This window comes from Haliotis rubra, unplaced genomic scaffold (assembly GCF_003918875.1).
Source record: "Haliotis rubra isolate DU_JTF1 unplaced genomic scaffold, ASM391887v1 Scf26, whole genome shotgun sequence".
In the NCBI taxonomy this organism is placed as follows: domain Eukaryota; kingdom Metazoa; phylum Mollusca; class Gastropoda; order Lepetellida; family Haliotidae; genus Haliotis; species Haliotis rubra.
In genome coordinates, this window is record NW_025766669.1 from 116,211 (window position 1) to 188,299 (window position 72,089).

Below are 72,089 nucleotides of genomic sequence, written 5' to 3' on the forward strand. Positions count from 1 at the left end.
AGTGCAGAGCAGCTAAAGCGTGAAGTGAGACAAATATAAACAATAGTGACACTTATCAAAACATATCTGCTTCTGACATCAGCGGAATTGTTGTTTCTGCCAGACTGCCAATAAACGAAACTGCATGATTGTTCAACAGTATCTTCGACACATTTGATACTGTTAATACTTTGTAAAGCAAGGAGGAGAAATTATCTAATATTTTGCTGATGATTTTTCATGCCTACAGTGCTAAAGAAACGTATATATGATCTTCAATTGATATAGCTAAATTGGAAAAGCATAATTTTAGTGATTTTTCTCATCAAATGCACTTTCTATTAAAATTGACCTTTGACCTTACCAAAATACTTTTGCGATGAGCGAGTATATGTAATATCATTGTCCACCGTTTTAAATCATGATCTGAGCATTTCAAAACTACTATTTCGATGAAAATCGGTCAATCCAAACCAGAGTTATTAAATTAATTTAAAACCATCCAGTCATCGGTTAAAATATTACCATAATTGAAATAACATGTTGCACCTTAAAAGGCCTCCTGCACTGTAGTCACGCACGGTAGCTGATGACAACCGGCTTTAAATCAAATCTAAATCATTCCTGATTGTGAAAAATCACATCCTATTCGGTCGCCAGAACTACACAACACTTTTCACCAATTTAGGGGTCTGGATTCTAGACCATATAGGTGGGATATTGCCTGTTGTGGTGATAGACAACAAACCAACTGACCACTACTAGACTAGTAGCCTCTGACTCGTCAGAGAGGTATAACAAGGTACAACCTATATTTGCATTATGGTGTATATCTACCCTTTAGAACAAGTAAGGATTGTGGTCATATGAAATAGGTATGGCACCCCGGTATGGCACATATACCCATAGCAACACGTGGAAATTTGCACAAACCACATTTTTACGAAATGTGTGATAACGTCTGAAATCTTCATACATTTCAACAAAAATGTTTGCAAATTGAAGGACACGATTTTATTCAGCATAGATATATGCAGTAAAACTCTTTAAATAGTTGTATTTCATTCACCAAAAAGTTTGGCCAAAAATTACAATTTCATGAGTTTTCATAACTCAACGAAAGAAAAACATGATAAAAACAAAGAGTACAGTTGTGTCTATTAGACTGTTAAAACCTTAAGCTTTACAATAGTATCAATAAAACAGAATAGTTGTGTGTATTAGACTGTTAAAACCTTTAGCTTTACAATAGTATCACTAAAACAGAGAATAGTTGTGTGTATTAGACTGTTAAAACCTTTAGCTTTACAATAGTATCAATAAAACAGAGTACAGTTGTGTGTATTAGACTGTTAAAACCTTTAGCTGTACAATAGTATCAATAAAACAGAGAATAGTTGTGTGTATTAGACTGTTAAAACCTTTAGCTTTACAATAGTATCAATAAAACAGAGTACAGTTGTGTGTATTAGACTGTTAAAACCTTTAGCTTTACAATAGTATCAATAAAACAGAGTACAGTTGTGTGTATTAGACTGTTAAAACCTTTAGCTTTACAATAGTATCAATAAAACAGAGAATAGTTGTGTGTATTAGACTGTTAAAACCTTTAGCTTTACAATAGTATCAATAAAACAGAGAATAGTTGTGTGTATTAGACTGTTAAAACCTTTAGCTTTACAATAGTATCAATAAAACAGAGAATAGTTGTGTGTATTAGACTGTTAAAACCTTTAGCTTTACAATAGTATCAATAAAACAGAGAATAGTTGTGTGTATTAGACTGTTAAAACCTTTAGCTTTACAATAGTATCAATAAAACAGAGAATAGTTGTGTGTATTAGACTGTTAAAACCTTTAGCTTTACAATAGTATCAATAAAACAGAGAATAGTTGTGTGTATTAGACTGTTAAAACCTTTAGCTTTACAATAGTATCAATAAAACAATAGAATAGTTGTGTGTGTTATTTAGCTTTACAATAGACTGAGAATAAAACCTTTAGCTTTACAATAGTATCAATAAAACAGAGAATAGTTGTGTGTATTAGACTGTTAGAACCTTTAGCTTTACAATAGTATCAATAAAACAGAATAGTTGTGTGTATTAGACTGTTAAAACCTTTAGCTTTACAATAGTATCAATAAAACAGAGAATAGTTGTGTGTATTAGACTGTTAAAACCTTTAGCTTTACAATAGTATCAATAAAACAGAGAATAGTTGTGTGTATATGACTGTTAAAACCTTTAGCTTTACAATAGTATCAATAAAACAGAGAATAGTTGTGTGTATTAGACTGTTAAAACCTTTAGCTTTACAATAGTATCAATAAAACAGAGAATAGTTGTGTGTATTAGACTGTTAAAACCTTTAGCTTTACAATAGTATCAATAAAACAGAGAATAGTTGTGTGTATAAGACTGTTAAAACCTTTAGCTTTACAATAGCATCAATAAAACAGAGAATAGATGTTAATCTATCGTATCTTGATTTTAATTTCAATATATACTCCCCATCAAAAGTTTAGACTCACTAGTGTAAATGTAGCCACTTACTTCAGTCAACTGTTCAAAACTAGACTTTGCAAACTATTCAATACTGATTAAAGGTACTGTTTACACACGAACTGATGTATTGTAAAACAAATTTGTAACGTTGAAAAGGTTATTGTCATGAGTTTAATAAATGAAGAAACTCCGTGAAAATTGGCGAATTCTTAACGAAACTTTACACCAAAACGCAGCTGTTCCCATGCACCTTATTTGCACATGCTTTTCAGCAAGTTGATGCATGATCCTCGTGCAATTCATCCGCATGAGGTTTGCAGTTTTAAACAACAACAAGAAACAAACATATATATTCATTACATTATTACTTACAAACAGAAAATGTCATTGCACCAAATTAAACAAACAAGCAATCCGTCATTCCCAGTACACAGTTACAATTTATGGTACATGGTTACACTTCAACTTCCTTCAGGTAGCTGAAAATGAGATGTCCGCTGACGCGGGAAAACAGGTCTTTCAGAATTATCGCTTCACGTGTTACTCCGGATCTTCCTCCCTTCCAGTATGGCTCGATGGTAATCATTACTATGTGAAAACAAGAGTAACATTTCAATGTAAACAAAAATTGAATCTGATACAGCGAGATAAATAGACGAATACAACATGTGTTTCCACTGTTTGACAGTCATATAATACCCTGGTTAAAATGCCAAACTGCATATAATGCCATTTGCCAATGGGTTTTTTAACAAAAGTCATTTTCCCCTGGTTATAGTGACAATTACACTGGCTGAATGTAGTATACATACCTTTATTGGTTAATTGACATGACCCAAATTTTTGATTGACCAAACTCACTAATGCTTTAAGTAGTCTTGTAATCCCAGATGGGATAACACATGTAACAATACACTTCCTGTCACCTTCAACAAGAAGTCACCTGCAGCCCATAGACGCTGTATTTTACTGTGATTCTCAATCGTCCATCGGTGCCACCGGTCCAACTGTAGTAGTAGAGGACAGACAGGGCGACCAGGAGGGTGATGAGGACACTGGAGCCCACAAGGAGGATCATCAGGACGTTCCAGCTCAACAGTTACTTCCGGTCTGATATTGCCCCATCTCGGATTTGGGTGCCAATTTGGAGCAGTACAAGCAGTCCATCTGTAGTAGTAGAGGACAGACAGGACTGACCGGGAGGGTGATGATGACACTGGAGCCCACAAGGAGGAGGATCATCAACAGACACTTCCAGCTCTCGGATTTGTGTACCAATTTGGAGCAACAGGCACTTCCGGTCTGATGATTGGAACCCACATCCAGGGCGTTCCATTTGGTCTGATTCCCCATCTCGGATAAGTCTTTGGGACTATGACAGACATAGCCTTCTTTGTGCCAGTCAGCTCGAAATAGATAAGGGTCTCTTCGAAAAGGTTTCACTGAACCACGGAGATTCGCATCCGCATGGAAGGGGATTCTACGATAAATCCACATATCCAGATCCGTTTTTGAGGAAAAGAAAGGAACAGAGGAAAAGGAAAAGATTTATTGATATTTTATGACGTCATATGGTAGTGGAAATTAGAAATATTACAGACGCACCGAGCATATTCCACTGTCTGGCACCTGCCAATGGTTATATTGATAACCAGCATCAGTCATAATCCTAGAGTAGTGTCTGTTACTGTATTGGCACAGATAATGGCTGAAGAAGATGGATTGTCTACGGGAGCACCAGTCACTGACAGACGTCGTCAATACAAATCGCCATTATATCTAGATGGTCCCTGGCTGGACTCTCAACATCCAGCACCAACAACCCATGCATTATTTGAAGCCCTCTTCACTCAGAAGTTCACAGGTGTATCCTTAGTCTGTCTCACAGTCTGAACAGCATTATTTTCCCTTCTGCCTAACCCTCCCTGCACTGCTAAAGCCCTGAATGAAGCAAGTCTAGATTCCCTAAGGATCCTGAATCTCTGAACTCACTGAGCTCCTTTTCAGTCTAAATGGAATTACTTGTTTCTATCAAATTTATATGTATTCCGACACTAGGCGTTAGTCTTATGTATCGTCAAAGACGGCTTTCCCGTCCCACCACCAGAACAGCGACGAGTCCAGTTCTGATTTCATTGAAAGTATCCAGGACACAGATGGCCTCCAGATCCCCGAGGTCATCACCAATGGCCATGGCGTGCAGCACTCTCTCAAGGAAATGGTGATTCCTTATGGGCCACAATCACTGGAGGCCTTACTGAGACTAGTCAGACTAGCTGACAGTTCTTCAAGCCACCCTGTATGAGCCAACAATCACTGAGAAAACACAGTTCAACCTGTACGTTAATATGCGTCTTTATCTGGTAAACGAAAATAGCATCTTGACTCATTCACTGGCTTCGGTCCGTGTATAAGTGGTGAGGTTAAGACGAGCGAACTCTTTGACCGCCAGGCTACTCCACAGCCCACGCGTTGAACACTACTGTGTGTATATAGCGACGCTGATGTCCGCTTTGTAGCTGGCTGCAGGGACCAATACCTATTTATCGTGTTAACCTCTAGAAGGAATGGATATTCCACTCCGGTAGTGAGCAGAGTCCACGCTTTATTACCTTAATGCTGAGCGACAGGCAAACTACAGCAGTGACTACAATCACCATATTTTAAGGTAATGACAATTTCCCACAAAGTCACAACGGGGACAACAGAAATGGGTTCGCACTCTGTGGTGGCGCGTGGTCCTGTGCACAGAGCTCAGGTCACAAATCAGTTGAAGTTTAGCAACGTCGAGCTCGGACAATCCTTGGATGAGTGACCGTGTTTGGCAGCTTGACTCCTGAGAGTTTCTAGGACTTCAGTCCTGCCCCACAACGAAGCACATGTGATGCATGTGGTCTCACCTTAGGCAAGTGAGTTGTTCAAATTGCCTCTGTTCACCCAGCAGAAAATGGGTACCCGGTGGGATAAAGTCATGTGACTATAACCTTCTAGCGCCTAACAGGCAGCTTGGTTTATCCGGGGTAATAAGAATCAGATTCTGATTAAGCGCCGCGAGCAATCACTTGGTGAGACTGTGCGCTATAGAAGATGACTTACTATTATTACCCATATGGGGAATCGAACCCAGGCCTGTTATGTGATCCACGAACTCCTTTACCACTACACTACACACAAAAAGATACGTTACCCTCCCACCTTTATGAATTACTTAAAAACTGTTAGAAGGTATTAGTTTACAAGAAAGCTTTACAACATTTTACAATAACAAAATAAATTCTCAAATGCATTCATATTTAGGTGAAATGCATCTTTTCAGAAGAATTAAATTGTTCTATTTTCGTCCATGCCGAAATAAACCAGTAACAGTGATTTAGATGTCCAAAAGAAAGTTTGAAATAAAATTCTGCTTTGGGACAAAGATATAAACTATTTAAAGTGACGATTTTTCAGCTATTAAAACAAGAAACAACTGTTGTAGAGTGTGTACAATTATAAAATAATCATTTCTATGATTTCAGTCTGTTAAAACATTTTCTGCTGATTTGCATTAGTGAAAACAAGTAAAACGTGTCTTTGATATTGTGAAAAAATGTTTAGGAATTTCTACATTGGTCTTTGTTAACATTTGTGCTTGCAAAGTAACATTTTTCCATTTTCTTTTTACTATGGTGGCTCATTCGGGCCATCGCTTTATCGCCCTGAAGAAATCTAGGCGATATCGCGACAAAGCGATAGTACGACACGATATTGCGATATGGCGACACGATATAGCGATATTGCGATACAGACAAAAACGAAATAGCGATATCACGACACGACACGACATGACGATAACAAGACACGATATAGCGATAACGCAACACGAAATGGCAACAACTCGACACGACATTGCGATAACACGACACGAAATGGCAATAATACGACACGAAATGGCGATAACACGACGCGACATCGTGTCTTGCTATCGCCATATCGTGTCGAGTTATCACTATTTCGGTTTTGGGCCACCATAGTTTACACATAGCAATATCAATCGCCAAAACGCAGCAATACCCAAGCAGTATGTGCATCCATTTCACATGCAGAATGATTCTACAGGGTATATGAAGAGAGCCTAGAAAAGATGATATGATACACAATTACGAGAAATATGCCACGATTAACAGCTGAAGAGAGAGAAAGAGCCATCGGGATGGTGCAGATAGGGTCGACATACAATGCTGTTGTCAACGCCCTCGGATGCGACCGCATCACGGTTATAAGACTTATTCAGGGCTTCAGACAGACTGGTGTCACCGTAGACATACCAAAAAGTGGACGTCCACGCATCACAACGCCAGCTGAAGATACATGTAGGTACCTCCGTCATTAAGGAAGGAGGGTAACGTTTCTTTTGGCGTTTACTGTAGGCTATCCCACAACTCGGACTGGCTTAAACTTTCAAAAATAGCTGCATTGAAACTTTGTTAAAACATAATCGGGGTTATGTGAGACAAATTTACTTGGATCTTCAGTGTGATTTAGTATGTGGGGTGTAATTAAATTAAAATTCATCTTGTTTAGAACTTCCTGCCATCGTTTACTATAGAATTAGGTAAATGGCACACAACTCCAGAAGAAAAACTTGTAACCTCTGCGACACGTGTGATGTTGGCGATAAATTTTTCTGAACTCTCTTCATACATCATGGGAAAACATTGAACCCAAACCAGTATGTTAAAAGAAACCAAGGCCCGTAAACAAATAAGTGTTTAAAAATGTACGATCGTCCTTATAAACCATTACGCCACCCTATGTATTCTCAACTGTACATTTGTACCTGTTTTGCCGAGTATCCCGGCCTGAGCGTAATAAGAGCAATTTAAAATGTTTAAAATCCTATAAAATCCGGTTAAACTTAACTCCGTGGTATTCCAGATTCGGGTGATAATTGCCCTTAGCAAAACTATGCTTGTACAAAGAGGAGACTAAAGGGAGCAGGTCAGACTGGCTGGCTTGGTTGATGCCCTCTGCCCAGAGTTAGATTTAATAAATACTTCTTTCAAAATAATATAAGGTTACATGTGATACTTCACCACTTAACTCTCAAGCAGCCAAATTTTTCAAAACTTTACTTTGTCCAATGTTTTAATATGTATCAATATGCTGTATGTTCTCTGTGTCATATATGCCACCTTTGAGAATAAAATTGCTATTCTGTTCTGTTCAGTAAAAGGATTAGTAATATGTTTTGAGAAGGGCACAGGAGATAGGAGCGTGTTGTATACTCTGTAGTGACTCTGGGTCAGCTCATTAATTAAATAGGGGTGGACAGCATGGCTCTGCTAATTAGTGCACTCATTGAGTCTGTCTTTTGGGAGGTCTGTCTTTGTGAGTGAACCCTGTCACTGGATTTTCAAGTAGAGACACGATTATTTACTGCTCGCCATTTAGCCTCAAACAAGAACAAACAAGAAAAAACAAAACATGCTTGTGAATGATAATAATTCAAACTGACAGCAATGGTCCAAAATATCATTGTCATTTTCCATAGTACGTGTGAGTTAATTCTAGTAGCATTGACACTAACCCAACAAGTTTGATGCATAATAACAACTGGTTTCATGTTGAACTAAAATAATATATTTGTTTGTTGTTTAAAACGCCGCAATCTTCAATAGTCCAGCATTATGGCAGTGTCTGTAATAATCTGGATCAGACAACCCGGTGAGTACAAGCATCGATGGGATGCGATGACATGTGTCGCCAAAGTCATCGCATCGGCAGGCACAGGTTGCTGAAAACCAATTTGAACCCGGAGCTTCACGGGTATTGGAGGAAAATATAAGCAGAAAACATTTCAATGTTTCGTTTATGTATATACAGTATAGAATATCCTGGAGACAATATGTGCACAATTTCATTTTTATAACGTGAGCCTTCAGACGCTTTCTCCCCATACTATAGCATGCAAACTGTCTCGGCGAATCGATTCTGATTACTGGAACATCACGTGGAACTGATCGATGGGCTGAGCTTCGGAGTTTGACATTTCCAGGGGAATCCCCTAATGTAGAACGCCCTCTGTTGCACAGGGGAGGTAATCAGTGGTAGCTGCCGAAGATGGCGGCCGCCAGTCAGATGTTCTTGCTCTCTTTGTTTATGTTACTCACGTTCCGTTATGGGGACACAAAGACACCTTTAATAAGCGTAATCGAGGCATTAGAAAAGTTAGTGTTGTTTTATAAAAATAGTTATCAAGACTTTAACGTGGATGGACTGTTTGGATTGCGTGTTGTGGAAGGTAAGTTTCGTGTGTTGTCAGTGTCACTGACAATGTTGTGGATCCGACAATGACATGTTGAGCATCGTGCACGGATCTTGTGAATTATTTTCTTTGTCGATGGCTCCTTTTAGTTATCACAAATGTGTTGCATACAAAATTCACATCATATATATCCTGATTTGCCTTGTACCAGTATGGAATTAGAATATGTCGCTTTCTTCCTCCACCCACCCCGCCTTGTTGCCCCGCCCCTCTCTAGTGTTGGGCTCCCCCACATGCATTTTTCACGCGCTCATATTAACTGATGAAAGCACGCGAATGCATCAAAATCAAATAAGTTAATTATCAATTACAAAAATATATTGAGTATGTCTTTGTAAAGTATCTAGTATTAGATCTGCAACTCTGGGCAAAAAATTATAAGTAAAATTGCTCCGGGGGGATAATAATGTTTTCACTCTCTCAAGTTTCAGTCAACATAATTTTACCTGGGTCAGTGTTTGAAAATATTCAAAATATTTGCAGCTGTGAACCATTGTGTTAATCATAATCTGTCAATCAGCATAGCCTTCACTGCTGCTATAATATATATTTACAAGGCCATTTCCTTAGCCTTGTGAAACCTGATTCAATATGTTTTAAGTATTATTCTTTCAAATACTTATTATTGAGGCTGTGAGGATATTTTTTATATGATCACTTTGCAAATTCAAACATATGGTACTTTTAAAACAGCATACGAGCCATATGGCTGCAAGTATTCCATTTTTATGTTGTCTGGTGCGATTAATGATGTTACTCTAGTTTCGATTAATGTAGTATGTATAACATAACTGATACAAATGTGTTTATTGCATCTATGCATAAGAAAAATCCTCTTTTAGCTCAGTATAAAATCCTTATATTTGGACATGTTTTTCAAGTAAAAGCACATTTATTTGGTTAAGTATTCAGCTTAAACGTTTCCTTTCAAAGACATAACCTAAAATGTCCACCACAGTTACATTTGGCACACAATATATGACTGTGCTCTATTTTCGATAAGATAAGCGAAACATTGTATTTTTAGAAACAAGAACAATATGCTGAGAACCATTGATGATGCAATGATGTGTGATTTTTGTCAGTTTGATTAACTCAATCAGCTGGATATATGAGATGCTCAGATATGTTACATCTCAAGTGTTCGTAACTTATAAACATGACTAACACACTGACATGGTAGAAGTTCTGTGTGAGACATGTCATCTGTCTACTAGTGTTTGATTGCCAACAGGCAAATTCGTAACCATGGTAACCTGTTATGTGTATAATCCAGACATTAATGTGGACCTTTCTTTTTGTGAACCTAGTGATTCTAGGTAATGATTTTGGACATCCTAGTGTGACCACAGTTCCACAATAATTAGAATGAAAAATATTTATTAAGCATGGCCGAATTAGAACCAGCATTGATTAGGCGTATGGTGCCATTTGTTTGTTACAATATTTAGCGATTGAGAGAAAAAGGGATGAACATGTAAGTAAAATTATATATACATGCTACCATATAGCAGATTTAATATTTATGAATCAAATACATTTATTAATTTTATGGACACATATTATTCTGTAGTTTATTTTATAATGGTGAATTTACTGGAGACAAATAGCAACAATTAAGACAATTTACATGATAATATTAACTTTTAATTAAAGAAAACATTTGTATAAGTCCCTAAAGATGTTAATGATGACAATCAACCAGTGCCTTGACAAGGGTCGATTTAGTGCTTTATTACTTGCACTTGTGCAACCCAATATTACCTAGTTATTAGTCTAACTTGCACCAGGTGCAAGTCAATTTTTGAGTGGGTAAAGGTTTGAATAAAACATCTAAATAATTCAATAGCATATTCTTTGATGACATATTGTAGTAAAAGCAGTGCAACTGGAATTTGCCTGGTGCAACTAGGTTTCTGTTTTAGGTTGCACCTGGTGCAAGTAGGTTAACATCTCTTAAATCGAGCCCTGCCTGAACAATGACTGATCTGAAACCTGGAATAGGTGGCAATATCTTGTGTCAGGTTTTACAATAATTATCATACAACTACATATAGTCATGCTCAGGTATATATGATATCTAGAAAAAAACTTGAGTTTATCCACATTGGAAGAGGGATGGTGCCTTTAAATAATATATCTGATTTCAAGTCTTGTGATGTGTTTTAGAGCTGGGTGTGATATGGCTAGCACAGATACCCACCCACCATTGTGACAGCAGCGGAAGCAGTGTACACCATGCAGATGATAGGGGATCATATTGACTAGGGAAGGGTTTCATTATGAGGGCCAGATTTCCTAGTATTTGTGTTATTTTATTTATGTGTCATTTTATGGGAGAAAGCTAATCCATAATTAAATGTAACTATAGTATATATTACAAAGTGTGAAATTCCTTGAGTTCATGTTGTGGTGTCACATTGTAAGTGATTCATGATGAACCTGATGGTTCAGAAACTACAAAGTGTCATCAATCAAAAAGAAAAGGCACAGAACAAAGACTGCGGCTTACCTTGATTACAACTGCTTATTATCTAGCTCATGATGAAATGCCATCCTGTGAGTCCAAAGATAGATCAAAGGTTTATCATTTTTTCAGTGCATTTGAATTTCTAAGGTCACACAATAACATCTCTTTGAGTACCATGCAGAACACTTGAAAAAAATACATTTGTGTTATTACCATAAACATAAATCAAAGGGTGATCCAAATGTCGCACACTATTGGCAGTATTAACACGATAAATAATGACTCAAAAAGAACAAATGCGCATGTTGTTGTTTATTTTTTGTTTAATGGAATTTTCCAGCTATATGTTGGCGGTCTGTAAATAATTGAGTCTGGACCAGACAATCCAGTGATCATCATAAGCATTATCTTTGCTATTGGAATAAAATGACACACTGTTAGTCACCTCTTGTGACAAGCATGGGATGCAAGATAAATTTTAAACCGGATCTTCATGAATTGCATCTGCATTAGACTTGCACAAGTCTTTAAGGTAAACATTAATAGTTTAAATAATAATTTCTTAAAAATAATAAATAACAGACTGATGGGGTCCTTAGACGGTCGGCTTAGTAGACCTGCCTCTTCAAAGGATAGAATTACTGTACTTCGATGGGCTCAGCATTCAGTACAGCCTTGGAACAAGGCTACATCTGCATCTGAGACAGGGGTGGAAATAACTTTAAAATTGCTAGTGTACTTCGGTACAGTGGCACATGTATGATTACTTACCCTGATAATTTTCCCACTATACCGTCCGATTTCCTTGTTGATTTTTTAAGTAAACAACATAATTAACATTGGAAAGTCAACTGGACACCGGTACAGCGTGATATACGAATTTGCTTGACCGACAGAAAAAAACACTGGACTCGGACGTCGGGCAATGGGTTATTTCCATCCCTGTGAAAGCAGCATTGGAATGAGTGAGTGAATGTAGTTTTGTGCCATTCAGCCATATTCCAGCTACATCATCATGACATACAAATAATGTAGTCTGACAAACAAGTGACTGATATCATGAGCAAACATTCCACCTGGCCACCTGGCCACCCGATCCAACTGCAACCAGTAATACGATACAGGAATCTATTATGACTCAGGTCCCCATCAGAACAATATTTTTTAATATTAATAGTTTATGTACAGTAACCATGGTAACCGTTAGCATTAAATATGTATAATTATACACAAGGTTACAAGATATTCTATCAAGGCCACCTGTCAATGATTTGATACATCTTAATGCCCCCAGACATAGCAGTACAGTCAGACCTCCAGATGAACTGCATATTTACATGAAGCACACACTATGTATCACCATAATCCGATTGAGTGCGAGTTACTTGCATATAAATAATGTATAAAACAATAGCTTAACAACACTCGTGTAATTATGCTTTTTGACCTTTTCAGCTTGCACACCTGTATGTCTTTACAGATCGTTATCTACTGATTGATTGATGTATGTACATGTTATATTTAGGATTACACACTTGCCGAGAGCGCAGCCTCACACAAAGTCAGTGGTGTAGGCTACCAGTTGTCCGACTCAACTCAACAAAAGTACTAGAGTCTGCACTTTACTGAGCAAGTGTAATCTCAAATGTAACATGTTACATTTGACGACTTTCTAAATGACATTTTGTATTCATGATTGATTGATGTATGTACAGTGGTGGTGGGGTAGTGGTTAAAGCGTTTGCTCGTCACGCCGAAGACCCAGGTTCTATTCCCCAAATGGGTACAATGTGTGAAACCTATTTCTGGTGACGAAGGCGTCAGTCCAACTCGCCCCAGAGATGTTTCACTGGATTCAAATCAGGACTAAGAGGTGGCCAAACCATTGTCTGGATGTGGTGATTGGCCAGGAATTGTCCTGTGATAATGTCCGAGTGGGCGCGGGCATTATCGTGTTGGAACTGCAACTGTGGTCTGGGTCTAAAGAACGTTACGACAACAGGCCTTAAGACTTCGTCAATGTAGCATCGTGCAGTTATGCCCCTTCCACGACCTTGACCGTTGTTTTGAAAGATTACAGGTGGTACATGCCTTCCCCCAGCTTATTCCCCCCCACATCATAAGGGATGGCCGACCCCAGCGGTCACTTTCCAGAACACATGGGTCTCTGAAACGTTCATTTCGTCGACGCCATACTCTCACTCTCCCATCTGCAACATGGACACAAAAACAACTTTCGTCTGAGAAAACAACGTTCTGCCACTGTGCATATTTCCAATGCTGATGTTTGCGAGCCCATACTAAGCGCAGACGACAGTGCCGTGGCGTCAAAATCGGTCCAACATAGGGTCTCCTACAGTGTAGCCGGTGTGCTCTCAAACGTCGATGCACAGTGTTTCCTGAAATTGGTCTGTTGTGAATCCCAATTGTCTGACGGGCTGTAACAGTAGCTGGAAGAAAACGGTTGCAAAGATGTGACATTACGATGTAACGGTCTTGCCTGTATGACATCACTCGTGGCCTGCCATCTCTAGGTCAATCTCTCACCCGAATTCGTTTGATTTTGGCGTTCAATCAGTCAGTAAATTGTCGTCCGATGTACACCCATATGTTGTGCAATGTTGACAACACATGCGTTTCTATGATGCGTTTCTGTTGTTTTTCCCATAAAAATGTTCAATAATTAGATTCAGTTGTCACGTCTAATCTGACGTTAACAACTATTTCAGAAGTTAATTTCGAGAATTGGTTTAAAATAATATTTAACATGCACATTCGTTATGATTGTAAAGTAGATAAGACAATTATGGAAATTTCAAAAACAAAGATGAATGTCGCGTTTCTTTTGGAACTAAGTATATATAGCTGTTGTGAGTTTCACTGATATGTGACATGCTTGGGGCTTTGTCGGACAGATGCAAATTAGAAGGCACCTGAGACATTTTAAACAGAGTTTTAAGCAAAATAATGTTTACTCCTTTGAGAGGGCATTTAGAAGTTGGTGCATTCAGGATGGATAACAATATATGGATGAACAACTTCTTTATTACACTCACAGAGAATGACATTTCAGTGTAGGTTCTAACATTGTCATCAATTACTTGATAACGGTGTTACAACCTACACCGAAACATCACTGTCACTGTTAAAAAGATGTTGTTCATCCACATTTTCTTATCCATCTTTAATGTTTACGCTTTGGTTTATAAATGACTGGATCCAAGGGGCTAAAAATATATAAAGTAAAAATACACATTGTCAGTACACAATGTGAAAAATAGCCTGTGAGTAAATACTGAATGATCAATAAAATTTATCTGCAGCCCTGTCACAACAGAGCAATATAATGATCAATGTGACACACCCTTATTCATTTTGAATCTTCGATCTTCATTTAAATATTCCACAAAGATGTTTTGTACACTAATAGAAGTATTTATTTCAGTGTTTGAAATTAACATGGCTACAAGTCCAAGACAAATAAAACATGTAACATTTCCTCATAGACTACCATTTTATCAAAAGTCTGCATCAGATTATTTTCTTGCACCAGTGACAATAAAATTTAAAATGCAGCATTACGCGAGTTTCACAAGGAAATATTCAGTTCCTGTTGTGTATGTAGAAAAAGAAGTAACTTGAATAGGTCTTCTTTCTGACATCGAACTAAGTCTTCTGTCAGTGATACATCCCTGCCTATAGCCCCTAAACTGCTGGACGCTTAGTTGATTTTGAACTTCCCTCATGGTGAGACTTTCTGCTTGACACGGTCAAGTGGTCTTGTGGATAGCATCTGTGCTGAGGAAGGTGCTTCCATCTCAGGGCTCGATTTACTGCTTTGTTACTTGCTCTGGTGCAACCCAATATTACAAAGTGCAACCTAGTTATCAGTCTAACTTGCACCAGGTGCAAGTCAATTTTTAGTGGGTAAACTTCTGAAGGAAACATGTACATGATTCAATAGCATGATTCCTTCATTACATATTACAATAAAAGCAGTGCAACTGGAATTTGGCTGGTGCAATTTGGTTTTATCTTAGGTTGCACCTGGTGCAAGGAGGTTAACATCTGTTAAATCGAGCCCTGCATCTCGCCTGCATCATACCAGAACATGTGAACAGATGGTACTTGTTATTGCCCTGTCTGGTGCTCTGCATTATCGGGATAAAACAAGAACTGGTCAGCGTGGTGTATACTGTGTATAAATGGGTATTCATGTTAAACTGCAAGATTCTATATCTGTAGGCATGGTTCTTGTTTTCAGGGTTTTACACAGACTTTGAAAAAAGAGAGTCATGGTGACCCACAGTATTTATTTTTGGGAGTCATTTTCAGTATTTGGGAGTCATTAAAATTGTAGCGTAATATTTATGTATGTATATCAAAAGGCAAAGATTTTATTGTTTTGTGTTGTATTGTCATTCATATGTTAGTAAATAAACAGTATAGTTTTCACAGTTCAGTAATAACAAACTCGAGTATGCTGAACAAATAATCAGGCTTGTGATTTATTCTCTGTAACATAGTTATCAACATGAATTGAAAGAAATATCTAAATTACTGAAGACCTCACGAAAACTATCATTGTTTGCTTATCAGATCAATTTTATTGACTCTGAACTGAATTGTGAGGGAAACTCATAAAACTTGCATCAAGCTTGACTCGTATGATAATATTTTGAGAGTCTTTTACAAAATTGTTGCGTCAAATACGCAGGAATCACGCGTCATGTAAAACCCTGTGTTTGTCTCTTTTGTTTGTTGTTTAACACCTCACTGAGCAATTTTCCAGCTATATGATGGTGGTCTTTACAAAATTGTGTCTGGACCAGACAATCCAGTGATTGACACCATGAATATCGATCTATGCAATCGCTGTAGGCATGAATGAAAAAAAACAGCATTACATGCAGAACTTCAAGCGCATGTACGTCCATATGTAAGTGCAATAATCTTGAACACAACACTGGATCCAATTTTACCACACTTCCACACTGTCAAAGTGTATCAAGTCTGTGTCAACCCAGGGCGATGGGGTAGCCTAGTGGTTAAAGCATTCACTCATCACGTCAAAGACTCAGGTTCGATTCCCCACATGGGCACAATGTGTGAAGCCCATTTTTTGTGTGATATGCTGGAATATTGCTAAAAATGGTGTAAAATAACACTCATGCACTCGCGCATTGTTTTAGCACAAGCTGGGATGAAGGTGTTTTCATCTTTTAGGCTGGTTCCTTGCTTTCTTTGCCCTGTAGCATCTTTATAAATGTAAAAAACAGGTTTTTGTGTGGATTTACTTTTCTGACAATCTAATGGACATGATGGACTTGTGCCAGTGTGTCTGAGGGCTGCCTAGAGACCCCTTGCGTAATGCTCCGATCTTCTCTCTGACAGAGGTAATCAATCATATTTTCATAACAGAAGATAGAAGCTGATTGTATAGATCAAGAACCATTAACCGTGGATACCATTTTCAATTATTTAGAGGATTTTCATAACTGTAGCAAGTTTGTCTCTCCATCAATGTCCCTTTTGTCTGACTGAAAGAAAGCTGCACACAAATGATTCATCTTCTACGTTTTTGAGTTGAATCATTGTAACTGAATAATTGTCTTGCAATTTGATAGTCTATCACGAGAGAAGGTTGTATGTAAAATCCCGGAACCAGTTAGATGGCTAAATGCTGAGCAATCTCGAATATATACCTATCAAATATAATGGGTTTTTGGGGAAACTCAAGAGGCATTTATTTCTGTAGAATTATAAGGAGAATGGTCTGGGAGTCAGTTTAGACTAACACTTAGTTTCTGAATACCTCTTGGATCATGTATGTTCTGATGATGTGCTTCGTTCAGGGTCAAGTTATAGACGGGATATATAAATTAGCATTGATTTTAAACTGTCACCTTATATGTGGGATCACACTATACGCAATGAGTGAGTCTAGTTCTACGCTGCCCTCAGCAAATATTCTAGCTATATGGTGGCGGTATGTAAATAATCAAATATGAACCAGACAATCCATTGATCAACAGATCAACGCAATTGGGCTATACGCAGCAATATATGGTATACATAATTTTGATAGAAACAAACAATTCCTTTTAAATTGCAAAAAGAGCTCCAGTGAGATGGGAGATTCAGAATTTGTGGAAATCTAGACTTGCTTCATTTAGGGCTTTCGCATTGCAGGGAGGGCTAGGCTGTAGGGGAAATAATGTGGCTCAGGGGCTATGAAACTGACTAGGAAGCAATAATGCCATCACTTCCCGTGAATCTCTTTGCCTTTTCGATCAGCTGGTCATGAGACTGGATCATGGATTCACCCTGATCTGGTATTCTCACTGGTATTCTCAGGTAACCTCAGATAAATAATGCAAACATATTTCATTTGTCAGTTCTCTGTGTTATTTCTGTTCTATGATTGTTTTCGTACAACCTTGAACTTCACTGAAAATTGTCACACTGGCCTACAAAGATGTCAATAAAATTTTATGACATTGTATGATGCAAAATTGCCTTCTGAGGCTTCTGAGAAAAAACAAGAAGAACATTATTGATTTTTGTGGGGGAGTTTGAAATTGCTAAACCTAAAGGTGAAGGAATAGTTAAATATATTATTAGCTTTATCCATGGAACTGGTAAGCCTAACCTTTTTTCAGAAAACTGATTTTTTGAAAGGGTAGAGATTGGGTTGGGTGGTGTGTGAGGGGCTGTTGGAGGAAGTGGCTGGGCGGTACGGACACACACTTGTTTTGAAAATAGCAGCGGAACCTCCATGATTTTGTTTGTGAAAATACTGTTATATATGATGAGACTTCACTACAATACATTTGGCTTTCATATCAGGGACGGATACAGCTTTTGAGAAAGGGGGGGTGCACACTATTGAGAAAAGGAGGGGTGCACACTTCAATTTCACCTGAGTTTCAATGGTCATTTAACAAACTTTCAGCACAAAGGGGGGGGTGCGTACCCCTGCACCCCCCCCCTCTGGATCCGCCTATGCATATGATTTGTGGATCTGTGAAGATCCAGGTTAGAATTGGTCTTCAGTAACCCATGCTTGTCGTAAGACTCGACTAACAGGATCGGGTGGTCAGGCTCGTTGACTTGGTTGACATATGACATCGTATCATAATTGCGTAGATCATTGCTCATGCCGTTCATCACTAGATTGTCTGGTCAGACTTGATTATTTACAGACTGCCGCTATATAGCTGGAATACTGCTGAGTGTGGCGTAAAACAACAAACCAACCACTCACATGATTTGTGTCCTGATACAGTACTTTTGTTTCATAAGTTCATACTCTCTCCCTTTTTGCAATTAAATCACAACCCTCAGTTATTTTATGTAAATTGCAGACAGCAAAGATGGATATAGTGGGAGCTATACTTTAAAGCTTGTGAAGATTCCGTTATTTATAGCCAACCAGAGAATCTGCAAAAACTGCTTCTATCTCTATTATTATTCATGTTTTTTCATAAATATAAAATGTAATGTATGCATGGCAGTACAGGGGTATAACATCGATGTATTGTGGGAGCCTCATTATAAGACGTTGCTGTATTGCCGTATCATTACACTAAATTAGCAGTGTCAAATGGTTTCCTGCATGGCAGTACAGGGGTATAACATCGATGTATTGTGGGAGCCTCATTATAAGACGTTGCTGTATTGCCGTATCATTACACTAAATTAGCAGTGTCAAATGGTTTCCTGCATGGCAGTACAGGGGTATAACATCGATGTATTGTGGGAGCCTCATTATAAGACGTTGCTGTATTGCCGTATCATTACACTAAATTAGCAGTGTCAAATGGTTTCCTGGATGGCAGTACAGGGGTATAACATCGATGTATTGTGGGAGCCTCATTATAAGACGTTGCTGTATTGCTGTATCATTACACTAAATTAGCAGTGTCAAATGGTTTCCTGCATGGCAGTACAGGGGTATAACATCGATGTATTGTGGGAGCCTCATTATAAGACGTTGCTGTATTGCCGTATCATTACACTAAATTAGCAGTGTCAAATGGTTTCCTGCATGGCAGTACAGGGGTATAACATTGATGTATTTTGGGAGCCTCATTATAAGACGTTGCTGTATTGCCGTATCATTACACTAAATTAGCAGTGTCAAATGGTTTCCTGCTTCTCATATTGACAGTGATCTAAATACACATTTATACATCAACGACTTCTAGCGATTAGATCACATTTGCCATGACAATTATCAGATGACTTTAGTCATTTTCACTGTAACAGGATCATAATATTTGCGTGTTGTCACTTGACATTACACAGAAATGCATGGCCATCATTAGCAGTATGAAATACATATTGGTATGGAATAAATATCTCCTGATGTTTATAAGAGTAGAAGTGAAACTTAAGAATAGCTCTTAAAATTCTGATTGTAAAACATATACATAGCAGCTTGGATATAAGCTGATTTTATTGTGTCACTTCCAATGGCCAACACGTGGCTTTAAGGTACATGACTGAGCAGTCAGGGATATCCCAGATGTATACATCTGTCATGATTCACTCTCGTGTTCGGTGAATTGAACCGTATTCCTTCACCAATTCAATTTGTCTTTGTCAATCACAAGAATCAAATATTCATGAAAATTATAAGTCTGTCATACATACCCTCAAACAAATACCTTGTGATCTATAGCCCGTTTTTATATTGTATTGTTGTCTATAGTGATATCTTTTTTATGATATCGTACTAGTTTTAGATTAAGAGCTGTGATACTCTAGTAGTTTTAATGTCCTTCGATGACAGATTTTTATGTTGTAAATTTATTGATTTTAATGTTGATATAAATTGTTTTAGTCACGATATGGCTGAAATATTGCCGATGTGACATTAAATATTAACTCACTCACTGAAACAAATACACCCAGTACAGACCATGTAATCTGGGATATGTGGCGGGTGTAGATTACCACAATTTTTATTACATTTTATGGGTATGCTTTTGGAACCGTTTGTTCTGAAACTAGTGAAAGATGTTTGTGAAGAAATTTATAAAAATGGTGTTTTTTACTTGAATTTGTCTGCTATTTATCAAAGTGAGATATGCGAAAGGGTAAGCCATCCAACCGCAAATGATTATAGTTAACACTATTATATATTTCCTAATAATGGTCACTGGTCATTATCATTGAAAATTAGGTTAAAACATGTCAAATAATATATATATTATAATATCAACTGGTGATGTGTTTTGGCATTCAGGAAAAATTTCATATTTGCGACCCTGTATTCGTGATTTGCATTGTATTCACCTCATTATAAGCGGATTGATTTCGTGTCGCCTGCCATGATATTGCTGGAATATTGCTAAAAGCGGCGTATAACTAAACTCACGCACTCACTCATAGTGGATCCCTTGCAACCCTTCATGTGTAGTATCACATAATAGACAAAACCCATTGGACGTGGTGGCCTGTGGTCCTGTGCACAGAGCTCAGGTCACAAATCAGTTGAAGTTAAGCAACGTCGAGCCCGGATAGTCCTGGGATGGGTAACCGTGTTTGGCAGCTTGACTCCTGAGAGTTTCTAGGACTTCAGTCCTGCCCCACAACGAAGCACATGTGATACATGTGGTCTCACCTTAGGCAAGTGAGTTTGTTCCAAATTGCCTCTGTTCACCCAGCAAAAAATGGGTACCCGGTTGGATAGTCATGTGACTATAACCTTCTAGTGCCTAACAGGCAGCTTGGGTTATCCGGGGTACTAAGAATCAGATTCTGATTAAGTGTTACGAGCAAACACTTGGTGTTTGGAGATTGTGCGCTATAGAAGATGACTTATTATTATTATATTATTATAGGAGAATTGTTATGTCTTCGTTTGGTCATTAACACTGTCCCAACCAGGGCTGGCTGTCAGTATGGATCAAAGAGATCTTTAATTGTTAAAAAATATCAATGGATGTTTGATAAGTATTGGAGAATTTCGTTAAAGCACAGATGAAAAAGATGTCCACAAGACCACATTTCACGCTGCAAGTGAGTCGTAATACATCTATGCATGGGTTATTAACAAAACCAGCTGTTTTAACAAAATTTAAAAGTGGATGGTGAATAAATACATAAATATTGTGTGAGTAAATTAATAATTCTTCATATTGATCATATTATATATCATTTTATTAAGGTTTTTAGCCAGCCCTAGTCAATACACCTGCACAGATGTTTCGATAAAGGTGATGGTTGTACTGGTTAGAACTCTATAATTGGTTTAAACAGTGTTGGTTTAAACTGGATCGTCAACAGCTGCAATGCCTATTAGAAGATTTTTGCAATGTGAAAATATGTATATAACCTACCTAAACACATAATGGGCGAAAAAAGTTTTAATGTCAAATACTAGTATATATAAATGTACAAAAAAGTCTAATGCGCTTTAAAGTATGTCAAGTATGTGAAGCCCATTTCTGGTGTCCCCCGCCGTGATATTGCTGGAGTATTGCTAAAAACGGCGTAAAACCAAACTCAGTCAGTCAGTCAAAGGCATTTGTTCACATCACATGTGCATGAACAGATTCCATTAGTCTGTTTGCCTCAGATGACAGAGTGATATTTTCAAATGACGTTTTTAAGATGATATCCTTCTATACAAACGAAACAGTTTGACTGTATAGTCCATTTGAGTTCAAATGAGAACGATGAATGATTCTAAGTTGCCTAGCGGTTAGAACAATCGAAAAAAGAAATACATTATCAGACAATAAAGGTATAATTTTTTTATGACGTAACAATTGAATGACGTTATCCCGTCACTGTGCCATTTTAGTGTGCCCCTTCGTAATCGAACCATTTTACATTTCGTCACAATGTAAGCGACGCCACGATGCATGTCATTTGTCATTGCCTTGTACGGCCTCCTACAGTAAACTACTCCGTTGCATCCCGTTTCTTGGTTTGCAGTTTCTTCACGCAGCTTACATCACTGGTGGAAACATTACGTTTATGTTTTACGACGGTTAAAATGTGTCAATTCGACTCACAAGTTTTCAGCGACACGGTAACGTTCGCAATGTTTACATTCCCACAATGGAATCGTGGAATGTCGCTTGACTACTCAGCTTCATCTGGATGTACTGATCTAAACTTACGTTGGTAGTAGAAATGCGACGTTCATATTGCCCCATATGGTTTAGGTTAATGTCAGATGTAATTAAAATAATTCAGAGAGAGGATTCTTAATTTAGGTCACCGACACCGTCGTTCGTTTTAAATTAATTGTAATTATCCTTAGAAAGTATTAAATTTGGCATCTTAGAAAAGAAATACAGTTCGCTCTACCACCATGTATAGTGTAATAAAGCACACTTTCGCCCTGAACTATTATAACGTTAAAGCACTCGGATGCAAGCATCCTCGTACTTTAACTATAATAGTTCAGGGCGAAAGTGTGTTTTATTACACTATACATGGTGGTAGTGCGAACCGTATTTCTTAATTAAATAACTTGAAATAGGGATAAGTGCTCAAAACATAGATAAGACACATGGTCCTGAAACCTCTGTACCCTACAGGATCTGAAATCTGACGTTTGATCACGGAAAAAGTTAAGAAACCATCACGTAGTATTGTGCTATTTTCACGCTTCATAGTGAGGGGTGACAAATGGCTGGTGGAACAGCACCAGCACACATTCAGGTGCAACTCAGCACAGCCAGTTGAGATGACCCCAGCAAGCCAGGAGCTGTTCCATCAGCCATTTGTCACCCCACGGTGTGAAAATAGCAAAATATATATAACTCGAACTTGTGATAAGTGCACAAAACATAAATAAGAGACATGGTCCTAACCTCTGTACCCAACAGAATCAGAAATCTGACTTTTTTTTATCGATCACGGAAAAAGTTGTTTTCGAAACCATCATATAAATCATTTGTCGTTCTCATTTGAACCCAAACGGACAATATGTCTGTGTACAGGCATTGCAGTAACATCTCAGGCGTTGAACATGCCACATGTGAAGCTTTGTCGGTATTCTCTTAAAATAGTATGATACCATTGCAATAGGTAACTGTACACCTCCACTTTTGTTAGTCATATTTTTGTCTCTCCATGATGCACAAAATTCTCACAATATGGAAAGTGCTTATTTTAAGCAGAATGACATTCTTGTACCTATCAAAAGTTTAGTTGTATATTTGATGAACTAGCATATAAAGTTGTTTTAGTTTTGAGTTAGGTCTGTTTCTCTATTGTCTGATTTAATTTCATGAAACATTCTGAACAAATAGGAGCTAGCCCAGTCATCTAAAGGGCTACACTTCACCATGCAGAGTTGCTTCCCTTGGTCATGCCAGAAACCTATGATCATTGGTTCAAATCCTAGTTTGCCCCAATATATTTCTAGGTCTGTTAACACCATGTCCTCACTTGTGTGTTTTAAAAAAAGTGTTTAACATCTGACACCCACATGATACCAGGCTTTTCTTCCACATTGGGGTAGCCTAGTGGTTAAAGCCTTCAGTCGTCACGTCGAAGGCCCGGGTTCGATTCCCCACATGGGTCCAATGAGTGAAGCCCATTTCTGGTGTCCTCCGCAGTGATATTGCTGGAATATTGCTACAAGCAGCATAAAACTGAACGCACTCTAACCAAATACCAAAATGAATGTTCAAACAAGGTGTATTGGGATCCAAAGTAGTTAGAAAGTTCATGATTAATGGTATTTTTTTAATTTCATGGTGTGTATCAATGCCACTGTGTAGTGCCAACAGGTTTGCATGTCAATGCAGTGGAGGGTTGGGTTTCTGGTTTAACCATATCCTGATTAATGAGGTTTCCCCACCCTCTCACCCACTCACTCATTCACTCTCATTCAGCCATTCTCACTCACTCACTCATTCACTCACTTTCATTCAGCCATTCTCACTCACTCACTCACCCACCCACCCACTCACTCACTCACTCACTCTCATTCAGCTATACTCACTCACTCACACTCTTATTCAGCCACTCTCACCCTCTCACTCACTCACTCACTCACTCTAATCAACCAGGCCTTGGACAATAGCGCTGCAGCATTTGTTTGGTAAAGCATCACATCAGTAGTAGTTTTGTACCTGTATTATAACTGCATATGTTCTTCTAATGCTGAGGACCACCGCCTAGAAGTAATGAAGTTCAGTTCAGTTCAATCACAATGAGTGGGAGTTTGTGCACTTTATCATTATTACAAACATGAATCTTTTATTCCCGTACTGCAATAGATAAAACCTGTAATGTAGTGCTCAGAGCAATCAGATGAAGTGTAAAACCAATATCAATATGTTAATTAGAATTAAATGTCAAAGTCAGCTCTACAAACCTGTTTGTGAAATTAAACCGATTTCAAAGATTAACAGATCTTTTTAAAAAACTACATGTTTGAAGCAAATTTATGATTTACTTGATAATATTTTAATACCGTACAAATGTAAGGTCGAAATCATATTCAGTTTGAACTGTCTGACCCGATAGGATAATCAGTGCTGTATTGTATAGCTCCACAATAGATATTTAAGCTCAACAATTATGTATCAGAATTGGCTTGCAGCTTTATGTCAGTATAGCCTTGTGAACTATAGAGTGAAATGAATGTAATTGCAGGAATAGCTAATGTCTGCAGGGAAGAGTGTTGTTTTGATCATTTGCCCTTGCTATTCTTTTATGAATTGCCCCGAGCTGTACTGGCCTTATTGTATTCTCCAGACACTACCACAGAGGGCCGCTGTAGGCCAATAGCTTCTGTAATGAAGAGACCAATTGGTTGGAACCCCTGCTGATATAAGTGTAACTGTTTGTATGGAAGTGGGTAGTCGGTGCTGCAGATTGATTGTATTCATGAATTTCATCAGTTTTGAGTAGCAAGCGAAAAATGGTTTAATCTATTTTCGAACAGGATGATCACTTATCTGGAATTTGTTTTTAGCTCACCTGGGCTGCAAAGCTCAAGTGAACGTCTGTCATGATGATGGTTTGTCAGTCAGTTGTATGAAGGCCTTTATATTTTTGATGTCTCATCTGAAAGCATATGGATTATGAAGCTGAAATTTTGTATGGATGTCCCCAACAATAGTGTCTCAGAATGCTCTTGCTGAAATTCTTGCTCAATCCTTAAATATGGCTGTCATGGTGGCCATATTGAAATTGTCATTTTGTACAATACTCCTTTTTGCATATATTATTATGTAGTAGCTTAATGAGAATGGAAGTTCATATAGTATATTTACCAGTGTGTTTATGCCCTCCACATGTCAATAAATATCAGTGTTCACGAATAGCGTCTGACCCTCTGACAAATCCGGCAGATTCGCCAAAGGTCTGATAGAAGTCTACAACCCGCCGGCCCCAGTGTCTGACTGTATATTTCACAATGACTTTGACTGAAGTTGTTATATGTGACATGTGTCACTTGTTTGCTGTCTATAAATCTTATGTTTGTTAAAAATTTCAATGCCAATTATATGAAATGTTAAATCTGAAATGTGTGTTTGACTTTATTCTATGGGTCCTGTGGATTTATAATGGGTCAGACAGACATCTGAAACTTACAGGACTCAATGTCCTGTTACTTTGAAACACCATTCATGGACACTGAAATATGTAGATTTACTACATTTTGGTTAAGTCCTCTGAAACCTCTTGTTGAGCTGAACTTTTTGTGTATATGATCACAGCAATCCCAGAATCTTTCAGAAGTCCTCATAGTATTGTAATCTTACTTTTAAAACATCCATTATGGCAATCATTATTAAAATGACATTTTGCTCATATTCTGACATTTCTGCAAGTATATCGTTGTGAAATTTGGTATTTAGGAAAGATTATTCCCATGTTGTTTTTAATATTATGATATTTTACTCTTTGATTTTTAAGCTCCTTGCAATATTGTTATAAGTTGCTGACAGAAGCTCTTACCTGATGTACATGATATCATGTATCAGTATTTAATTCTAAATAAGCAGTAAGTATGTGGTGATGCAAAAGGTTTTATTTATTTAACATATTTAAAGAGTTGTCCCTTAAATAAAGTTAGTGGTAGGAGTTCGGTGACACATCCCAGATTACACCTGGCCTTCCCCATACATTGTTAAGGTTTAGTGTAGTGAGTGAGTGAGTTTGGTTTTACACCACTTGTAGCAATATTCCAGCAATATCACAGTGGGGGACACCAGAAAAGGGCTTGACACATTGTACCCATGTGGAGTATCGAACCCGGGTTTTCGACATTATGAGCCAACGGTTTAACACTAGGCTACCCCACCGCCCCTTTAAGTGTAGTTGAGTAACAAGGCACAACAGGTTTTGTAGCTCTAACAGAAAGACACATTCAAATCAGGTGAAATATTACACCTAGGTCAGGACATCATTCATCTGTGCTAGGTTCACTCAAGATATCAGTGCTGCCAAATTTATGCAGTTCTCGTTGTCATTAAGTTGTCAAGGAAAGAGCATTGGGGTGGATCAAGGTCAAGGTTAGAACTCTTCCCTATGAACTTTTTCTGGTTGTTAGAGGCAGCTGATGGATGGGGTGGTCAGCCTTTTGACTTATTTTACCGTCGCTCTTTGTACACTGATGGAGTGGGTTGGTGTTCATAATATCAATCACTGGTTTCAATCTTCTCTCTCCCATGTCTCATGTGTTTCAGTTCCCTCTCTCCCACATGTCTTGTGTTTCAGCCTCCTTTTCCCCACACGTTACATGCTTCCGTCCCCTCTCTCCCACTTACAACATGTTTCAGTCTTCACCAGTGTGTTCTGTTGTTTTCCAACTTCTCACTCTGCAGCTGTTTCATGCTGGTGTCCCCCACCGTGATATTGCTGGAATATTGCTAAAAGCGGCGAAAAACCATACTCACTCACTCACTCCAACTGTTTCAGGTCAGGTACAGCTCCTCCTGAATGAATACAACCAGGGTCAACACCAGCATATCAGCCCTGATGTCCTGGAGCGACTCCGCCACCTAGTAAGGGAGGCAACTCAGGTCAGCAACCAGGCCTTGGAGTATGTGAGGAAAGATGACGAGACTTACTACAATAATTTCAAGTTTATTGTGGGTACACCATGGTCGATATATCGGAAACATCGCGGCATTGATCCCAAACTCAAGTGGTTACCAGAAGTCTACAAGGCACAGAAAAATGGTAAGACTTTCTTGGGCATAACTGCAGCAAGTGTATTTTTGTTGGATTGTTCATCAAATTGATGACCTGAAAACAATATGATTGATAAGAAAAGCAAGATTAATGGATGTCAACTTCTTTATTGTGAATAACTCAGCGCTTTGAGCCGTAACATGTATATGCTTGCTCCTTCATCACCTGATGAATAACTCCACGGTTCGGAGTGTATGCTTGCTCCTTCATCACCTGATGAATAACACGACGGTTCAGAGTGTATGCTTGCTCCTTCATCACCTGATGAATAACACGATGGTTCGGAGCGTATGCTTGCTCCTTCATCACCTAATGAATAACAGGACGGTTTGGAGTGTATGCTTGCTCCTTCATCACCTGATGAATAACATGACGGTTCGGAGTGTATGCTTGCTCCTTCATCACCTGATGAATAACTCGACGGTTCTGAGTGTATGCTTGCTCCTTCATCACCTAATGAATAACAGGACGGTTCGGAGTGTATGCTTGCTCCTTCATCACCTGATGAATAACACGACGGTTCGGAGCGTATGCTTGCTCCTTCATCACCTGATGAATAACACAGCGGTTCGGAGTGTATGCTTGCTCCTTCATCACCTGATGAATAACAGGACGGTTCGGAGTGTATGCTTGCTCCTTCATCACCTGATGAATAACACGACGGTTCGGAGCGTATGCTTGCTCCTTCATCACCTGATGAATAACAGGACGGTTCGGAGTGTATGCTTGCTCCTTCATCACCTGATGAATAACACAACGTTTGCTCCTTCTTCATCACCTGATGAATAACACGACGGTTCGAGTGTATGCTTGCTCCTTCATCACCTGATGAATAACACAGCGATTTGGAGTGTATGCTTGCTCCTTCATCACCTGATGAATAACAGGACGTTTCGAGTGTATGCTTGCTCCTTCATCACCTGATGAATAACATGACGGTTCGGAGTGTATGCTTGCTCCTTCATCACCTGATGAATAACATGACGGTTCTGAGTGTATGCTTGCTCCTTCATCACCTGATGAATAACTTCGACGGTTCGGTGTATGCTTGCTCCTTCATCACCTGATGAATAACACGACGGTTCGAGTGTATGCTTGCTCCTTCATCACCTGATGAATAACACGACGGTTCGGAGTGTATGCTTGCTCCTTCATCACCTGATGAATAACACGACGGTTCGGAGTGTATGCTTGCTCCTTCATCACCTGATGAATAACACGGCGGTTTCGAGTGTATGCTTGCTCCTTCATCACCTGATGAATAACACAGCGGTTCGAGTGTATGCTACTCCTTCTTCACCTGATGAATAACATTCAGGTGTTATTCCAAATATAGAAGTTGACATCCATAAATCTTGCTTTTCTTATGCATTTCACTTCTAAATGCCCTTCAAAGATTTAATGTGATTGATGTTTGCAAGGGTATTGCATTAATATCAAATCCCTAGTTATGTAAAGGAGATAGTTCTACTATTACCATGACGTTTGATTCCAGCTGATTAATCTCAGGTGTTGTCAATTGTATAAATTGTTTTCACTGAGATAAGACATGGCATGCAATATGGCTGGTGAATTATCATGTCATCTGTGTATTTTATGCCATCTGTTTCATTTGTAGATATATATACTCTAAATATATACTCAGACTTGTACAGGTGGCAGTTTGCCATGAACTTTTAGTTGACTGAAGTTAACAATACCGATTTCTATTTTATGCAGTTAAATTCACATTTTTCAAATGATTTTGATAGTCAGCAAATCAAGAAAACTTGGATGTTGAGGATTTTTACTCTACTGCTGAATTGAATCAAACCGCCACCTCCAACTCTCTTGTCACATGCTCTTCTGATATTTGTGACATTTCAGTAACCATGGTAACCATGTGAGAAGAACATTCCTGAGTTTGATGACAAGGATACCTGCATGCTTTTGTGATTGATAAAGATTTACCAATATATTGATCTGGTCAGCCATAAATGTTACTATCACATGATTCCTTGTCAACTTGTTGCCATCCAGAACTGAAGGTCAAGACATCAAGTAATACATTAATAGTCTCCCTAAATCACTCTGTACACTTGCCATGGCAGTTAAATGAAAGGTATCGAATACATGATGACACGCCGCATGTTAAAATCAATGTGTATTTGTCTCCTAATTTTCTATCTGCAAGGACTCCTATCGATAATCAATGCCGAACCGTACAATTTGATTGATTTTGCTCCATTATGCTGCAACAGCCTTTCTTTCAAGTCGGTTTGACAAGTCATCGCTAGTGATTTTAAGCTGCAGTGATTGTTTGTGTTTGTTTGTTGTTTAACACCACAATCACCAATATTCCAGCTATATGATGTGAATACATGACGCGTTTTATGGATAACAACTTCTTTTTTATTCTTTACATGAGGTTTCAGAGCTATTTCTTGCTCCTTCATCAGGTAAAGAATAAAAAAGAAGTTTTATCCATAAAACGTGTCATGTGTTCATGTTCGTCCAACTTCTAAATGCCTATCAAAACCTTTATATGAGGCCAGATTTTATTTCTTGTTTTACAGATCCGCCGGTCGTATTTTTTCAAGAATAAGATTTATAAATTTATTTTGCCCCTTAGAAAATGAAATCCTAATGTTTGATTGGCCAAAACTGTAAAGAAACATTTTTTAAGATTGTAATAAATTATCAAAAGTAAAATACTTTATATATTTATAAGGAATATTACTTTGACTGGTGATTTTTTTTTTTTCCCCACCTGCCTTTAGGTTTACTTAGGACAAAAATCTGTAAAACAAGAAATAAAATTGGTCTGGCCTGATGATGGTTTGTAAATAATCAAGTCTGAACAGACAATCCGATGATAACATCACTGTGCCTTTGGGATATCATGATACCTGTCAACCAAGACAAATATGGGTTCCTGAAGATCAGTTCTAGACCAGATCTTCACAGATATTCAGTATTTGTGATTCAACAAGGTCATGGTATTGACAGATACACATTTACATCGGCGACAGTATATCAATGTCTGATCAATGACATTTTATTCTTGAGCAGGTTGGGACTATGTTAAATTTTGTCTGTGCAGTGCTTTTTCACAGTTATTGAGTACTGATTTGATCTAACTTGCCCTTATCTTGGTAATTCTAGCATAGAAGGTAAAAATTAGAAAAATATTTCTACATGGTTCCCTCTATACCTATGAGGATAATCCTGTGAGATTTGAGATACATGTCTGCCTAGTGAGTGAGTGAGTGAGTTTGGTTTTACGCCGCTTTTAGCAATATTCCAGCAATATCACGGCGGGGGACACCAGAAATGGGCTCTGCCTAGCTGCCTTTGTCAAATGCACTTCAGAATATGATATGTTCATTGTTATAGCAGTAGTATTTAAATTCAGTGCAGGATGAATCATAATCCAATTATTTTGCATTAAATATAGCTTTAAAGACACACCTTAAACCACAAGGGTCTATATCTAAAAAATACTAGTGTTTAGGTATAAATAGTCACTGTCGGGGTGAAAAATATATGCCAATCACACCGCTGGCAATTTACAGTTGGGGTAGATAGAGACCAAGGTCATCTTGTTGAATTTGTTCTGCAAAGGACTTGGTGTATTGATCTTGTTACATCCCTTTCATTTTAAATTGTGCTAAGACCTTGACATGGATGGATGGATGGATGGGTGGATGGATGGGTTGATAGATAGGTGCTAGTTTTTTCATTGTGTACTACTCAGCAGTTGTTAATGACCGAAAAGCATCGGTGGGGTAGCCAAGTGGTTCACTTGTCACACCGAAAACCTGGGTTCGACTCTCCACATGGGTACAATGTGTGAAACCAATTTCTTGTGTACCCTGCCATAATATTGTTGTAATATTGCTAAAAGCGGTGTGAAACTAAACTCACTCACTAATGACCCCAAAACTAGTCATCTTGAGCCAAGGGTGTGCTCCTTCACAATATGTCGGTGTGATTTGTCATACCATGTCAGTAAAAGAATAACACATGCCATAAACTCTCTGCATATACAGTGAAATACACGTACTATAGGCATGTGGCTTTTCAGTACTGAGAATGAAAGACTATACTGTGTTAAGACTAGCAGATGTATAAATTATGCTTTTGGATTGTGAAATCAATACTGCCTTATTAAGTATTAATGGTTTCACTTTCTGTTTTAAAAGAGGGATACTTTGGGATCAGTTTTTCATGAAAGTCAGCATATTTTTTAAAAATAATTTAGATAATTTCCAGTTATGAAATAACAAGATGGTTTATGAGTCAATGTTTGAGGTTGTCTATGGCGTAAACTGATGGTTTTACCCTCACTGTATCATCCCATCATGGTTGTACAATCTCACAAGTGGGAGTTCTGTCAAATTTCTATGACTATACAATGGTTTTTACAATCTCACAAGTGGGAGTTATATGACTATACAATGGCTGTACAATCTCACAAGTGGGAGTTCTGTCAAATTTCTATGACTATACAATGGCTGTACAATCTCACAAGTGGGAGTTCTGTCAAATTTCTGACTATACAATGGTTGTACAATCTCACAAGTGGGAGTTCTGTCAAATGTCTATGACTATACATTGGTTGTACAATCTCACATGTGGGAGTTCTGTCAAATTTCTATGACTATACAATGGTATACAATCTCACAAGTAGGAGTTCTGTCAAATTCCAAAGTTTGTATACAATGGTATACAATCTCGAAAGTGGGAGTTCTGTTAGATGATTTGAAAACGTTAACATTTTTGTCTTGTTCAGTCAAGACAAGCCACAAACTCTGAGGACGAAACAAATGAGGTTCACATTAGTCCTCTGGACAAGACCTAAAAATACGTTTTTCTGAGGTTGTTTATAATTTCCCAAGTGAGAGTTCTGCTCCACAAGCCCTGAGCTTGCCTGCTTTGTGTGGGCCATCCACCTTAACCTGGCTGTTAGCACCAGTTGTCTGTGTCTACACCATGAAGTATGTCAGCTTCATACAGAGATATTCCTGTTAGGGAGACCAGGCCTCCAGGTCACAGCTTATCTTGCCGATCCCCTCCTCAAATGTCTGCCATGCTAATGCCTGGTGATACGCCATCAGTATTGAGTGTAATAAGGCATGTTGATCGTGTCTTGATCCATCGGACACCTGTTTAGAAAGATGATCCAGATTGTGCCTGAAGCATGAGGTCTGTTTCTGAACAAGGCGTATGTCTTGAACTTGTATTAAAACTGGAAGAAAATGTTTTGTTTCACTGATGTTGCTAGAGATATTGTTTTAATTGAATATGAGTCACATGACCCTGACATTTTTTAAACAATATATAGTACTCAAAGGAAGTTGAAGAACACTGGATTCTTCCATATTACCATAATTAATGTATCATGCCACATGTTGTTTAACTTTGTTTGAGTAGCATATTTCTGTCACTGAAAGTATCATTTTATCACAACTCATTTACGTTTTCAACACATCTAGCATATCCTGTGGGCAAGTGGGCATTATTTCCTGATTATTAATTTTTCAAGCATACTTATAATGGCATAAACAATTTCTATATTAAAAGAGCTTTAGATGCCTCTCCTTCACAAATTCCCCTCCTCAACCCACCCAATGCTATCATCCATGGTTTTTCTGCTCAAGATTCATTTATACAGACTTGTGGACCCTTGGTGTTTTTGGTTCAGAATGTAGGGCCACAACAACCTCTGTCAATGCTGTTTGTCATACAGCAACTAAGTATAGATGGATGGTGCTATTTGACTGCAACCCTCGACGATCAGGGTTAGAATTGATCTTAGAAACTCATGCTTGTCTTAAGAGGCAACTGATGAGATCAGGTGGTCAGACTCGCCGACTTGGTTGACACATGTCATCGTATCCCAGTTTTGTGGTTCGGTGCTCATAACGCCCATCACATGATTGTCTGGTCCAGCCATGAGCATTCACTGATTGTTTTCATAAGCCTGAATGCTACCATGTGTGGAATTTAGCAACAAATTTACAAGGGGCAATGAGATCATGCTGTTGTAATGCTAGTCTGTCTCACAGTCCCGGAACCGCATTATTTTCCCTACTGCCAAGCCCTCCCTGCAATGTAGTCTGTCTCACAGTCCTTGAACCACATTATTTTCCCTACTGTCAAGCCCTCCCTGCAATGTAGTCTGTCTCACAGTCCTTGAACCACATTATTTTCCCTACTGCCAAGCCCTCCCTGCAATGTAGTCTGTCTCACAGTCCTTGAACCACATTATTTTCCCTACTACCAAGCCCTCCCTGCAACGTAGTCTGTCTCACAGTCCTTGAACCACATTATTTTCCCTACTGCCAAGCCCTCCCTGCAATGTAGTCTGTCTCACAGTCCCGGAACCATATTATTTTCCCTACTGCCTAGCCCTCCCTGCAGTGCTAAAGCCCTAAATGAAGCAAGTCTAGATTTCCCCAGGTTTCTCACAGTGCCTGAACCACATTATTTTCCCTACTGCCTACCCCTCCCTGCAATGTAGTCTGTCTCACAGTCCTTGAACCACATTATTTCCCCTACTGCCAAGCCCTCTCTGCAATGCTAAAGCCCTAAATGAAGCAAGTCTAGATTTCCCCAGGTTCTGAATCTCTGGTCTCCCTGGGGCACCTTTTCAATTTAAATGGCCTTGTTTGTTACTATCAAAATTATATATGTTCAGTGACTAAGCGTTAGTCTATTGTAATGCCAACTCCTGCATGCAACAGCTTCCCACAGAAGAGTAAGCGAGAATTTCTGATGCAGCATGCAGTGATGGAATGCCATGTCATCTGAGTATTCATGTCAAATGTTGTGTTGAGTGTTTGAAACAATCCTATCATGCAACTGGTCACAACAAATGTTAAACCACTTATCTACAATTTATTGGGTCACATCTATTTTGTAAGGGCAATCTATACATCATCATGTCATACAGTAATAGTACTATTACAGAACGGGATCTGATATATTGGTGCATTTCAAACTTTAAAGAAGAAGATGTTGGTTTCTGCAATACAAGTGAGGCATTAAACTAACGCTTAGTCTCTGAATTTATGTAATTTTGATAGTAACAAATAAACCCATTGAACAGGAGCCCCATGAGTTGGGAGATTCGGAGATCCTGAACCTCAGGAAATCTAGACTTGCTTCAGTGAGTGCTTTAGCATTGCAGGGAGGGCTAGGCAGTAGGGAAAATAATGTGTTTCAGGGACTGTGAGAAACCTGAGGAAATCTAGACTTGCTTCATATAGGACCCTAGCATTGTCGGGAAGGCTAGGCAGTAGGGAAAATAATGTGGTTCAGGGACTGTGAGAAACCTGGGTCAATCTAGACTTGCTTCATATAGGACCCTAGCATTGTCGGGAGGGCTAGGCAGTAGGGAAAATAATGTGGTTCAGGGACTGTGAGAAACCTGAGGAAAGCTAGACTTGCTTCATATAGGGCCCTAGCATTTTTGGGAGGGCTATAGGCAGTAGGGAAAATAATGTGGTTCTAGGACTGTGAGAAACCTGAGGAAATCTAGACTTGCTTCATTTAGGGCTTTAGCATTGCACGGAGGGCTTGGCAGTAGGGAAAATAATGTGGTTCAGGGACTGAGAAACCTGAGGAAATCTAGACTTGCTTCATTTAGGGCTTTAGCATTGCACCGAGGGCTAGGCAGTAGGGAAAATAATGTGGTTCGGGGGACTGTGCGACAGACTAGTGAGGCCATTACCCATCACTGGACAATGTCATATTTCCCTGGTGAGTTAGACAATGATTATTCATGCCATCAACCAGTGCTTCACCAATCTGGTGCCATTTTTTCCAGGCAACTGTGATGCAGTATTGCTGATAGTCAACTACAAGGTCACTAATCCATTAGCAGCAGCAGGTCAACATGATGAAGTCAGGTGTGGCTCCAGACACGGCCTGCAGCATGGAATGCCAGCAATTTCAATGGCATATGTGTATCAAACTACATCAAGCATGCATGAGATTTGTTATGAAACCAAGGCATTGTTCAGCCTGTGAATACCATGCTGTGGGTCTCCATGTAGGCTATAAAGTACAGGTGTCATAAACCGATGCAGTCATGCAGGCTGGCTTTGGTTTCAACAGAGGCTTCACCTGCAGTAGACTTAACTCTAAGTCTCTAAATATATATTATTTTGATCAAACAAAGGGTATATTGAAAGCGGCCACCAGTGAAAAACTGAAACTTGCTTCATTTAAGGTTTTCACCTTGCAGACAGGGAAATGATGGAAGGGAATTTTGATAGAAACAAACAATTTTTTTTAAACTGAAATGGAGCCCCAGTGAGATGGGAGACATGTGGAAATCTAGACTTGTTTCATTTAGGGCTTTAGCATTGCAGAAAGGGCTGGGCAGAAGGGAAAGTAATGTCGTTCAGGGGCTGTGAGACAGACCACCCCCATATCCCCTAATGGTCATACTAATGAAATTGTATATCATCATGTTCAGTAATCTTTTATCAATTAATTTCATTTATGTTGACCAAATGTATCATCTCATGTTCATTCATCTGAGGTGCTATGGTGTAGTGTTTTCCACACAACTTGTGTCCTTAAGTAAGGGCTTCAGACTATTTTCTGATCCACTGAAGACTAACTCATATGTTATCATTCACATGCGATATCAATAATTATCTTTTGGTGTTCGATATGTCATACACTCTTAGGTCCAGTCTATTTTGTGTTATAAAGCTTTGAGTAGATATGGTTTTTTTAAATACGGTCAAATCCCGATGAGACGAATGCCGGTGTCTCGAATATTATGCATAACTCGAAGTACCTGTTGGTCCCGACCATTCCCTGTTATAGTTGTCGTCATTTGATTTCCGGTTACACGAATTCGTCTCATAAATACACACGATGACTCGAAAAGGAAATTTGGTCCCATGAGATTCAAACAACAGCAATCTTGTATACATAAGCCGAAGTCAGTCAATGAGAAGTTGATTGGTGTAGGAAACTGATCCAATTAACAAACCAGCGCGGCTTTCACCTTTCCGCCATTGATGGGTGAGTTCAAAAGGCAGATTAGTGATTTTACGGAAATCACTGTCTGTGCTAATCAGACTGGAACTGATAAGGTGCCCCTATTAGTGATAGGGAAATCATTAGATAAACAAATGCTTAGGCGGAGGAATTAGGACTAGATCATCTTTTTTTCTACCCTCATAGACATACCTATGTCTCGAATATATCGATAAGTTGAATTTATTACTTGGTCCCAGCGATTCGACTCATCGGGATTTGACTGTAATTCTTATCCTAATGATTTTTCTGGTGACTTTCTACCTCTATGCTGTCCTCACTGTATACCCCCAGGGATTAGGAAAGGCAGGGGCCATGGGCCATTTTTGCACATTAGAATAAAAAATGGCCCATTAAAATTTTGAAGTTGACTATTGATACAAGGGCAGTGGCCCATTCTAAATTCAGAAAATGGCTAATAATCCTGAAAATGGCCCATTGTCAAAGTTCTCTATCCCAATCCCTGTACCCCTCACATAAACTTACCACAGAGATATACATTTTAATTTAAATTGAATGAGGAATAGTGTCTTTTTATTTTGGTTATGTATTTATTTATTTATGCTTAAATTTGAATATTTAAAAAACATATTTGCTGTTGCTGTACTATTACTTGGGTCTGGGGATCAATGTGCACTTGATTTTTCCTTCTCATTGATATGGAATCAAAGTCCAGATTCAAACAGTTTCTTAGTTCAAGTGTCATCTCTTTGCTGTCCACTCTATCATTCATGCTTGTAACCCTGGTCCTACAACTATGTGACTTCAACAATGGTCACATTCATATTCACTATGCCAACAGACATACAATACAAACTTCAACGTGAAAATACCCGTGCAGGTCTGGGTTAGAATTGATCTTCAGTAACCCATGCTTGTCATAACTGGATCGGGTGGCCAGGCTCGCTGACTGGCTTTCATCCTATCCCAGTTGCGCAGATCGATGCTCATGCTGTTGATCCCTGGATTGTCTGGTCCAGACTCAAATATTTACAGACCGCCACCATATAGTTGGAATATTGCTGAGTGCAGCGTAAAACTAACTGACTCACTCACTCACTCACTCACTCCACGTGAAAATGTGAACGGCAGCAGTTTGCTGAGCATGCAAGTGTACAATAGACAAGTATGCGCATTTTATCACATATTCACCTCCTTCATGGGATCAATTCAAACCTAGAGTGGAGACTGGTTACATAATGCTCCTGGTTGTCAGAGGCATTTTGTGTTCATGGCAGTTAACAAAGAACATGACATGCTCACCTTAGTGCAAGGATCTTGTGTCATCACAGATTTTTAATGATCCATTCACATAGTTTTACTGCGGTTTCCTAGATAATTTGGGGTGATTATACTCTGATGTTGACATTTTGTATTGAATGGATTGTGTGCTAAGGGTCGGCAAGTTCAGGCCTACCAAAGAAATCTTTCCCACTGTGCGGGAAAACGCAGAAAAGCCCACATTAATCGTGGAAATAGCAACATAAACACATTACCTCGCTACTGAAACAGTAAAAACGGCAATGAAAAACTATGAAACTGCAACATTTTTTATATCAGCGAACTTTGACCTCTACTGCGCATGCGCATTACGGTCTCGGCTTCTTTCCAATTTCCGAGCAACCGTGAATCGCCTCGCGTAGAAAAAGGATTAAATATGTTGAAATAATTGCTGTCAATCGTTTCATACAAATGGAAAGTAAACTAAACAAGTGTGCACACAAGTATCATGATGATAAATGCTAAATAACACAACAGAAATACTTAAAAAGGAATGTAACTTTTGTCAAGGTAGGAAAATGTCAACATGCGGTCGAGACTTCCTCTTCCATGTGCGCATGCGCAAAATCGAAGTTGCGGGCTCCTCGTTTTATGATGCAGTGTTAGCGATTTAAAGTTGCCGTTTTTACTGTTTCAGTAGCGAGGTATTACATTTATGTTGCTATTTCCACGAATAATGGGGGCTTTTCTGCGTTTTTCTGCCCAGTGGGGAAGTTTTCTTTGGTAGGCCTGAAGTTACTAGTATTTGATTGAGTGTAATCGTTCCTTCATGTCATGGACTATTGCTCAGATTGCAGCATTAGACAGGTTACTAACTCATCAGCCATGGACCTACTCACACCAAGAAATCGACCTTGGGTATACATCTATCTTGTTCAAAATATTCAGCATTCTGTTTTTGTGCCATGCCTTAAAATGTTGAACATACGTCTATGTATTAACTGGACATTGCTGCAGAATTGTGATAGGATTGTGTGTCCCATATTTAAACTCCCATATTTAAACTCCCATATTTAAACTCCCATATTTATTTCTTGATCATCGTTGACAGTAGTGATACTCAAGCTTAATGTTTAATTGAATTCTTTGTTGTGTCTTTGTTAGTCTGTTGTTATTTCCTCTAAATACTTTGAAATTCAGCCTGTCACAAATTGTCAGTGATATTCTATACCAGAAAGATCCGGGTTAATACTGGTCTTCAGCAGCCCATGTTTGTCGTGAGAGGCGACTAACAGGATCAGGTGGTCAGCCTCGCTGACTTTGTTGACACATCATCGTATCCTAACTGCGTATATCAATGCTCATTGTATTGATCACTGGATGGTCTGGTCCAGACTCGATTATTTACAGGCGGACAAGAAATAGCAGGAATATTTCTGAGTTAAACAACAAACAAATGTACACCAGAACCAAGTCCACGTCAGTACAAGATCAATGAAGTATACAGATTTCAATATTCAACTTTCTTTCATGGGTAAAGGCCTTTCATTGTATGGTAGATGCCCTTGAGATTGCACCTGCTCTGAAAACTGATAGCATTTTAACCTTCATGACATGGAATGTGTATCAGTTTACACAGCCTTTGAAATTCAATCTGTTTGCAATGTGATCTTAACGTTATGGAGGACGAGATCCACGTCCTGTTTATTTGTAAAAAGCATCATGACCTGAGATTAAATTATCTCCCAAGCCTAGCTATTGTTAAGCACTATTCAGTGAAACTCTTGTGTAATACAGTCAAATCCCGATGAGTCGAATGCCGGTGTCTCGAACATTATGCATAACTCGAAGTACCTGTCGGTCCCGACCATTCCCTGTTATAGTTGTCATCATTTGAATACCGGTTACACGAATTCGTCTCATAAATACACACGATGACTCGAGAAGGAAATTTGGTCCCATGAGATTCAAACAACAGCAATCTTGTATACATAAGCCGAAGTCAGTCAATGAGAAGTTGATTGGTGTAGCAAACTGATCCAATTAACACCTCACGCCTTTGACGGGTGAGTTCAAAAGGGCAGATTAGTGATTTTACGGAAATCACTGTCTGTGCTAATCAGACTGGAACTGATAAGGTGCCCCTATTAGTGATAGGGAAATCATTAGATAAACAAATGCTTAGGCAGAGCAATTAGGACTGGATCATCTTTTTTTCTACCCTCATAGACATACCTATGTCTCGGATACATCGATAAGTCGAATTTATTACATGGTCCCCAGAGATTCGACTCATCGGGATTTGACTGTATATTAAATACAAATAATGAGGATAATTTACGAGCACTCGCCATTTTTCTTAAAAATGTATTTCTATTGAGATGTAAATGGAAATAGAAATATTGCTGTATTGTTCACTTGTTCACCATGTTATATGTGTTCTATCAAATACAATTGTATTCTAGGCTATGAGGCCGAAATACTGAATATATATATATCATATATCAAATCCACACTAGTCCACGACTACTAGATTATGTCAGGACAAGCAAACAAAGATGTTAATCCATATTTTTTTGGAAGCATTTGAGGGCTATAATCCTGAACCAGTTCTCACTGCTTCCTTTCTGCCACAAATTGGACCTGAGAAAATGTAAACATGGTGAATATATCAATTTAAGACAACTAGGAATAAAGTCTGAAGACTTTTACTTAATACGGTTTACACTGTAGTCCTTGCTTCATGGAAGAGAATCAGGAATCATGTTGTCATGATTAATTGATGAAGAAAGTTGTTCATGTGCTGATGCTTATAGAGTGAAAACCGACAATATAGATAATATACTTACCAATAAATGGATCATATACTTAACAGTAAAAGGATAATATTCTTACCAGTGAAAGATAGTATAATTACCAGTAAAGGCTAATGTTGCAAAGCTCACTTTCCAAGAAATATTCTTTTCTCTAGCCATAAACATTATCATTCAGTTTTTATCATGCTGATCAATGATAAACATTTTTCTGGATAGAATCATTTTCCTCATTAGAAAATATCTGAATTATAAGACATAAACTGGAATTTGTTATGAAGATAAAAACAACTGTAATATTCTTATCAAACACAGAAAGTGAAAAGTAAAGGAGTATTGATTAAATAATTCAAAATATTATTGCTTTGAACATGCTCATGTGCGTTATAGAACTTAACAAATCAGCGGAGCTTATCTAAAATATCACAGGACCAATGAAGATACGGGTTAGAATTGGGATTCAGTAATTCTTGCATTCTTGCATTCTTGTCATAAGAGATGACTAACCGGATCAAGTGGTCAGACTTGCTGACCTGGTTGTAGGGTTATCTCCCAATTGACAGACACCCATTTGAGAGACACCCAATTGGCAGACACTGAACTAGAAGGTTAATTAGGGTAACACCTACGGGTATAATGGAATAGTCCACTGTCTAGTGAGCAGAGCAGGGTGAGCCTGAAACAGGTTCGTTACTCAGAAGTTTGATTGTGGGCAAATAGAACTTTGTTGTGATTAAATGATAAATGATTTCTCTTCTCAAAATTGATTTTACTATCAATTACTGTCGAATATAAAACAGGTTTGTCACTGAGAGGTTTGATTGTGTTTATTGATAGAAAAGACCCCTCCCAATAATAGCATATGTACAACAGAAATTAACTGAGAAAACGTTTTGTTGGAGAGATATAGATATGTACATATTTGAAAACAGTCTGATTTGCAGTAAATTAGACACCTGCATTGCCCAGTAAGATACGATTAATACCAATTAGTGTTCTAATTTTAACAATACTTTCTAAAGATTGTAACAGTTTGTGTTTTTGAGTAGTATACAATGGACATTCAAGGAAGTAATGAAAAACATTCTCACATCCATGGTCACATTCACATGATGCGTCATATTTTAAACAATTATTCTAAATAAATCGTAGTTAAGTGCACTCATCATATATCTTAATATTGTGTGCAAAACATATAACTTCTTTATTCCATATGAAAACTATTTAGGTTCATATTTGTCTTTATTTGATTTATACGATACAACAGTGTCGCAATTTCTAATAGCTAAGTTAATGTTTTCAATATGATGATGCCAACTCCCGTTAGACTAGAAGGTTAAACCGAAATGTTTATGAAAATAAGCTGTTTTTATATTGCAGCAATAAAAATTCAAATTACTGTCTTTTCGTCCATCTTTCAAAATAAACAATATAGCTTCAGTTATTCCATTATAATGTGTAGGTAACAGGTAGTAGATAATCTGTTCACTAAACCGTAAATGTTGTTGTTTTAAGGTGTCTGCGAACTGGCTGTCTGCGTAATGGGAGGACACCGTTTGATGTGTCATGAATGTGTATATTAGCATGTCAGTCACTGGATTGTCTGGTCTGAACTTGATTAATGACAAAACACGCTTATATTGCTTGAATATAGTAGTGTTAAACAACAAAGACACCAGCCCTTCAAATATCACAGGATTATTTGTTCATTATATCCATATAGGAAAATTTCTTACAGTTTTTAGAATTACTATAATTTTTTAAACAAATGTGAGTGAGTGAGTTTAGTTTTATGCCGCTTTTTAGCAATGTTCCAGCAATATCAAGGCGGGGGACACCAGAAATGGGCTTCACACATTGTACCCATGTGGGGAATCAAACCTGGGTCTTTGGCGTGACGAGCAAATGCTTTAACCACAAGGCTACTCACGCCCTGTTTACATAATGAGTGACAACTAGAACCATGGGATGTTAAAATTAACCTTAGCATTATTACCCTTAGAAGTCGTGGGCGAGAGGATCTGTGTGAATTTTGAAAGCTGTTAGCAGAATATCAGCCACCTGATGTCAATTTGAACAAACCTCATAGTTAGTCATGTACAGTACATGATTAATGTAAAACTGGAACGTGTGATCAGTGGACTTGCTGGTAGGACATTGTTAAAGTTCAAAATAACATACCTTACCTTGAAACACTTAACTGAAAACAGTGGCACATCTGTGACAAAAATATGTTGTATTTCAATAGTTGGTATTCAGACCTTTCATAAATTGCATTGGAACTATAACTGGAATTTAATGGATTGTGGAAATAAAATGTCATGGAAGAAGTATCATAATTCTAACATATGATTCTCTCGCCAAACATATTTTGTTTTTTGTTTAGCTGTAACTATGGCAACAGCAGTAGTTGAGGTAAAATTGGCATGCCCCTGTTCCTGAGGTCTGTGTGTCTGTGGTTATTTATTGTGCTAGATGACTGAGATACTACGACAGAATAGTCTACTCTAGTATTCTTGCTTCATGCTAAGCAGGGGGCAGTGGGGTAGCCCAGTAGTTAAAGCGTCCGCTCGTTATGCTGAAGACCCAGGTTCGATTCCCCACATGGGTACAATGTGTGAAGCCCATTTCTGGTGTCCCCACCATGATATTGCTGACATATTGCTAAAAGTGGCGTAAAACCATACTCACTCACTCACTCACAAACTTCCATGTGAAAATACCCGTGCAGGTCTGGGTTAGAATTGATCTTCAGTAACCCATGCTTGTCATAACTGGATCGGGTGGTCAGGCTCGCTGACTGGCTTTCATCGTATCCCAATTGTGCAGATCGATGCTCATGCTGTTGATCCCTGGATTGTGTGGTCCAGACTCAAATATTTACAGACCGCCACCATATAGTTGGAATATTGCTGAGTGCAGCGTAAAACTCACTCACTCACTCACTCACTCACTCACTCACTCACTCACTCACTCACTCACTCACTCACTCACTCACTCACTCACTCACTCACTCACTCACTCATGCTAAGCAGACCTATTCATAAACCCCATGGTGTGGCTGAAGGGCCACCGTCATTGTCAGCACAGGTACTACAGATGTGTACCCCAGGTAGGTTTCTGTATACAGAAATGTACCCTAAACCAAATCAAAATGCAGAAACGTACCAGGTATCCTAAATTGCTGATGAGCCCATAATCCGCAACCACAAATCGAAACCGTATATGGATTCCTGTTTACCTGATTGCCAGTGGCATTATGCATCGCAAAATATTTGTTACTATGTATGCTAATTTATTACTTAACACAATCAAATGAATCTAATACAACAGTATGACAGTTCCGATTACGGAAATGGCACAATGCAGAATGGGCTCGTCCTTGGGTACGTTTCTGTATTCAGATTTTGGCTAGGGTACGTTTCTGGGGTACATATCTGTAGTACCCGTGCCAACAAGGACCCCTTCAGCAGCTTCAGCCTTACTGTGGAACAAGAGGCAGTCTCAATAACAACAAGTGTCTTTTGGTATGAGGAACTGGGGTTGAACCATCAACCAGACCACCCTGTGGGTAGATGCTCTGTCCACCAGACCACAGATGCAGTCAACACAAACACCAGGTCCTAACATCATTCAAGTTACAATACACCAGATTTCAGCTATTGCCGTTTGAAGATGTTGTGTTCTATCATCCAGGAAGATCACCAGCAAACCACACAATCTGTCTGTACCTTGGGAGTACCTAGAGAAATTGTGTACCTACCCTAAGGAGAAAATAGGATTTTGTAAATCATAATTATTAGACATATATCATGTCATATCCATACATCCTTATGATCATGTGATACTACCTGTAGGAATCTAGGTGTAAATATTTCCGTGAAGATCCGGGTTAGAATTGATCTTCAGTAACCCATGCTTGTCGTAAGAGGCGACGAAGGGATCGGGTGGTCAGTCAGGGGTGGAAATAACCCATTGCCCGACGTCCGAGTCCAGTGTTTATTTTCTGTTGGGTACAATGTGTGAAGCCCATTTCTGGTGTCCCCTGCCGTGATGTTGCTGGAATATTGCTAAAAGCGTAAAACCAAACTCAGTCAGTCAGTCAGTCTGTCGGCAAGCAAATTTGTATATCACACTGTACCGGTGTCCAGTTGATATTCCAATGTTAATTATGTTGTTCATTTAAAAAATCAACAAGAAAACGGTCGGTATAGTGGAAATATTATCAAGGCAAGTGACTTTACATGTGCCACTGTACCGGAGTACACTAGCAATTTTAAAGTTATTTCCAACCCTGCCGGTCAGGCTTGCTGACTTGGTTGACATGTGACATCATATCCCAATCACGTAGATCGATGCTCATGCTGTTGATCCCTTGATTGTCTGGTCCAGACTCGATTATTTAAAGACCGCTGCCTTACAGCTGGAATACTGCTGAGTTCGGCGTTAAACAACCAACCAATCAAGTGTAAATTAGTCTTCACCAATCGCTGCTGGTTGTAAGAGGCGACCCAACTGATCAGATGTCAGGCTTTGTGACACGGTTGATGGTGCGTCATCGTGGTCAAACTGCCTGAACTGTTGTTCACAATATCAATCACTGGTTTGTCTGATCCAGATTTATTATCTACTGCCACAATCCTACAGATGGAATATTGCTGAGTCGGCCTTATACAACAAACAAGCAAGCTGGTTATCCGAGACTCGTCACGACACATCGATGAGTCACATTGTGTCACAAGCCTAGCTGTATGTGATACAGTGTTTCTATTAACTGATGACATTTTTTTTGCTGGACGAATGTAAATTGGATGGGGAATTCAGCTGCTGACGATCCATAGCATTGGCGTTAATACTGTTGCAATAAGAATGATTACAGAAATAAAGTCATCACATAACATCGTAGCGATTCCTGTTCCATCACCAGTGTCATATTAATCAATCTGTCGCAGGATATGAATTTATTATTCCTGTGGGAAATCACTTCCTGTTGCTGCAGGAAAAAACAACAGCCTTGTAAAAAAGTCCTGTTCTGTCAGTGTGACTACATCAATCAATTTGTAGTTGGGTGTAGACAGTGATTGTTTACAAGGAACCTTTGGGGAGTTGACTTCCAGATTTACCTGCTAAACGTCATGATTAACAATAGGAATACCCCAGCAATGACAGCCTATCCAGCTACCTGGTCATGTCATGTCATGTCATGTCATGTCTCATGTCTCATGTCTCATGTCATGTCATGTCATGTCATGTCATGTCATGTCATGTCATGTCATGTCATGTCATGTCATGTCATGTCATGTCATGTCATGTCATGTCATGTGAATGTCATGGGGGCTTCCGGGTCATGTCAAAACTCACATTCTTCCATGTTCCTCACATATGATAAAAGCTATATTTCCTGGAAGCCCTATTTGTTTGGGTTCAATTTTGTGATTTTGAATATTAGGGAAAATATTTTGTATGTGAAAAATATACATGCTTTTCTCACAGTTTCTAAAAACTGGAAATGAAGACATCAGTATATTTGCTGTGAGTTTGTGGTGTTTGATAAGTTGGTCTAAGTTTGCAAGTTCACATTGGGTGAAATATATTTTTAAAAATTAAATACTACTTTGTCATATTTAAAGACGAAAGACATCATTCAGTGTCACCATTTTTCAATGTTTTGTGATATATGAGTGCGTATTATTCAGGGGAACATATTTTTGACATGTTAAATCTAACTGATAGGTATACAAGTAGGTCAGGGTTTAATAGTGCCTGGTGTGTTAGGGACATCAGCACTGTCCAGTGTGTGTCACCTTTAGAATATAAGTGTGTACAAGATGTACAGATAAATTAACATGAGTGTCTTTCGTTTTTAAGGACTGGTATATGGGAGCAAATTGTTGAACACTTTTATGTCCCAGTTTATATATATACATATGATCGTGTTAGTGTTGTATTTGTGTGTGTGTTACTGCCTCCATGGTGTAGTGGTTAGAGCGTCCGCCCGGAGAACGGAAGGTCGCGGGTTCGATCCCCGACCGCGTCATACCAAAAGGCGTTAAAATATGGTACTTGTTGGTCCCTGTCTGAGTGGGGTATTCATGCTTCACTGCGGCATGGTATCTCAGTGGGCTAGCACTATAAAACGAGCATAAGTCTGGGCTAGTACAAGCAGCCGCACATACACATACACACGCATGCACGTCGTCATATGAGCGAAATATTCTCAAGCACGACGTTAAACCCAATTTCACCTCACCTCACCTTGTGTGTGTGTTGACAAATTCAAAACACAAGTCTTTCAAACACCTGGTGTTGTCACTGATTTTCAGTGGTCAATTAATGTATTTTCCACCAGTATATTTCCATTTCCACCCAGTGAAATTTGTTTTGGGGGCTGGCATAGACATTTAATATTTAAACATTCTCTTTTGTTTTATTTTATTTTATTAACTCCTGCTAGGTTTTGATTGTTTAATATTTGCTGAAGTTCAGATGTCACTTTTAAAATGTCATAGTGTGATAGTGCTGGGATTTTATGCCACAGAAATGGAATGTCAGAACTTCAAGGGGTGGTGAGGTAGCCTAGTGGTTAAAGCGTTCGCTGGTCAAACTTGGGTTCGATTTCCCACATGGGCACAATGTGTGAAGCCCATTTGTGGTGTCCCATGCAGTGATATTGCTGAAATATTGCTAAAAACGGCTTAAAACCATACTCACTCACTCACTCACTCACTCACTCAGAACTTCAAGTTCGTCCTACCAAAGATTCAGTATTTTAAATTTATTTTGTCAAGGTCACTTAGGTAAATTGAAATGTTTACACTATCTGAATACTTATTTCAGTCTGTCAGTGGACAAATAGCACCTGTGTTTGTTCACAATAGCATTCTCCTGTTAGACTGAGATAACGGTACAATTTGTCAACACACTGAGACGGATATGTCAACATCCCCATGGGAACAACAGGTTCAAACTGCTCATTGGCAACCCATACTTGTCAGAACAAGCAACTTAAAGGATGGGTGGATAGACTGGATGGTTTAGTGGACTAATTAGTGGCTTGTTATGATCACTAGATTGTCTATGTTGACTTCTAGTGACTTCTAGATGTATAGTGGTTAGCATGCTGGCCTCTCACACCAAAGGCCCAGGTTCGAATCCCGATGGAGACACCAAAATGTGTGACCTGGGTCTCATACTGTGTAGTGTCCCTGGGCAAGGCACTTCGTCCACATTGCACTCAGTCCACCCAGCTGTTTAAAATGGGTACCTGAGAAGCGGATGTACAGACCTATACTGTCGTGAGAATCGCTTAGTAACGGCTTTGAAAGTACAATTCTGTCAGGGTAATAATGTAACGCCAGAGAGCAGCATCGTGTTGGATCCTAGGCGCAAAAATTAGCATTATTATTATTATTGTTATTAATATCCCCAGATAGTCCTCATATTACTGTGTATGGATTCCAACAATATGCAACACTCATTATATCAATAAGCTCACACAGTATACATGGTTTTAACAAACTCAAAGGGATAGCTAATTTTAGTTCATTATGACAATTGTTTGTAATATACATTTTGACTAAAAGGTACATCAGGTGGCCACGATTAACACCAGTTTGATATATCTGTTAGTTTGTTATAAGCAGTGTTTAAAACTCCCAAAATTCCAAGCCAGACAGCAAAACTGGTAACTTTAAACAATTATCAGTCCAGATACAAACTTGCCTGTCCGGTTTTCAACAATGAAAACAAACATCAGGTTTCTGAATTCTTTACTGTTTGCAAGCATCGCAATGAACAACATAGCACTAACAGGCAATGCACCGAGTTTAGGTAAACTGAAAGTACGTGTTGTGATTGTTTATTGTAAAATGAACTGTCCAATCATAAATAGTTTAACATAATTATCATAAACACCTCAAACTGACGTCAAGAGAACGTGTCTGATATTATGAAATATTTACTCTTAGGGGTAAAAATATCTACTAGACCACCGGACAGGCTACTTTTGAAATTTGACTGTCCAAGATGAAAATAGACCATTCCGGACGGTCGGGCAGGCGGGAATTTTAAACGCTGTTATAAGCATGTAGTTTGCTGTAGTTGTATATCTTCAAGTTGATAATAAATTTCACCACATACAAAACTAATGGCCGACATGATACCTAAATGACAACAAGCTGATACTACTATTTGTCTGTGAGCAATCGATGATTTTTTTTGATTGGCTAACCAATCAATTTTTCCTGAATTAGGTGGGGGCTTGTTGACATATTGTGCTGAACATTGTTTCTGATTTGGAATTGTTGTCTATGGTTCTGCTTGTGTTAATGACAACATAAGTAGTCTGTGAAGTTATTGTTGACAAATATTAAGAATTTACTTCAATATGCTCTTGCCATTACGGCAGTATTTACATTTATACCTCCATATACACAAAATATTTAAATCAGTTCTTAAGATATTACCAGTTTGTGCTCTTAACATAATTTTCAATTGATTGAACTGTTATCATTTGCATATTCTTTAATTTGACAAGAGTGAATAGAATTTGACAAGACTTGGCCTTTGGACTTGTGGCCAAAAAATGGCTAATACTGTATTACTGTGTCAACAAGCTAAGTCTAAATAAGTCAACAAGCAGATAACTCTGTTAACAAGACATAGCTTTATTGCCTGAAGTTGTTTACTATATGTCAACAAGCAGAAAATTGTATCTGTTGTCACGATCGGAATTCACTGGGGCTTTCAAATCACAACTGAAGACTTTATCTTTTCTCCTCTGTATATAACTGACTCACACCCTCTTACCCCTGCGCTTTGTGCATGCACTAGTGTGTGAATTATGGCCATTGTTGTTATCTCCCTCAACGCGTTTTGCGGGGGGTATTAAAATGGACTCCGTCCGTGCATGCGTGCGTCCGTCAGTCCGTACACATTTGTCTTTCCGGAGCAGAACTCTAAAACCGTTCAATATTTCTTCACCAAAGTAGGCACATACATGGATCTGGTGGTGTACTGGTGCCTTTTGGTAGTTTTGGAATTCTGAATAAAATATTTTTGGCGTTTCCATGGCAACAAGTTCGACTGAAATTGGTGGTAGTGCTCTTTTCCGGAGCAGAACTCTAAAACCGTTCAATATTTCTTCACCAAACTTGGCACATAGATAGATCTGGTGGTGTACTGGTGCCTTTTGGTAGTTTTGGAATTCTGAATAAAATATTTTTGGCATTTCCATGGCAACAAGTTTGACTTAGCCTGAAATTGTGGTAGTGCTCTTTTCCGGAGCTGAATTCTAAAACTGTTCACTATTTCTTCACCAAACTTGGCACATAGATAGATCTGGTAGTGTACTTGTGCCTTTTGGTAGTTTTGGATTTCTGAATAAAATATTTTTGGCGTTTCCATGGCAACAAGTTTGACTTAGCCTGAAATTGGTGATAGTGCTGCTTTCTGGAGCAGAACTTTAAAAACCTTTCAATACTCTCCTTCCACTTTTCTATGTACACACCTAAATATTTGACATAATCATAACTCGTAGACATAATCATGAAGAGTATTTTGCCATTGCGGGGAATATTGATGACTTTGTCTTGTTGTTGTTGTTATTATTAATATTATGTACATGATTTTCAGCCAACCTGGACGAGGAGGTGAGTGACCAGTGTATGGGTGAGCTCACAGGGGCCAGTCACAAGTATGGTCGGTCTTGCGTCATCAGCGACCAGTGTGTTAAGACCATGACGCTGCGTGGACTGACGGAGTACGGCCTCACTCACCAGATCCTCTGGACGATGGTAGCAGAGAAGGTAATCCTTAGGCATAATGTTAACCATTCATGAAGTAGGATGATGGGGTAGCCTTGTGGTGAAAGTGGTCACTCGTCACGCCGAAGACCCAGGTTCTATTCCCCACATGGGTACAATGTGTGAAGCCCATTTCTGGTGTACCCCGCTGTGATATTGCTGGAATGTTGCTAAAAGGGACGTAAAACCTCACAAACAAATGAAGCATGTTGTAACTTGAAATTGGATTCACTTTGCGAACAGCATGCCAGTTGTGTCATAGTACGTTAGCTCGATGCAGAAGATAGGACTGAAGTAATGCAGGTCTACGACTTTGGTGAAACCACAAGCTGTCAAGCTTAGAAACAGGATTTGGGTGCACCAGGTCCTCTTTCCGTATATGTTTAGCAATAATCCAGCTGCTCCAGGCTTTGGTGTCCACATCTTCCATCTCTTGAGACACAGTTGTGGATGTTCTTTCTTGTAAGAAACCTCCGCCCAGAGAACGGAAGGTTGAGGAGGTCGCGTCATACCAAAAGACGTTAAAATATGGTACATGTTGGTCCCTGCCTGGCTCTCAGCATGTATGGGTACAAAAAGGACTGGTCGGCTCGGAGTCAGTATACTGTGTCCGAGTGGGGTATTCATGCTTCACCGCGGCATGGTATCTCAGTGAGCTAGCACTATAAAACCAGCTTAAGTCTGGGCTAGTACAAGCAGCCGCACATACACATACACACGCATGCACATCATCATAATGCTCAAGTACGACGTTAAACCCCATTTCACCTCACCTGTAAGAAACTTAAAGACCGTCATTTGTTTGACCACAGTTCAAGGAATCTGTAAATCTTTCAAAAAGAACAATGATATACAAGTGGAAACTGTACAACAATCACTTATAGAGATTTTCTAGTATTTCCTAGTTGTCAATAGACAGAATGACATTTGTGTTGTTCTCGATGTTTCTGTCAGCTGATTTCTGAAACTCAAACACAAATGCCTCAGAACCATGTCTAACCATGTCTAACCTTGTATAACTTTGTCTAACCTTCCGTGTGTTGTTCCAGGCTGGGTGTCTCCAGGAGATGAAGAAGGTCATCCAGGATCAGGGTTTCCCCGATGTGGAGACCCTGCAGCTGGAGTTCTGCACCAACAACTACTACGAGATGCTGGCTGTTGTCCACATCTACATGAAGGGGGTCATCAGGAATGAGTACCAGGACCTCTTTCTGGAGCAGCGTAAGTAGCAACACTTTGACCAGCTGTGTCTGGCTGTAGTTCACATCTACAGGAGTCATCAGGAATGAGTACCAGGACCTATTTCTGGAGCAGCGTAAGTAACAACACTTTGACCAGCTGTGTCTGGCTGTAGTTCACATCTACATGGAGGGGTTCATCAGAATGAAGTACCACGACCTCTTTTCTGGAGCAGCGTAAGTAGCAACACTTTGACCAGCAGCATCCTGTCTCAATGTAGACTCAAGCAATTGCCTAGTATGAGACAAGTATATCTAGCACCCACTAGAGTCAAACCAGTAAGGATTCTTGGTAAGACTATTGATCCCCATAAAACTATTCTTCTTCTAAGATGCATCTAAAAGAATCGGGTGGTCTGACGTGGTGACACGTCATTGTATTCAAACTCATGTCAATCACAGGTCCGGAATCAATGTTTTGGAGCTGGAATATGTATGAATGCAGTGTTAAACAATAAACAACCAAGCAAACAAACTTCTACCTATATTAATTAGTTTTTAATACAGGTGTGAACAATCATATGTGATATGATACTTACATCATCGTATGTATGGATGTTGTAATCCTTTAATGTAAAAGACCACAGAAAGAAGCGACTGGCCTCTTAAAGAACAACAAGGAGAGTTCTATGGATATACAACTTCTTCAATATTAATATGAGCCACATTTCGGTGTAGCTACTAACACTGTTATCAAGCAGTGATAACGGTGTTAGTAGCTACACCGAAACATGGCTCACATTAATATCAAAGAAGTTGTATATCCATAGAACTCTCCTCGTTGTTCATCACACCAACTTCTAACGCCACTCAAAGAAGTGGCCTCTTAAAGGAAGTTTTTGTCTGGTTTTCACTAGTCAGCAGTTTTCCAGACATATCACTGTGGCCAGTAAATGGCACAGTCAAACCAATGGTTGATAGTATGATCACCACCCCTCACCACCAGATAGTACTGCATACAATGTGCAATCACATTCAGCTCCAACACAACAAAACAGACATAACTGAGTCATGACTTGCAGACGGTGAAACATGTTTTGGAAAGGTAAGGCCAGACCAATTTTATTTCTTGTTTTACAGGATCCGCCGGTCGTATTTTTTCAGGAATAAGAAAAAAAATAAAAATTAATTTTCCCCGCTCAAAATAAATCCTCATGTTGTTATTGACCAAAAATGTAAACTTACAACAACAACATCCTGCCTTTAGGTTATCTGAGGACAAAAATCCGTAAAAAAAAAAAGAAATAAAATTGGTCTGGCCTAATTATAGATTTGACAAAGATGACAACCACATGCCTTTGATGCCATGTGTCCCTGAGCGACTTATTACTTGGATATGACAATCAATCATTACTAGCTGACAGATACTGTGGAGGACGTCCTCTTTACTCCGCACTGTAACCAGACACACTGTCATGATTAAACAACTGACTGGTAAAAGCTTATTGATTACAATTTTTTAAAGATTTTTAATATCCGTTACATGTCTCGAGAGTGTTTTTATCTATGAAATTATTATCTCTCTGAAGACATAATATCAGCTATTATATGTTATGTAATGTGTATTTTCTTTAGATATATATTTTTTTAAATTCAAGTACATGTCTGTATGGTGATTTGATCTATGAGATTGTCGTCTTGAACATGTTATTTCAGTGCCCTTAATAACGTAACTCTTGATGTGTATTCCCAGTTGTATCCATGAGACCTGTGAACATTGTGTCATACATAGCAGTCTAAACACATATGTGGGCTTTGTAATGGGTTTTATACACAATAAGGCTTTATCATCAGACAGTGGTATCCTCTTCCTGTTAATATAATTTAGAAATAATGAGAACCTGTTCATTCTAGAAGTGTAATCATCAGATTCTGACTCCAACTGGGATATGTTTGATAAATATTTATTTCCATAATTTTGCATAATGAACCATGTTTGTTATCTGTCCTTGTTTAAGGGGGCAGTGGGATAGCCTAGTGGTTAAAGCGTTCACTCATAACGCCGAAGATCCATGTTCGATTCCCCACATGGGTACAATGTGTGAAGCCCGTTTGTGGTGTCCCCCGCCGTGATATTGCTGGAATATTGCTAAAAGCGACATAAAATCATACTCACTCACTCACTCACTCCTTGTCTAAGATGCATGTGGGGACGTTGGGGTAGCCCAGTGGTTAAGCTGTTCACTTGTCACACTGAAAATCCGGGTTTGATTCCCCACATGGGTATAATGTGTGAAGCCCATTTTGGGTGTTCCTCGCCGTGATATAGCTGGAATATTGCCAAAAGCGGTGTAAAACCTAACTCACTCACTCACTAAGATGCACGTTCAGAATGTCCAATGTATGGTTCAGAATAAACAACAACAATCATGTGACATTATCGTAGATCAGAATCAATAATTATATGTGATGTATTTTCTTTTCATCTGTTTTCAACAAAGTTCACATCTTAATGATAAGGGTGGCAAGGTAGCCATTTGGTTAAAGTGTCCACTCATCACACTGAAGACACGAGTTCTATTCCCACATGGGTACATGTGTGAAACCCATTTCGGATGTCCCCCACTGTGATATTGTTGCAATATTGCTAAAAGTGGTGTAAAACTATGCTCACTCACTCACTCACTCACTCACTCACTCACTCACTCACTCACTCACTCACTCACTCACTCACTCACTCACTCACTCACTCACTCACTCACTCACTCACTCACTCATTAATGAAAATAAAGACAAAAAACATTCCTATGATTGAAAGACATTAATCCTGTATGATACCATCATACCAAACTATATACAAAGAACAAACTTCTAGCTAATGAACAATTTAAGATGTTCACATTTAACAGGCAACTGTGAGATAAGAGAATGTTCGGGAAGGTGTCAACCTGCCATGATGAATTGTTCACAATATTTTTTATGGTGTGTAATTTGGACTCATTATTCTCAAAAATTATCGTGTTTGAGAGACATTTAGAAGTGATGTATATCAATGAGGACATTTAGTGATGTTTCTCATTAAAGAGTGATAGTGAAAATGTAAATTATATTGCAAATTTGACAAGAATCTATGAAGTGTAGAAGTATACGAAAATGTGAAAGGGATAAGAATATTGACACTTCGTTTGACATCTATGACAAAAGAAATGAATTTGTTCAATGAACAAACAGAATTTGACAGTCACATTCCCTCGAACCCAAACTTACTTGTACCAGTAGTTGTAGCCCCCCCCCCCCAATTATGTATACAGATAAAAACCCTCAAGAGGTTACAGAAAGTTATGTGATGTTATATTGATGTTATATGATGTTAAGACTGCTGCTCTGCTGCCTATCCAAAAAGAATAGAAATATGAAGACTTTTTAACAGTTTGTTAGACTGACATTTAGTCCGAGAAATATATTTTTTATTTTATATTTTTAAAATAACTTTTTATAAAAGAAATATTTATCTACAAAACAAATCCATTGTAAGCCCAGAACAGTGTTTGAGGCAAACTAGACTTGCCAAAACATTCAAGCCTTGAGCCTGACTCCTTTGTAATTTATTCCATAGGGTCTGGGAGACAGTTTGTCTTTTCTCCCAGTACTGACAAAAAAATATATTCCGCAAACCAAATATAGAACCATTTTGTTTTTTTCTTCATTGATCTGTTTTTGGATCACTTTAAAAAAATGTACTCGTCTCCACAAGCCATTACTGATGTATATTCTTCTTCTTTGTAGAGTTTGTGTGCCCCAACATTGGCTTCTACGAGCACCTGACACACGACTACCTCCAGCAGGTGCTCTCATGGCAGATGGAGTCTGGTTGCTATGGTGACTCGGCCCGTGGCAAAAAGAAGAAGAAGAAATATAAACATGCTGAGGACCAGTTCAACCGCACAGAGTACCAGCTCATTAATGCAAACATGGCCGATAAGTCGCACAAGTTGCTATACAATAATCAAAAAAATGTGGTCAAAATGAATGCTGCTTTACCTAATGGCATGAGGGCCAAAAAGTTAAATGGGAACCAATCAAATTACCAGTCAAAGAAGAGCAGGTTGAATAATGCACAGAAAGTGAATCCACTTATATTTCATCAGAAGGCACAGGCAGCCAGGGTAAAGCCTTTGCCAGGCAATACAGGAAATATTTCAAAACAACACCCTCTGAAACAAAGTGATATGGAGAATACCGTGAGCAAAGTTCAACGTAGCATGGCTGTTGGCAATGGCTTTAATCAACCAAATCAAGATCAGCCACTAAAGGTAGCAAATAACTTGAACTTTAAACTAAACCAGCTCCAAGTGAACATTCCCAAAGCTTTGATTGGTCGGACTGCAGGGAGACAACTCTCATATGTACAATCTCGGGGACCACAAAGAAAACTTTTGGTGGAGAAATCTATGGAAGGTTTGTTTGTATTTTCATTTCTTTACATAACCATATACATTTTCCTTGTATGTAACTAAAGGAATCTGGCTTCTATGGCACCACACTTTTATGTGTGGGGTTGCATCTTGAATTCAAACCAGAATCCTTTGATCATTGGTCCGAATTCCATATTTGCTCTGATTATGTCAGTCCTGGCTTTCACTAATGTTACCTGGGGTTTTCCTGTCGCATCAAGGTGGCAAACTGATATTAACTGAAATATTCTTCCTGAACTGAATGTTTGAAATTTGACATCATGTTTGTCAGACTGTATGTTTTGACTGTTGGATTGCAGCTAAGCTCTAGACAATGCTATTGTTTTGTACTTGAATGTAAAGAAACTTGCCTGTGTGTCTTTCCATATCAGATACATATCAACAAGAGGCAGTAAATGCTAAGACTTATCAAACATTTCTTATCAAAAGACACGCCAGTTACATTCTCTTTATAAGCACCTGTGAAGGTCCTGGTTAGAATATTGATCTTCAGGAACCCATGCTTATCATAAGAGGCGACTAACGGGATCAGGTGGTCAGGCTCGCTGACTTGGTTGACATATGTCATCGGTTCCCAATTTCGCAGATCGATGTTCATGCTGTTGATCACAGGATTGTCTGGTCCAGACTCGATTATTTACAGACCGCCGCCATATAGCTGGAATATTGCTGAGTGCAGCGTAAAACTCAACTCACTCACTCACTCTTTATAAGCAAAATCAAAGTTCCAAATTTTCCATTTGTAAACAATAGTAACCATTATCTTTGGAGTCAAAATTACATCTAACCAGCTTGAGTTCAAAGAGATTAGTTAAATCATTTGACTGTGATGTTATGGTAACCAATTATGTCATATTTGTCTCCAAAATATCCTGATTCAATTTAGTTGAAGTGAAATCTCCTGAAACTGCTCATATGGCTTGTTCTCACCCAAGTGATGTTTTGATGATAAGTACCAGTTTACTTAATCGGCACCAATTTTGTTCCAGGGGGCTGTTTTGCCCACAAGACAGCCGTAGGAGCAGGAGCTCTTGTCATGTACCTCCGTTACCTCATCGACCCCGGACCTCTGGACCTCAACTCCTCACACCGGGTGCTGCCCGAGAGCTCTCGGTCCCTGCTGGAGAAGGCAGAAGCAAGTCTGGGAGACTCCCAGAAGGTGAAGAAGGAGGGCTTGATCCCTGTGAAGCAGAAGCTAAATGCAGAGGACCTGGCCCTGAATCAGATGGCTCCAGCCCTGGAAGACAGGGAGGGGGATGATGGGTTCGGAGATGGGGGGGATGCAGGGGAACAGTCGGAGGAGTATGAGGGGGACGAGGACGAGGATGAAGAAGAAGATGGGGACGAGGGTGTGGATGATGAAGCATATGAGGATAAAGACATGTATCCCGATAAAGAGGAGAACATTCGTGATAGGAAGATTGTTCATTTTGGTGCTGAAAGGAAGGATGAGTTGAATGATGTGGAAAGATTCGGGAAAGATGATGCTGGTGGGTTGGTTGATAACCTGGATATGGACCAGCCATTAAAGGGGGATAACCCTCAGGGAAATGCTGATGATGCGGAATATACCTATTACGATGAACCAGAAAAAGAAGAGAAAAGTGTTCAACAGTCAAATTTTAAGAAAGACACACATGTTGTGAAAAGTCACCATAGGAATAAAAGTCATAATCCACATGAAAGCAGACGTTTGGTCCGTGATCCGAAGGGCCAGGACCCAGTAGGAAAGACAATGTTCATAGTATTTTCTGTTTGCTTTCTGTTTTTGTTTTTCTTAATGTACAGATTTATAAAGAAACGCAGGATACATATTCGCTACCATCCAAGGACAATCTTCAGCTTGTGAGTTGTGTGTGATGTTGCTTCATGATGCTGTTTTTTCTGTTGCTGCTATCAACCCTATACTGCTGTTGGCCTATCATCAACGGCCTCACCTATATTGTAGATGACTTTGCCCGAAGTAAGTGTATGAAATAAGCCAAAAATCCAGCCAGACATCAGGGCTGGTAACTTCAAAATGTCACCAGCCCAAAATGGATTTAACCAGACCAAATATGGGGAATTTACTCAGATGTATGAAACATCTAAGATTTTTACCAGACCATCGGGCTGGCTAGCTGTAAATTTAGACCGTCTGTCAGAAATCTAGACCGTTTTCGGGCGGTCGGACGGGCCTTATTTCATACACTGCCAAGTAGCATTTGGTATGGACTGAAGAGGTCTGTACAGAGACCAATCGAATCTCTCAGGTATAAGTACAGAGCTCTGCTAAACATCCGATCACTTCTTGGGTGGGCTTAGCTAGCTACAGGGACGGGGCTTATTTCTGAGATTTTGCTGATACTTTAAGGGTGTCCATGGTATGAGGATGTCAGGAGGAATGATGGAGTTGTTCTGGTTGTTTCAGTAGCACACATACAATATGTCATATTTATTATTTTCCAGTTTTCATCACCACAGCTTATTCAAAGCATGAAAACAAAAATAAAGGAACACTTGAGTGTTCTTAAAATTCTCTAATCGATCACATGTCTATTGTGTATTGATTCATTCCAGTTTTCATCACAACTTTGTGGAGTCTGATCACATATTCAAAGCTGGTGATGAAAACTGTTAAAAAAATCAAACAATGATTCCTAATTCATGCATTGTATTGATGAGATACGTGCTTGAACATGCTTGTTCAAACCTCATCAATCCGATCAATTTAACAGTTATTTTTTACCTCCTAAACCAACACACCAACATGAACTAAAAATTTATTTAACATTATTTAATTTTTTTTATTTTTGCTTCAAAGAAATAATTTGTTCAAGAACTGTAATGAATCAATTCTGGACCTATTTCAGCATCAGCCCCATTTTCACCCATTCAGCCACTGTAACTATATTATAAAAACACTATCATCATCTCTTTTTAGGGAGAATTTTCAATGCCTGAATTAAGTATGTTCAGTGCCTGCATCCTCGAAGTTATCTGTTGATGTTGATTGCTTTAATAAAACATCTGTGGCAGTGATGTAGATGTCTGGACACAACCAGAACAACTCAACCTATCTAGTCTGTATCCATATTCTCATTAGGGAGAATTTTCACCCAGAGCCTGGGATGTGGATGAGTGAGTGAGTGAAAAGAGGTTAGCAATATTGCATTCATGTCACAGTGATGTCATGATAGTTGAAGTAAACAGAGGGTCGAAAGCATGAACAACTATCAGTGACACAGTCATCCAGGGCCATCGTCATGGTAACCCATCAAGGTATTCAAGAACCCTGCATTCTGATTGGTATTGATTGAACATAGGTCACCCAGGATTGGATGTCAGAGGAGGGGTAATGTGATGTAACTTTTAATGTGATGTAATTCTGATTACAAGTGAGTAGACCATGGAGAATGTACAGATTGTTTTAGTGAGTATCATGTTCTAATTACAGCAGAATATTCAAATGTTCTTGTACTAGACATGATAACACACATCATTTTGATGCTTGATCCTGAGTGATTTTAAACCTGCTTTATTAGCTTAAACATCTCATATATTTTATGTATTAAGCAGGATTATAGACATTTTGTATAATGTTATTTTTATTACATTAAACAACACATCAAATCCCATTGGATCAAAACAGTTTGCTAAACATGCTTTTCCGCGCACTATGACATTCACGAGTTCAGCTACATCCCAAGTCTTTTCTGTGTCTATGTGCACATTTCAAATTGGAGAAAAGTATTAATTACAATAACCTGCATCCAATGGCCAACAAGTTTACCATTTGCTTTACAGGTGTTCATGATCAGTCTTTCACAAAGCAGGATGCTGGGATCATGTATGCTACTCAGTAGAAGTAAAGGATCGCTGGGTTCTTTCATATTACTATAGTAATGACTTATGACAGATAGACTAATATGAGAGACTTGGATGTTCTTTTATTTCTTTTGAGTAATATACAATCAAATTCCTTTTAAAAATTGTGACATTAAAAAAATGAAATATGTGATGTTAAAAATAGTAATGCTTGAATCAAATACAGAATGTCATATTTATTATTATATTTACTATAACTGACTGGAGGGCAGGTTCCCTTAAAATATGAATGTGTTAATCCTGACTGATCAAGAGTTGAGAATAAGATTTTGAAAATGATTGTTGATTTTACAGCTTTTATTGTGTTCTTTGCTTTTGTTCAAAACTCACGATGCCACTCAAAAGTTGAGATATACAGTGTTTCCACTGACTAAATTATCTATTGGACACTGTGTCTGGCAACCTAAAATTTTACCAGTCATGAATTAAATTTGCTGGTCATATCCTATTACCATACTGTAAGTACTCATTTTAAAGTTATTTTTAGCCTGGGTATTTCCCAAACATAACAACTTTTGCGACCATGAAAGCAAAGCCAAGACTGATTTCGCTTACCCATGATTTTTTTGTTTTAATACATGATTATTTACCAGACACAGTGTCCGGTTGGCTTTCAATTTACCGGTCCCCAACAAATTTTACCGGCGATTTTCAGGTATATACCGGAGAACGGAAACACTCCATATATCAGCATATTTGGAGAGTTGAAGGTATTTTGTCGGTTTTTATTTTCACTTTGCTTTTATCTGATGGAGTGTGATTCTTCAGTAGTATAGTCTAACGTATGCGGTGTGTGATTAGGCTATGTGCAGTACAACTACTTAGGGTTAAATGGTATTTTTGCATTTATGTCTTTGTTCCTATGTTGTGTATTTGGGGTTTTGTAAGTTCTGGTCAGACACATTTTAAATAGTTAGTATAGTTTCAGGATGGGTATTGTTGAACAGGTCTTAATAGGTACAACTTTAAGATACCGTAAGAGACGACTAATGCGATCGGTTGGTCAGACTCGCTGACTTGGTTAACACGTGTCATCGGTTCCCAATTGATTGCATAGATCAATGTTCATGTTGTTGATCACTGGATTGTCTGTTCCAGATTTGATTATTTACAGACTGCCGCAATATAGCTGGAATATTGCTGATTGGTGTTAGACAACAAACCTTTAGATACCCAGGTATTTTAATCTTTGTGCCTGGCATACTCAATTATCCCCAATACCTGCCAAGTCTATCCCCGTGTTAAATGTACCATGACTCACTTGTTCATTGTACGATCATGTAGACTCATCATGTAGATCAGTCAGTGACAACAGTTTCCACGAGCTGTATGGTCGGAATGACAACAGCATCAGCACTATATGTGGTAAAGCCACTGGCGATGTTTCTACGTTTGTCATCATTAGTGGTTGTCCGATTAATTGAAATAATCGAAGATTGGTCGCAATGACTAAACGACCAAGCAATCAATCATGTTTTCTCATAATCGAACACAAACAATTTTGGAACACTTGTTTGCTTTAACAATATTTTTCACAAGGTTGGTTTTGTCTGTGTCTTTAAATTTACATTTCATAAGCACTACCAGCCTGTTCCAAATCAGGATTGAATTATCTTAAAGACTCCAGGAAATTTATGTTCCTAACATACGAGTCATCCTTTAAAGATGTAAAATTTGCATATGCATTTTGTTCATTTGCAAAGATTCGAAAGAACTACTTGTTTTTTTCTTTATTTTGTGTGCATTAACAAATATAACCTGGAAAATTTGATAAATGAAACTAACCAATTATTTTCAATGATTGATCGGTTGTAATGAACCAATCATCAATTATGAGATTTTAACCAATTCCCAACACTAGTCATCACCACCCTCATCATCACCCGATTGGTAAATATCCTAGACATGCATCACTTCGGATCTCCGTCGACAGACTGGGGCGGTGGGGTGGCCTAGTGATTAAAGCGGTCACTCATCTCGCCGATAACCCGAGTCCGATTCCCCACATGGGTACAATGTGTGAAGCCCATTTCTGGTGTCCCCCGCTATGATATAGCTGGAATTTTGCTAAAAGAAACGTAAAACCATACTCATTCTCTCCCTCAGACTGAAATGTCAGGATATAAAGGATAGCAGAATATACAAAACTTAATGGGGAACTTCAAAGTATACTTTGAATATGAATAACAACCAAGGACAAATGTGAAATATAGGGCTCTGGTGTGTTGCACCAATTGTGAGAATTAGTTTTGATAATTCTGTGTTTCACAAAACAAATCAAACTATGTGTTAACCTGATTGAAACATTATTTCACATCTGATTCTGACCCTGTAGTAAAAACAGCTGGATTTGCCGCAGTAAGCTACCCCATACAGATGTTATTGACAATTTCATGAAAACATATACCCCTACAACAACTAAGTATCTACCTTTCATATTACCCAGTCCTTTCATTTTGCTATAGTTATTCCTTCATTACCTGTAGTAATATTAAAAAATCAGGTGGTCCATAACTATTTTTTAGTTCAAGATCAAGATTTACCTGAAGGAAACTAATATTTCCACCACAAAAGACTAAATCAAAAGTTTCAGCTGTGTTACCAAATGTAGTAAAGATTCTAGCTATTTTATAAACCAGTTTTATATTAATTACAAATATGTAAGTAAAAAACTGAGATATCCAGTATGTTGCTAATCGTGTAAAATTTAGATGTATGTGTCATGATTTGTTTCATGTATGACAGTATATATCAAAATATGTCAAAACATCAAGGATAAGCAGGAACGTGCTGCCATTTATATTATTCTTAATGAAAACTTTACTCTCAGTGTCATTCATAGGAATGTACTTAACTTTTACTTTTCTTGATAGATTTTAACATTTATTACACATATTGCCATCTGCAGAATTTTTGTTGCAGATGTATATTGATAAATTATGTGATTTAAGATATGTTTTGTCCTTATTAAAATCAGTATCCAGAGAAACTACCAGTCATTCACAGTTGGTTGAAGGTAATATGTGTGATCCACAAATAAGACAGTATTTTGACAAAAGGCCTACAATGCTTGTATATATGCATCCTTGTCATGTTAGGGAGGTCCATCATATTAATCGTGAAAATCAAAACATAAGACAAAATGGTTGTACTTACTATGGATTATTACAGCTTAGTGCCAAATCATCTCCACCCTGATGTTTTATGTCCGCTGATGTGAGCTATTTTCCCCAAACCACCTTCCCAATGGGGATGTTCAATGTCATTTGAAAGATCGTTTGAATGCATGAGTGAAGTCTTTTCATGTAAGTCTGCAGTATTCAAGATATAGAACAGTGACATGTGGGCAGTGGGGGTAGCGCCCACGTGGTTAAAGCGTTGGCTCGTCACGCCGAAGACCCGGGTTCGAATCCCCACATGGGTACAATGTGTGAAACCCATTTCTGGTGTCCCCCGCCGTAATGTTGCTGGAATATTGCTAAAAGCGGCGTAAAACCAAACTCAGTCAGTCAGTCAGTCAGTGACATGTAATTTAACTAAGCTGGTAGGACCAACCAATCCACGTCTTGAGGAACTCAAAACCAGCCAGGTCACACAAAGTACACCCAATCCACAATAGTCCTTCCCAGTTAGTCACATGTATCCTGTCTGTTCCAGAACATCTTATATACTCCCAAAGTAGTTACCACCCTAGAAATCACAGACTTTTCTGATATTATTTGTTTGAGTGGCATTTTAGAAGTTGGGACGTACAATATTGAACAAACTTTCTGTGCTACTCACAAAATAAAGAAGTTGTTATCCATAAAGTCTGTTCAATATTTTCTGATTTTTTCACAAATTATGTCTGTTCATTTGTTCCAAACTTAACATCAACCATTCTTTGATCTTTCTTCAAATATCCATTGAGTTTTCTATGTGTCACTCAATGTGATCACTATGTCTATGTAACCTCAGCTATGCCCTTGTGTTAACTGGTTAACTGCTGGTATACCTCACAGCATGGCCTTGCATGGATGATCATTGGGTAAATAATGATGTGGTGTTTTTACTTGGTAACTTTGTTCCAACATTACCTCTGTCCTATAGCCCTCCATGTTGTCATTCTCCAACCCTCGTGTTTGGAAAATATTCCAAGAGAAAGATGATCATTGGGTAAATAGTTATGTGGTGTTTTTACTTGGTAACTTTGTTCCAACATTACCTCTGTCCTATAGCCCTCCATGTTGTCATTCTCCAACCCTCGTGTTTGGAAAATATTCCAAGAGAAAGATGCATGAAATTGTTACTCCACTATCTGATCCTCTGGCCCACACCTGCAAACCTACCATTATGTTCCATTGTATCCAGTTGAGCTAAAGTCCCTTGTGTACAGACATGTTGTTTTCCAAGATGTTCTACAGTCAAACCCTGTTAATCCAGAAAACCCTCTTTCCAAACCTTACAGGACATTTACAAAAGATTTTTTCAGTGACAATGATAAATTAATCTGCAATTTGTAAATCTATGTGATTTCCTTTCTGTTTTTTTTTAATTAAGGTTATTGGCAGATGTTCAGGTTTGTGCATCACATTCTTGCACTGTTTGGGAACACTCAGTATCAGCACTGATCAGTCATCCATAATTTGTTCACTTTTTTGCCTTAAATGTCCAATGGAATGTTTCAGGTAATCAAAAATGATTATTTCCGATGTTTTATTGACCAAGCATGGCACTGCACTGATTAAAAGGATTGCAGATTAACAGGATTTTAGTTTAAGGGATTAGCAGCTTTACACCCCAGCCTTAATCAGGTTTACATGACATTAACATTGCAAACCCTTCATCCTGTAGTGGAATTGGCACCATCAAGTTCTAACCAATCTTTTAACAGTATATTTATCTGGCGCTAACCAGGCTCTATGTTTTATTGATGCTTATTTATTGTATATCTATCTGTGATGTTACAAGACATGATCTGCCTGGTTTCCAGATCCTCAGCTGCAATCTCAGAACCTTGTTCTTCATAGCTTGTCTTTGCATAAACTGTCAAAAACTATTGGTTGTTAATTTTGATGTCATTGACAGCACCTGTTATTAGAGAAGCATTTACATTTCTTTCTATTTTTTAAATCTGGCTTAAGGCTAGTTTTATTATTAATTGCCTTAAAATGAAAGTGACACATGCCCATGGCCATTCTCTGGTATTCAAGAAGTGTATTAAAAACTTAAAAATATTTAATGTTCTTGGCACCTATATAATACCAATGAAAATGTAAAAAAGTCAAACATAATAAAATCTATATTTCATATAAAATGAGAATTGAAGGATTTCATTTTATATCTTTTTTTTTTAATCACTGACCAAAGATTTTGAGAAAAGCAAAAATTTCAAGCAACTAATTATAAGAGGAAGGCATAAAGCTGCTGGGGATGTATTTGTTAGTGGCTTGAAAGGCATTACTGTAACACTATGGGTTGTCTCCCCTTTATTTGCAGTGTAAGGTGAGACTGTCCAGATTGAAACAATACACTAATACATGACGTTATGTTCAAACTGTATTCTTAGTCTACACGACAGCAATCTACAGTTAGTATATCGATTATTTGGAAATGTACGTATTTATTATCCTCGATGACTACTATTTGGCGCTGACCTTGTTGACACATGTCATTGTATCCCAATTGCGTATATTGATGCTCATGTTGTTGGTCACTGGATTGTCTTGTCCAGGCTCAATTATTAACAGGTGAGGTGAGGTGAAATTGGGTTTAACGTCGTACTTGAGAATATTTCGCTCATATGACGACGTGCATGCGTGTGTATGTGTTTGTGCGGCTGCTTGTACTAGCCCAGACTGAAGCTGGTTTTATAGTGCTAGCCCACTGAGATACCATGCCGCAGTGAAGCATGAATACCCCACTCAGACACATTATACTGACTCCTAGCCAACCAGTCCTTGTTGTACCCATTAATGCCGAGCGCCAGACAGGGACCAACAAGTACCATATTTAACGTCTTTTGGTATGACACGGTCGGGGATCGAACCCGCGACCTTCCGCTCTCCCGGGCGGACGCTCTAACCACTACACCACGGAGGCGGTCCAATTATTAACAGACTGCCGTCATATAGCTGGAATATTGCTGAGTATGGTGTAAAACTAAACTCACTCTCTCACTGACTGGTATTTGGAATTTTATAATGTCCCATAAATTTCAGGATAAAAGGTGAACAACAGCACCTCTAGGAACTATGGCTTCTCCTGCATTAGAATTAAGTGTGTGTCACATGTACATGGGAGTGTCTAGCTGATATGTAATGTGCAATTTGTTTATATTTAACCTAAAGGTACCATTAAAAATATTTTGAAACCATATTATCTGAGATCGTGAATTACATGAGATTGCTTACATAGTTGTATCATTATCTGGATCTTCCAGCGCATTTTCTGTGTATATATGCTGGAGAATGTTCCTTAAGGCATACAGTTAAAAAACACAGGTGTTCAACTTTAACTCTAACTTTTCCTTGGTTGTTTATCTGTAAATTTGTGCTCTTTGGCCATTGCGGTATTGAGAACTAAACAATTTATGTTTTGTAAATACATGTATTTTCTTGACTGTCATACACAACAGCTGTGTTATATGCAGTGTAATAACATCATCCTGCTGTACCTGTTCAGTTCTGTACGTTCATGTTCACAGATTGTCTGTATCCATGCCTCACACGTTCACAAGGTACCTGTCATCTGTGAAACTAGGGAACTTTCTTTATCTCTCTCACAATGTTATCATCATTTTGCTGTATGTAAATGTATGTTATTATCATTCTTAATAATGTTATTGTATATTGTTTCTCTGAAGGTCACTTTCTGATGATAGACCAGATTTGGAATACCACAAAATTTTGTGATCATGAGGCAAAAGTGTTACGACATTATCTGTCATGATACATACTTACTTGATTAAGGGAGAAAAGTTGAACATGAATGTTATTTCTTGTAGTGTGAAAATCTTCTACCATAGACTTTTACTTTAGGTCTTGTCCAATGTCACAAATTCTATATTTTCACAGAAGGGTATTTTATTAATCCTCTTAAAATTCTGAGACTGAACTTTTTGATTTTGATTATGGACCATCTGACATCATTTCATAATTCTTGTATGACATTTCTATGTTCAAATCTGGAATATGAAATTTATGTAAAAGTGGGCCTGTGGCATTGCAAAGAATTTTTTTTTAAATGATATAATTGGGGAAGAGTTTGATCTAAAACTTATTGCGTTTTGCAAACTCAAGTTTGTTAGCCCCATTCCAGTGTTCATGTATTGCACCAAAGTTGTTATGTCCTGGACTTGCATCTGGTTTTCCTCCAAAATCACACGGTCAGAATGTGATATAACTGTTATGCTGGTCAAAGTGGTGTTAAATCCAATTCACTTATATACTCATAGGTTATGAGACTTGGGACACAGTTGCCATGTTGCGGAAACCAAGCATTCTATATTTAAATTGTGGTTCAATATGATTATGACTCTAGGTCCTGTCAACTCCATAATCATGCTCGCTGGTTTCACCGAAGCAAAAACGCCTCAATCACTTCAACCTCCCACGTCAAGCTGACAATCCAAAATACAACAAGAACACTGGTCAAAGAGGTGCTAAATGAGCAATCCATCCTTTGAGACCAGCAGTATGAAGATCTGAGACAATCATTATGAATGGATTGTATATAGTCTGAAATTGTATAGAGTTTATGACTTCATGACATGTATACTATAATCTGTCACAATTTGACCTGTCCACAACCATTGGCAGTTGATATCATCACTAAATTCCTGATTTTGTACACTCCAAAGAAATTGAAGAACACCTTAGGTTTTACATGCAACATATTTATCTGCCATGGCATGTCATACTGCTTCCATAAAACTGATGTGTTCAAATCTCATTGCTATGAATATGTGAAAGTGTAATATTTCATATGTAAACATGCATTGGATGTTTCATGAGACCGGCAAGATTCCAGCTGAAATAACACTGCATCACATGACTGTTGTCAAACTATGGTCACACTCTGTGTTAAGATACTGATACGGCTGAGAATTGTTCGCCAAGGTCTCTGAGAAACAGTTTTGTTTGGTTATGGACATTTGAAAATCTCTGTGTTGTTTTTAGATTTTTAAAAAACATTTCTGGTTTAGCACATTTGATGGTTGTATGTTTTATTCCTGGATCGGGTTATGTTGTGATCTGTCAGTGGATTACAGGAAAATTACCTAAAGTGATACTCTCAAGATTATGATAAGTAACGTGATATTAATCTCGTAGAGAATCTGTGATAGTAAATTGCAAATAGATGATAATGTCTACTGCTTTAATGTGTTTTGCACATGGTAAATATTAATACGCAAACAAATGCTGCTGTTGACTTACCTGTGTGGTGGCAACCCAGGGTGAGCCGTTATTGTGTTAGAATGTTCAGGCAGACAAGTTATTAGAATGTTAAAACAGAGAGGTGGTTAGAATATTCAGACAGGCAGGTTATTAGAGTGTTCAGACAGACTGTTCAAACAGAGAGGCTGTTGGAATGTTCAAATAACAGGTTGTTAGAATGTTCAGACTGTGTTAGAATATTAGTCAAGGTGTTAAAATATTCCGATAAACAAGAGACTGTTGCCAGCTGTCAGAATGTTCAGAAAAGCCAACCATTAGAACGTTCAGACAGCAAGGCTGTTAGAATGTTCAGATAGATCAGCTGTAAGAACGTTCAGATAGGCAGGCTGTTAGAATGTTCAGAATGGCAGGCTGTTAGAATGTTCTGATAGCCAGACATTTAGAATGTTCAGACAGCAAAGCTGTTAGAATGTTCAGATACATCAGCTGTCAGAATGTTCAGAAAAGCAGGCTGTTAGAATGTTCTGATAGCCAGACATTTAGAATGTTCAGAAAGGCAGGCTGTTAGAATGTTCAGATAGGCAGACATTTAGAATGTTCAGAAAGGCAAGCTGTTAGAATGTTCTGATAAGGCAGCTGTGATATGTAGATCATTGAAATGCTCAGACTGGCAGGTTTTTAAAATGTTCAGATAAGGCAGCTGTGCGAATGTTCAGACAGATAGGCTGTGGAAATGATCAGATATGCAGGCTACTGGAATGATCTGATAGGCAGGCTGACAGAACATTTAGATAGGCATACTTAGAGAACTTCATATGTGCAGAATCTGTTCACAGAAACTGTTCTCGATGGTCACACTGAGAAACAACTATGTTAGAATGTTCAAATATTCTGGCTTCAAGTTGGCACATCGTGGTTCCAGATGGTCACACTGAGCGACAACTGTCAGAATGATCAGATATGCTAGCTATTATATAACACATTCTCTCCACATTGATATTTATACTATAAGCATTATTTGGGATATCTATGCTAAACTTGTTTTATGATTTCTCAGATCACAGTGCAATAATTCAGTTCAACCAAGTTTTGTATCTAGTCTTTCCTAAATGAAGACAATGAAATAAAGTGTATATTCTGATAATACCATGGTTTATTTGTTCTCATTGTGATGACAGTATGTTGACAAAACCAGAAGAAAAGACATCATGTCAGGGGTCATTATGGATCTCTAGTGGATGGCAACTGCAACACACAGAGAGTCTCTCACACTCACACTCACACACACACACACACACACACACACACACACACACACACACACACACACAAAGCAGGCACACAATAATGTAACTGGAACGCTGTTCAAAGCATTGATAAAGCCAGGTCATCCTATCCGAGAGCATATTCCACACAACACATTCAGTGTCGCCCTGATGTGGGCTGCATTACAACTGACCAGTCGGAGTCAGTGTTATCAAGCTGATATATCAAACAGTGACACTACCTGGTCATTCTGGGTTAGTGTTGGTGCCCAGTAACATATGCTTGATAGTGGTCAGACATAAGTGATTGCATATCGTCTTACCCCAACAGTGTGGGTATTTGCTCACAATATCCACCACTGGTTTGCCTGGCATAGACTTGATTGTTTACAGCCTGCCGTGATTTAGTATTACTGTCTGACAAGGAAGCTTAGAAAAAAAAGAAACAAGTGTAATTACATGTGACATGAACACAAGAATATTTCACCACTGTCGCCAATATGAGTGTTGTCAATAACATGTCACTATATGGGTGAAATAAAGTCGAGGAGACATTGAATTTTAACTCGTTGGTGGCAACAGTGCCTGATTAAGTATTAGTGTAAAGTGTCTGACCGAGTGACACTGGTGTGGCACCTTACTTTGTGTCGCCAGTATAGCGCCCAACTCAAGGTCAACATACCTCTTGGTATCACTTGAACTGTTTAAAACACTTGGCCATGGTTGTCACTTGTGTCAGATTTGGTGACACTTCGGTAAAATATGTTCCCACTGAAACAGTTGGTTGTGGCGCATTTTCAAACTGAGAGCACCTGGTCGGATTTTGCTCTGAAGAGTTTTTTTGTGGATGTCGATTGGGTTTCATCGCTTTTATTTGATAGACTTCAGTTAGCTTATATTTATCGTGTTATAACATCTCTCACAAACACATACATTTTAGCCCACACGAACATTGACATGGCTGATCATTACTTACCATGTAAACCTTGTCGATGTATTAATAAATAGCATGTAAAATCACAGCTCTATTAACTGATGGAAACATAATAATTCTCAAAATGCATGTAGTCCTGCTTAAACGATAAGGATCTGAATGGACACAGGCGTTATCATTAACTGTGGCATTTACTCATGCAATTTTTACGCATGCAGCATAGAACTATGTATGGCATTCAAATTAGATTAGAATAAAAGGAGTGCCATGTCGCTTTATGGATGTTGCTAAATGGCTATATATGGTGACAGATACTGTCTGAAACAGATGGACATACAAAACTTGATCGTGACCAACTTCTCCACAAAGATGACAACCATTTTGTTTTAGTTCAATCCGTGGTTTTGGTTGAAAATGCAATACCTCAACACTGGGACAAAAATTTGAAGCATATTACGGGTTACACAAACATCTACATAGTTAATGTTACATAAACCCCTATCAGCTCAAATATCACAAAAAATATCAGAAACCATCCCATCCAAGACTCTCTGGCTCAGCGACACGTTGGAACGATTGGTCAGACTCGACGACTTCATATTGCACGACGTTTCGTAAAATATCAAACACAAGGTTACATAACTGAAATGTTTCATACATTACCCATTTGTAAACATGTGATTATCATGCTTTATTCCCACGGCCAAGACAGTATAAGAATGCCAGACAAGAAACTGCAGACACTCCTTGTCACGTCGTCATGTTGGTAATTACTCTGCAAGTCTTGTTGGCTGCAATTGCTGTTACAGTCGCCGATCCCGAGTACATCGTCGGCACAAGTGAGTGGAAACAATGCATTTTACCTTGAGTATCTGTCAAACTGTATCTATATATACTACTCACACTTTGATAAGGGTCACAAAAATTTACAACTTTACTTAAACGTACATTTATGATTTGAAATTATATCCATTTAAAATTGGATAAATGATAATATAGTAACCCCTCTTTAGGCAGACAGCCACTTTAATCTAACCTTATGTACTTGATAAATGAGTAACCATAAAAAGGGTTTTCATGGCGCCAATTAACCCTTTTGCAAATCATGGAAGGAGTCATTGACAAATAAAAAACACATGTTAATAGCAGATATGGGATCCATAAGATGCAATGATATGCTGAAACCTAGGATCCATGCTTACAATAAGCTTAGGTATTTAAACCAAATTTGACCCCACATAATAGTTTTCTGTTGAATCCATGATTTGATCCTTATCAAAATGTGAATAGTACGTTATAAGCCTATCATTTTGTATAAACGCCTGCCAGTCGTCTTTGCCAAAGTTGCCAAAGGAAAAATAATATTTTCTGTTCCTTTCAAGGGTCGGATTTTGCACTGTGTCTTTTCTATTTGCTGAATAAGATTTGTATATTGTATCTCAAATGAGCTCAGTTGAAGAAACTCTAAGTCACTCGTCTTCCACAACAGGGGATACAAATGATCATTTGGTGAAAGACCCTCAACTTGTGTAGAGTTGTGTCCTTTTGCCGTAACAGGATCCACTAAAATTGCCAGTTCGAATAGATGATTCGACTGATTATGATACTTTGCCTGCCATCTTCATCCCCATGACACGTTTATGGATATAAAATGTGAACACCAGAGAA

The 72,089-nt window shown here is 38.5% G+C and overlaps 2 protein-coding genes and 2 long non-coding RNA genes across 4 annotated transcripts in view; 3 read left to right on the top strand and 1 right to left on the bottom strand.

The window, feature by feature from the left end:
* Positions 1–8,587: 8,587 nt before the first annotated feature.
* LOC124280019 lies at positions 8,588–58,034 on the top strand. Its single transcript, XM_046715899.1, has 6 exons — positions 8,588–8,769; positions 27,170–27,433; positions 50,155–50,327; positions 51,374–51,545; positions 55,289–55,960; positions 56,967–58,034. The coding sequence occupies exons 1-6, from the start codon at positions 8,589–8,591 to the stop codon at positions 57,824–57,826; spliced, it is 2,322 nt and encodes a 773-aa protein (XP_046571855.1). The 5' UTR covers position 8,588; the 3' UTR covers positions 57,827–58,034.
* LOC124280020 lies at positions 30,190–53,673 on the bottom strand. Its single transcript, XR_006899551.1, has 3 exons — positions 53,663–53,673; positions 38,600–38,602; positions 30,190–30,253 (listed from the first exon to the last, which is right to left on the bottom strand). It is a non-coding gene; the product is annotated as an uncharacterized LOC124280020 (long non-coding RNA).
* A 7,863-nt stretch (positions 58,035–65,897) lies between the features above and the next one.
* On the top strand, positions 65,898–69,366 carry LOC124280021. The gene is made up of 2 exons (XR_006899552.1): positions 65,898–68,343; positions 68,407–69,366. It is a non-coding gene; the product is annotated as an uncharacterized LOC124280021 (long non-coding RNA).
* A 1,773-nt stretch (positions 69,367–71,139) lies between these two features.
* Positions 71,140–72,089, top strand: part of LOC124280025 (collagen alpha-1(XII) chain-like) — a 9,322-nt gene continuing 8,372 nt past the window's right edge. Inside the window, exon 1 of the mRNA XM_046715904.1 lies at positions 71,140–71,260. Coding sequence (XP_046571860.1) covers positions 71,182–71,260 — 79 coding nt within the window. The 5' untranslated portion in view covers positions 71,140–71,181. The remainder of the gene's footprint in view (positions 71,261–72,089) is intronic.

Coding starts and splice junctions, on each gene's coding strand:
- LOC124280019 (XM_046715899.1), top strand. CDS start 8,589: ATGGCGGCCGCCAGTCAGATGTTCTTGCTCTCTTTGTTTATGTTACTC. Junction 27,434..50,154: donor CTACAAGGCACAGAAAAATG/GTAAGACTTTCT, acceptor CATGATTTTCAG/CCAACCTGGACGAGGAGGTG. Junction 55,961..56,966: donor GGTGGAGAAATCTATGGAAG/GTTTGTTTGTAT, acceptor ATTTTGTTCCAG/GGGGCTGTTTTGCCCACAAG.